This window comes from Gorilla gorilla, chromosome 1 (assembly GCF_029281585.2).
Source record: "Gorilla gorilla gorilla isolate KB3781 chromosome 1, NHGRI_mGorGor1-v2.1_pri, whole genome shotgun sequence".
NCBI lineage: Eukaryota > Metazoa > Chordata > Mammalia > Primates > Hominidae > Gorilla > Gorilla gorilla.
The window spans coordinates 8,098,207-8,169,559 of NC_073224.2; the positions used below are offsets into that span (position 1 = coordinate 8,098,207).

General features: G+C 46.9%; 1 protein-coding gene across 11 annotated transcripts; it reads left to right on the forward strand.

The window, feature by feature from the left end:
• The first annotated feature begins 2,250 nt into the window (after positions 1 to 2,250).
• ZNF496 (zinc finger protein 496) lies at positions 2,251 to 36,824 on the forward strand. Of its 11 annotated transcripts, none has more exons than XM_004028713.5 (10): positions 2,251 to 2,366; positions 2,509 to 2,724; positions 4,080 to 4,195; positions 4,545 to 4,971; positions 5,294 to 5,477; positions 10,804 to 10,880; positions 23,406 to 23,538; positions 24,054 to 24,161; positions 25,272 to 25,385; positions 33,700 to 36,824. In XM_004028713.5, exons 4-10 carry the CDS (start codon positions 4,582 to 4,584, stop codon positions 34,455 to 34,457), a joined length of 1,764 nt encoding a protein of 587 aa, XP_004028762.3. In that variant the 5' UTR covers positions 2,251 to 2,366; positions 2,509 to 2,724; positions 4,080 to 4,195; positions 4,545 to 4,581; the 3' UTR covers positions 34,458 to 36,824. The 11 variants fall into 11 exon arrangements, with proteins under 11 accessions (XP_004028762.3, XP_063563067.1, XP_055236907.2 ...); XM_063706997.1 differs by having other exon boundaries at positions 2,286 to 2,366; positions 3,941 to 4,195; XM_055380932.2 differs by lacking the exon at positions 2,251 to 2,366 and adding an exon at positions 11,229 to 11,336 and having other exon boundaries at positions 2,584 to 2,724.
• The last annotated feature ends 34,529 nt before the right edge of the window (positions 36,825 to 71,353 follow it).

Sequence of the window (71,353 nt, forward strand, 5' to 3'; positions counted from 1 at the left end):
TACTTCATCTCAAATACCACCTTCACAGTAAGGCCTGCCTGCCCTCCTCTTTAATACCATGACTGTTACCAGCCCCTCCCCAGCACTCCTGACTTCCTGATGCCTCTCCACTTTCCTTTTTTTCTGTAGCACAGATCAAAGAGAGCAGGTCATGTTACTGATTTTGCTTCCTCCAATAGCCAGTTGTGTTCACAGATGTACCTGAGCACCTGGAAGGCTGGCTGCCTAGCACTCATGAATGTACAGTAGGTACTCAGTATAGGTTTGCTGAATGACTGAATCTTTGATCCTGCACAACCATCAAATGAGGTAGACAGCATCATCCCTGTTTTCTGGATGAGGAAACTGAGGTACAGAAAGGTTATGTAGGCCTGAGGTCACCTGGCTAGGAATTCATGGGGCAGGATTTAATCCGGGTGCCTGACTCCAGAACCTTGACTCTGAAGCCCTGTTTTGAGCTAAATGCAGCAGCAGCATAAACAGCCCGTTTTGTGCCTCAAAAGGTGAACAGTGGGAGGCACAGCTGGGCAGGGACGTGTCAGGTCAGGGGAAGAAACTGAATTGGGTAGTGGGGATTAACTGGATGCTGTCTGCCAGCAATTTCTGCCTCCTGCATTTTATCTGCTTTAGGGTTGCAAGGGGCAGAGCTTTGAACACGGATGCCCACTTAACAGCCAGTTCCTGGGCCAATCAAAGGTTTGGGAGCTGTAGCACCAGAGCTCTGGAACCCCACAGACTAGGATGTTTGCCAGAGCACCTAAGCCCTACCAGCCTTTGATGACCCCTCGGTTCCTCCCAATTCCTCTCCTCCATGTCACGGTTCCTGGCTGGTGTTCCTGAGAGTGGGCTGTACATGAGTTCTGTAAATGCCAGTCCAGTTAAGTCAAAGGGGGTGACTCTCACTTGTACCTGTAGGCTCCAGCTAAGATCTGCGTGGCCCTGCCCGGCATCTGGCTGTCATCCGGGAAACAATCACTGTTCACAAACAACGGCTTCACTCCTTCGCTCGCTCCATCTCCTGCTAAAGTCAGAATGTGAACACTGACAAACAGCGGCTCCCAGTAACTCTGCTAGTCAGAAGTGATTATTCCAGCAGTTCAGAGGAGGAAGTGGCGGTGCCCAGGGCCACGGGATTAGAAGAGCAACAGAGCTAAAGGATCCCGTGCCTCAGTCCAACCACCTTGTTCCCACTTACTCAGCCGGGCCACTTTCTTTGGAGAAACTGATTTCCTTCTGCTTGCCCTTGAAAGGGGATCCGAAGGAAATCGGAGCTATCGGCAGTAGCTACCCTCCGGAAGACGGACAATCTTCTCCACCTTCTCCTCTGCGTAGGAGAATCCAATTTCGGTGCAGAGCAGGTGGAGAAGGGGCCATGGGAATCAGACCTGCTCAGGGACCGGGTTCGCACTTTCTCTCAAGCTCTGGAGCCTGAAAAATGAGCATTCCCCGGGGACGACCCATGTAAGAATTTGGGCTATATTCAGCATAGTGCAGCGACCAGCAGCCCTGTCTCGGGGTGGGGTCCGGAGGCCCTCATTTCTGCTTGCCCCTCACTGCCACATAACCTTGGGTCAGAGTCCCTCATCCTCTCCCTCCGCCACTGTGCACAGCGGCAGCCGTGTTCACTTCAGCGAGCAACGAGCCCCGTGACCCCCACTCAGGGTCAGGACTCACCGGAGCCCCTCTGCGCAAGCCCCGAGGCTCTGAGTGGCCTCCGGATGCGCGGCCTTTCCTAACCCGGGGACTCCGCACGTGGGCGCCAGGCCCGGAAGGCGCGGATGTGAGCGCTACCTTCGGCGTCCCGCAGCGGCAGGAGGGGCTGGGCGGCCCGGGCTTCGGCTGGCGGCGGGGGAGGGTCGCAGGGGAGTCTGAAATGAGGCGGCCGACGGCGCGCGGGGCCTCCTCTCTCCGCTCCATCCCGCACCCCCATTTCCAGCTTCCATCCCCAGCCGCGACTCCCGGTCGGCCGTTCCGGGCGTCCACTGGCCCGCGTGTCCTGGGGGCGCCAGAGAAGGAGAACAGCGGAGAAAAGAGCCCCGGGCCGACCTTCCGGACCGGCGGGCCCGCGGGGAGGCCCGGGCGCGGCGACGTGGCTGACCCACAAAGCCCCCGGCCCGGCGGCCAGGCCCAGGCGCGCGCGGAGCGGGGCGGGCCGGGGGTGTCGGATGTCACCCCCAGCGCACACCTCGGCCGGGGGGCGGGGGAGCGAACCACTGAGATGCGGAGACCTCCCCAGTCCTAGAGCGGAGCAGGAAGTGTCCCAGGGGAGGGAGCCGGAGGGCTCCGGCCTTTCCTTTCCTCGGCGTCCGGCGGGCTCCCGCGGCGGCCAGGCCTGCGCCGCCCGCCAACAGGGACGCGCCGCGGCGGTGAGTGCACCCCGGCTCCCGCGGCCGGCCCCGCCCCGCCCTCCTCGGCCCGCGCCCGGCCTCCGCGGCGCCGCCTCCCGGCCCAGAGCCCAGCGCTCAGGAAGGTGCGGGCGGGGGAGAAAGCAACACCATTGTTTTTCAGGCGCCTCCATTTGCCCCCGAGCCGAGCCGTGGCTTTCCGGATGATCGGGAGACGCGGTCTGGACGGGCCGGGAAAGGAGCCGGGCGCCTGCGGAGACCCCGCCTCAGCGAGTACGCCCGGCCGGGCGGGCTGGGAGGATGAGAACGGCTGCCCTGGACTTCCGCCGCCACAGGAGGGCTTTCGGCCGGACGCCGGGAGGGAGCTCCAGGCTGTGAGGTGAGGAGCCCGGAGCCGGCGAGACGGGAGACGCGCGTGTGAGGGAGATCGAGGGCGCGGAGGGCGGGCTCCCCCTTCCCTGGCCCACAGCGACCTTCTCCTTCCCTTTCTGCCGATCCAGCTCGGTCCCTCCTCCGCGAAAGGCTGGGAGCTCGCTCCGCCCCTGCGGGGCCCTCCTCCGCCTCACTCACGTTAGTTCATTCATCAGGCATCTCCTCCGAGCCTCCGACGCGCCAGGTGCCGCCGTGACAAAGACGGACGCGGCCGTCTGGTTGGAGACGATCCGAGTGGCAGCCCGGGTGGGCGCCGGTGCTCCGGGGGGCGGACCTGAGTAGTCCTGGGCGCTGCAGGTGTGTGATGGGCGCCGCAGGGGGCCGCCGAGCAGGGCGGGCGGGGCCCACCCCGGGCTCCAGATGCCGCAGCCGCCCTGGAAGCGATCCGGTGGTGGGGAGCGCTGTAATGCGTCCAGCCCGACGCCTCCACGGCCCCCATATGGGTTTCTGTGTATGTTGTTACTTTGGAAAGCAAAGAGATTCAGGGCAGTGGGTGTTTCTGGAACCACTCAGTTGTTTCGTAGCTTTTCTGGCATCACTTGTCTTTCTGTGAAATGGGAGTGAGGCCCGAGTCCCCCTTCCCACCTTGTGAGCTGTTGGAGGTTAAGACGCGGCCACGCTGGACAACCTCGTGCAGATGGGGGAGTGGCAGGCACTGCCGGTCCTAAGGATCACAGAGGCCTGATGGCAGAGAAGGGGACTGTGAGTGTCCCCATGTGCCCTTTCACGGGCCCAGTGTTCTAAAATGGGAATCATGAAAACCAGCCAGGTATACTGGTTGCTGGTCTCTTTTGCCACCCTAGTTGTGGCAAAAGTGTCGGCTAGTTGTCTGCACACCAGCGGGGAGGTGTAGGGACCCCTGAGTCCCACCTTGGGGGTGTGGCAGCTGCAGTGTCCAGGGGTTCTTTGAGGGCTGAGCTGTGCAGTGACGGACCCACTTTTCTGTCCTGCCGAGGAAGGGCTTTGGCGGGTGTGCAGTTGCCTTCAATGTGGTTTGAAGAGGGCAAGGATAGAGAATAGGGTGGACGCGAGGTTGAAGGTCAGGGCAGAATTGGCAGAAGGCTCATAGGAAACCACTGATACTTCTAGATGCAGTGTTATTTGTCCCTGGTAGACTGCATGTAGCTGTCTCATGTGATGTTTTCCCTTGCCTCCCATTGCAGACTCTGCTGGGCAAAGCTGATTCTGGCCGGGTTGTCCATCCAGCACGCAGCACCATCAGCCCTCTGCCACCAGAAGGGTGGATTTTCCATTCCTGGATGTGCTTGAAGGCTCATCCGATGCATGTCTTTGTCGTTCCAGCCCCATTTGTAAAGGTCTTAATAACAAGAACAGTGACTTCGGCCCCGGAGCTTCAAGATAGTGGCCTGCTTGGCCTGCCCATCTCGGATCTCTCCAGGAGGACCCAGCCACTCAAGGTACCAGAGCGTCTTGATTACATCTGCATGTGGCGCTGTTGGTTTCCTGGGATGCTCAAAACAGCAGTGTCACGTTGAAATGCCACCACTTTCTCCCAGATTTCCTGTCTTGTTCATCCAGTCACACACTTACAGGAATCCACATGTAATGGTACTGATGGGGGGAGGGCATCTTTCTGTCTGTTTCATCCTGTGTTTAAAGACCAGCCACACCAACACTCCCTACCTTTCCCAGGGCTTCTCCAAAGGGCTGGTCTCTGAGGGCGTTGACAGTTTCCTTGTCACTGTCCCCCAGAAATGACCACAGGAGACCAGAACACTGAAGCCAGTGATTTCTGTTTGGAAATAGGGTCGTCTTCTGCTGCTGACCCCCATCAAATCCCATCATGCCCACAGCCCTGTGCCCCCGAGTCTTGGCTCCGAAGGAAAGTGAGGAGCCCAGGAAAATGAGGAGCCCACCTGGAGAGAACCCTAGCCCCCAGGGGGAGCTTCCCAGCCCCGAGTCCTCTCGGCGCCTCTTCCGCCGTTTCCGCTACCAGGAGGCGGCGGGCCCCCGGGAGGCCCTGCAGCGCCTCTGGGACCTGTGCGGGGGCTGGCTGCGGCCTGAGAGGCACACCAAGGAGCAGATTCTGGAGCTGCTGGTGCTGGAGCAGTTCCTGGCCATCCTGCCCCGGGAGATCCAGAGCTGGGTGCGGGCGCAGGAGCCTGAGAGCGGAGAGCAGGCTGTGGCCGCGGTGGAGGCACTGGAACGGGAGCCCGGGAGACCCTGGCAGTGGGTGAGTAGAAGAGGTGGGGCTGGGACGGGTAGAGATCTGGTACTTAGACACTTTGGCTGGGCCATGCATGCGCTGGCTGGGGAATGAGGAGTTCCATTGAGAGCCACGTACTTTGGTTAGGCCCAGACTAGAGTTTCCTAAGAAAGCCAGTTTTACTCCCTGAAGGCTCTAATTTGGGCATGATAGTGTCGTGCCCCTTTACAGCCCAGTCCAAGGCCTAAGTTGAGCCTTTGATGGTCAGCTGTGGAGTGGATGGTCACCAGGCCCAGGGAGAGATGGGACCTCTTCCCCTAGCCCTGAAAAGCTGTCTCTGGGATTGCAGCTCAAGCACTGTGAAGACCCTGTGGTGATTGATGATGGGGACAGCCCTCTGGACCAGGAGCAGGAGCAGCTGCCGGTAGAGCCCCACAGCGACCTTGCAAAGAACCAGGATGCCCAGCCCATAACCCTGGCACAGTGCCTGGGGCTCCCAAGCAGACCACCAAGCCAGCTCAGCGGGGACCCAGGTATGCAGCCCAGGGGAGTGTAGCAGGGGTGATGTGGGGAAGCGCACACCCCATACTGTGCACTGGGTGTGGTTTTTGTTAAGCTGATGGCTTTTACATCAGCAGTGTTCTTGTGTCCCCGAGGAGCTGTGAGCTGTTGTCAGGGTCTGAGTCCCTTCGTAGAGCAATTAAATGAGAACCTCATCAGGATGTTTGTCCTCTTCATGGTTCTAGATCCTCTCAGAGCTAACTCTTCTGTAGGTGGGTGTCATTGAGGTGGTGCCCTCTCATCTCTTCAAGGGTGCATCTCTGCAGGATTTGTCAGTTTGATGACAGCTGGGGACTGCCAGTGTACAGCTGGGGCCTGCTGCATGACTGGAGCATGGCCATTTCTTGTCTCTTGGAAGCTCTGTTTCCTTGGCTAAACAACTCCTGTTTACAGGAGTATTGTGATGCTGCAAAGAGATATAGAAATACTTTGGAGGACACAGGGTGGTGTCTAGTGTGTGGGACCAGAACATCAGCTAGACATAGTTTGAGTATGTATTTGAAGTACATGGTAGCTACAGGAAAGTAGTTTTTTCGTCAGATAAACTTAGATTTGAATCTTCTGGGTATGACCTGAGGCATGCTTCTAAACTCTGAAAGCCTCAGTTTCTTCCTCTGTCCAGCAGAGATAGTAATTACCTTTTTTGGGGTTTTTGGACAATTAAATGAGACACAACCTATAAAAGGTTGAGCACAAGGCCTGAGGTGCCCAAAACTTTAAGTACATATCATGGGAAACCAGCGCCCTTGGGTTGGAGGAAGTCTGGCACGTGGGTTCCTCTGGGTGGACTTGCCACGGTGCTTTATATGTACAGTGGAAAGAGAGTGTCTGGGGGGCCAGGGGGGCTTTCTTATGACTCTGGGTGGACTTGCCATAGTGCTCTATAGGTACAATGGAAAGAGAGTGTCTGGGGGGCCAGGGGAGACCTTCTTATGACTTGCAGAAGTTGTGTTTGGCATTATGATAAGCTTTTCAGTAATAAAACCAAAATGCCTATTAAATTTCTGTGTGTGGAAAAACTGTATTGACTTCTGTACAAATCACATAAACTCTTCAGCCTTTTCTTGCTTATAAATCAAGTTTGGTGTGTTGTTGGCTGCCATAACAAAGTACCACAGACTGGATGGCTTATGTAACAGAAATGTATTCTCTCACAGTTCAGGAGGCTGGAAGTCTGAAGTCAAAGTATCAGCATCCTTGGGTTCTTCTGAAGCCTCTCTCCTTGGCTTGTAGACATGCCTAATGTTAACACTAAGAGAAGTTTGCAGATAGACATTTAGAAGGAGCTAGGGGTTGGGCGTGGTGGCTCACGCCTGTAATCCCAGCACTTTGGGAGGGCAAGGCGGGCGGATCACCTGAGGTCAGGAGTTCAAGACCAGCCTGGCCAAGATGGTCAAACCCCATCTCTACTAAAAATACAAAATTAGTTGTGTGTGGTGGTGGGTGCCTATAAAATTCCAGCTTTTCGGGAGGCTGAGGCAGGAGAATCACTTGAACCTGGGAGGCAGAGATTGCAGTGAGCTGAGATCACGCCATTGCATTCCAGCCTGGGTAAAAACAGTAAAACTCCATCTCAAAACAAAACAAAAAAAAAACAAAAAAGGAGCTAGGAGGGGAAGTCTCTTATGCCACTGGCTCTCTTTGGGACCCGTAAAAACCTATGAATATCCGGCCCTGAAAGCTGACAACAAGCTTTGTGCCAGGACTCTTGATGACGGGCGGTTTTCTTTCAGGGAAAGGAAGAGGAAGATGTTTACACTAAGAGAAGTTTGCGGAGCAGGTGTAACAGACATCTTCTCTCTCTGGGTCTCTTTATGTGGTCTTTCCTTTGTGTGTGTCTGTGTCTTAATCTCCTCTTCTTATAAGTACACCAGTCCTATTGGATTAGGGCCCACCCATATGACCTGATTTTATCTTAATGACCTCTTTAAAGACCCTATCTCCAAATACTCAGTCGCATTCTGAGGTACCTAAGGGTTAGGGCTTCAACATGGGAATTTGAGAGGGCCATAACTTAGCCTGTAACAACAGGTATAAGGGAAGCAGCCAGTCGCCCACGTAATGCACGTGCAAGTAGCTTGGGTTACGCAGGAAGTGGGGAGCTGTGAGAGGCCTTCTAGTGGGGTCTGGGAAGGCATGCAGGTGGAGAGGAAGAAGTTTCAGGAACTACAGTAGCCTGTGCAGTTGCTTCTTGATAAAGTTCTGAGATAAGCCAGCAACCACAGATGGGCTTTAGGAAAACAGGGCCAGCTCTCCCATTTCCATGAGCAATTATCAATAGGCAAAGTAGGTATGATGAGAGTTAGCAATCAGGAAAACCTTAACTATTGGGACAATTCATCATTGGAATGCACTACCTATCAGAGCTGTATAGTTCCTCATCTTGAAGATCTTCCCCAAAAGCTAGATTTTGTGTAGGGTCTGCAACTCTCCGAAGTGATTCTTGAAAGGGTCCATGTATTCATTTATCGGGGCCAAAGGTAGGGTGGGACTACATATTCATATATATACATATGTCTCAGCCTCCCAAAGTGCTGGGATTACAGGCGTGAGCCACTGTGCCCGGCCAACATGACTTTAAACTTGGAGAAGGGAGGGCTAGGGATGGGAAGGAGTTAGCCAGGTTACCCAGTTAGGGGGCATCTCCATTCATATATATATGAATATCTGGGATAGCTACATATCCCAGAAGGTGGCAGGTGTGAGGAAGCAGAACTAAAATACCACCTCCTAGCCAGGCATGGTGGCTCATGCCTATAGTTCCAGCTACTCGGGGGGCCGAAGCAGGAGGATTGCTTGAGGCCAGGAGTTTGAGACCAGCCTGGGCAACATAGCGAGAACCCACCTCTAAAAAATAAAACCCCCCTCTGGGAGACGTCGGTCAAAGAGTACAAAGTTTCCGTTAGGTAAGATGAATAAATTCTGGAGATCTGTGATACAGCATGGTGAGGTTGATTAAAAATAATGCATCTTATACTTGAAAATTGCTAAGAAAGTAAATAAGAAATGTTCTCGTCACAAAAATAACATGAGGTGTAGATTTGTTAATTAGCTTAATTTAATCATTTCACAATGTATAGTTATCACATTGTACAGTTTTCGTACACAAAATACATACAATTTTTGTCAATTATAGCTTAATAAAACTGGGAGGTAAAAGTAAGTTAAATAAATATGAAGATAGAAACTTAAAATGGAACATACACACAGAAAAATACCACCTCCTCAAATCTACGCCCATCCAGCCTGAGCTTCCCCTTCAGACACAGTGAAGAGGCTGCCTTCCACTGAGACCCCTAGAATGGCACTGCCATCTGTGTGGGCTCCTGGCCCCGTCCTTTGTTCCACATAGCCACTCCTGCAGCTGCTGTTTCCTGCAGGCTTTGTATTCCAGGTCTGAAAGGCCAGGGACACTGGCCTCTGGGGTTTGCTTAGATAATGACTTAACATGTGACCTGGGGTTAACCAGTAGACTATAGCACAGCTCTCCAAGTCTTAATCTGAGAAAGGAGTACCTTTTGAAACAGAGCTCATTTTTACATGGCTGCACTGTTGGCAGGGGATGTGGCTCATGGCAGAAGCCTGAACAAGGGGTAGTTTCCAATTCCAGGAGAGAAGAGTGGCAGAGTCCCTGGTAGCCCAAAATAAGGCTGGTGAGATGGTCCCAAAGCCACACTTTACATTTTGTATGAGGGTCTTTAGGACACTGTGTCAAATGCTCTTTCAGGAGTACCTACAGTGGTAACAGTTTTTCTTTTTTGTTTAATTTCTGTCTTCAAATTGACAAAAAAAATTGTATGTATTTACAGTGTACAGTGTGATGTTTTGATATCTATACACATTGTGAAATGATTAAACCAAGCTACTTAGCTGGGCGTGGTGGCACACCTGTAGTCCCAGCTACTCAGGAGGCTGAGGTGGGAGGATCCCTTGAGCTCAGGAGTTCTGTTCCAGCCTAGGCAACCTAGTGAGACCAGTCTCTTAAAAAAAAAAAAAAATCAAGCTAATTAATATAATGCATTACCTCATATACCTATCCTTTTTCTGTGTGTGGTGAAAATACTTCAGATCTACCCTCTTAGCAATTTTCAAGTACACAGTACGTTGTTACTGCCTATAGTCACCATGTTGTGCAATAGGACTCCTGAGTTTACTCCTCTCATGTCACTGAAATTTTGTACACTTTGACCAATGTCTCCCCAGTCCCCTCATTCCCTAGCCTCTGGTAACCAGCATTCTGATCTCTGCTTCTATGAGTTCAACTTTTTTAGAGTCCACATTTAAGTGAGAACATGCAGTATTTCTTTTTGTGTCTGGCTTATTGCTCGTAGCATGTCTTTCAGGTTCATCCATGTCATCACAAATGACAGGATTTTCCTTCTTTTTTTATGGAGTTCCACAGTAATTCTGATTGCCAACAGCCCTTACTTTTTTTTTTTTTTTTCATTTGAGACAGAGCCATGTTCTGTCACCCAGGCTGGAGTGCAGTGGTGCAGCTGTGGCTCACTGCAGCCTCCATCTCTCAGGCTCAAGCAATCCTTCTGTTTCAGCTTCCCAGTTTTTTTATTTTTAATAGAGATGCGGTCTCCCTATGTTGCCCAGACTGGTCTTGAACTCCTGAGCTTAAGCAATCCTCCCACTTTGGCTCTTCAAAGAGCTAGGATTACAGGCATGAGCCACCACATCCAGATCCTAAGAGTCCTTATAGATTCCTCAACTCTACGGCTTTTTCTTTTTCTTCTTCTTCTTTTTTTTTTTTTCTTTTTCTTTTTAAGAAACAAATACTCTGTGTTGTCCATGCTGGTCTGGAACTCCTAGGCTCAAGTGATTCTCCCACCTCAGTCCCCAAAATAAGAATAGCTGAGATTACAGGCATGTACCACCACACACGGCTGAACTCCATAGAGTTTCAACCTTTATTTTCCCATAGTTTGGATAACAATGCTGAGGTCCGGGGACCTACCCGAGGTGAAAGAGTTCATTTAATTGACCGTGCCATCATGAACCCAGGCACACTCTGTTACAGCCCCCCTTGTTATATCTGGAAACAAAGTCACAGCAATCTTTGTGGTTTACAGAGTGCTTTTCATGTGCGTCATTTTGTAATCCTCATTTTACAGTTAAGAACAGAGACTGGGGTTTTATGAAAAGCACCATGAAACAGTTCCCTGTTGGTGCCTCTCTTGTAATTTTCTTTGCTACCAAAATGGAAATGAAGAGCTGCGGGAAGCTCGGAAGGTATCAGCACCAGGCCTGGCCCTGGCCCACTTTAGGACACCATTTTCTGATCTCTTTCAGTTCTGCAAGATGCTTTGCTTCTTCAGGAAGAGAATGTGCGGGACACACAGCAGGTGACCACCCTCCAGCTACCCCCGGTGAGTGGTTTCTACAGGAATCCTTGAAAATCCCGTGTTTGCCTCTGTAGGCTACAGGGCAGCTTTCTTAGGACCCCAGCCAGCTTTCTGACTGCCACACAGGATGTTCAGTCCCAGCCCAGAAAACCTAAAATAGGCAGAGTGTGAGCTTAAGAGACGCCCCATTTCTCCTCCTTTCCTGTGGTCCCAGCCGCCCACTGGGTTGACTGTCATCAGGCCACCTTCAGGAAGCTTTGTGCAGACGATAGCAGGAAACAAAGACCCGTGAGTCCCCATTGATGGGCCTCTCAGCATGTCTAAGTTCCCCTCTTGTGAAAAAGGAGATCTCTCTGCTCTTTTATTTTACAGAGAATTTTTCAATTTAATAATCATCGCAGCAATGGTTATATTTTAGAAATGTTAGGAAGTGGAGGGAAGAAAGCACAGATAATTTCAGTCCTGTCACAGATCTACGTGGTGAGTCATTCCAGAATTTCCTCGAATGTTCTCGTTCGTGTTTTTGTGTAAGACTTGCTTACTCGGGCGCTCTGAGGAGTCAGAGTCAGGGCTGGGGGCTGGTCCAGCAGGTGATCTTACTCGCCTCTCTCTAGCCCAGTTGCTGTCTTTGGTCATGTTTTCTGGCCATATCTCCTTCACTTTCCCTCCTAACACTTTCCACTGGCTGGCACGAGATTTAGTTATGACAGCATCATCCCCTCCCATGGGAACAGGATGTGTGGCTCCTGCTTTTGTTTAGTTTCTCCTTACCCAACAGAAAACTGTGAAAAACAGTAGACACTCTTATTATCATGTCTCAGCAGAATGTCGGAAGCTGAGCAGTTTGCTTTGTGCACAGTTCATTTGACATGACTTTATTTTATTTTTATTTTTAGAGACAGGGTCTTGCCTTGTCACCCAGGCTTCAATGCAGTGGCACAGTCATAGCTCACTGCAGCTCAAACTCCTGAGCTCAAGCCATCCTCCCACCTCGGTCTCCTGAGCAGCTGGGACTACAGGTGCATGCCACTACACCCAGCTAAGTTTTGTATTTCCTTGTAGAGACAGGGTCTCGCCATGTTGCCCAGGCTGGTCTTGAACTCCTGACCTCAAGTGATCCTCCCGTCTCAGCCTCCCAAAGTGCTGGGATTACAGGCGTGAGCCACTGTGCCCGGCCAGCATGACTTTAAACTTGGAGAAGGGAGGGCTAGGGATGGGAAGGAGTTAGCCAGGTTACCCAGTTAGGGGGCATCTCCATAACTTGCTTTTGCCCCACCAAAAATGTGGCACACGCCCGTTTACCCTGATGCTCAACACATACATGTCAGCATCTGCCGTGTACTGTGACCATTTCCAAACACAAAGGAGGTAAAACCAGTATTTCTTATTAAAATTTGGACCTTTAACCAGTATAACACATAAGGGGATGCTGTTAATCCAGTACCTAATGAGGTTTGGTCTTCATCTTTCAATTCCTGCAGTCCCTAGTAAATGCCTTAGCGAGCACAGTACAGAGATTTTGATAAGTCAGTACTGTTTTATTACTCTGATAGTTTCTTCCCAGTGCACTAAAAGTCACCATCATGAAGATGTTGTTTATAAGTGTTTTTTAATTTCTGTTTTTAATTGTGGTAATATACACATAGCGTAAAATTTTCCATCTTAACTGTTTTTAAGTGTGCGGTTCAGTGATGTTAAGTATATTTACGTTGTTGTACACCCAATGTGTAGAACTTTTTCATCTTCCCAAACTGAAATTCTTTATACGTTAAATAATAACTCCCCATTTACCCTTTCCCTTAGCCCCTGGCAACCTCCATTCTACTTTTAGTCCCTATTAATTTGACTATAAATACCTCATATAATTGGAATTATGCACTATTTGCCTTTTTGTGACTGTTTTATTTCATTCAGCATAATGTCCTCAAGGTTCATCTATGTTGCAGTATGTGTCGGAATTCCCTTCCGTGTTTTTTTTTCCCCCGAGATGGAGCCTTGCTCTGTCGCCCAGGCTGGAGTGCAGTGGCTCGATCTCAGCTCATCGCAACCTCCACATCCCGGGTTCAAGCAATTCTCCTGCCTCAGCCTCCCGAGTAGCTGGGATTACAGGCACCCGCAACCACGCTTGGCTAATTTTTGTATTCTTAGTAGAGACGGGGTTTCACCATGTTAGTCAGGCTCTTGAACTCGAACTCTTGACCTCGTGATCCACCTGCCTCGGCCTCCCAAAGTGCTGGGATTACAGGCGTGAGCCACCGTGCCCGCCATGAATTCCCTTCCTTTTTAAGGTTGAATAATACTCCCATGTGTGTATATATCGCCTTGTTTATCCATTCATCTGTCGATGGACATTTGCATTGCTTCCACATTTTGGCTTTTGTGAATAATGCTGCTACGAACATGGTACACGTGAAGTTTTGTTTTTCTTTTTAAATTAACCTTCTCATTTTTACGTAATTGTAGATTCACATGCCATTGTAAGAAATAACACAGAGAGATCCTGTGAACTTTTTAAACCCTCAATGGTAAAATATAGAGTAAAAGTCTATATTCTATAAATATAGTACAATGTCACACCCAGGGTATTGACATTGATACATGCAAGATAGAGAACAGGTGCTTCACCAGAAGGATACCTCCTGTTACCTAATGTCCACACTCATTTCTTTCCTACCCTAACCCTCTCTTCAGCCTCTGGCAACCACTGATCTGTTTTTCAGCTCTATGATGTCATTTCATTTCAAGAATGTTATATAAATGGATTCATATAATATGTAACCTTTGGGGATTGGCTGTTTTCATTCAGCGTAATTCTGTGGAGCTTCATTCAGGTTGTTGCGTGTGTTACTATTCCATTGCTTTTCATTGCTGAGTAGTATTCCATCACATGGAAGTCCAACAGTTCGTTTAACCATTCACTGGTTGAGGACTATCCGGGTTGTTTTGGGGTCATTATTGTATAAAGCTGCTGTAAATATTTGTGTGCAGGTTTTTATATACACATCAGTCTTCATTTCTCTGGGATAAATGCCCAGGTATGCAATCGTTGGTAAGTACAAAAGTTGGTAAGTTTTGTAAGAAAGTACTCTTACCTGATGTTAATATGGCTTTTCTTCTTTCTTTTGATTAATAATTGCATAATATATTTATTCCATCCTTTTACAGTCAACCTGTTTATATTATTATATCTGAAGTAAGTTACTTTTAGATAGTATATATTTGTTGTTTTATTTTGTTTGAGGCGGAGTCTCACTCTGTCACCCAGGCTGAAGTGCAGTGGCGCGATCTCAGCTCACTGCAACCCCCATCTCCTGGGTTCAAGCAATTCTCTTGCCTCAGCCTCCCGAGTAGCTGAGACTACAGGCGCGCACCACCAGGCCCGGCTCATTTTTGTATTTTTAGTAGAGACAGGGTTTCACCATGTTGGCCAGGCTGGTCTTGAACTTCTGACCTCACGTGATCCACCTGCTTTGTCCTCCAAAAGTGCTGGGATTACCGGTGTGAGCCACTGCACCCGGCCTAGATAGTATATATTTGGATAATGTTTTCTAATCTACTCTGCCAGTTACTGTGTTTTGATTGATGTGTGTAGACCATTTGTATTTAATGTCATTACCAACATGTTAGGGCTTAAGTCTGTCTTTCTATTTTTCTGGCTCTGTTTTTGTTTCTCTGTTTCCTTTTTCCTATTTTTCTGTGCATTACTTGAATATGTAGAATTCCATTTCGATTTACCTAGTGTGGTGTTGAGTGTATGTATATTTCTGTATAGCTTTTTTAGTGGTTATTCTAAGTATTACATTATATATACATAACTTATCTACTGAGTATCATTTTATCAGTTTGAGGGAAGTGTAGAAGCTTATTTCCTTTGTTCGGGCACTGTGGCTTGTGCCTATAATCCCAGCACTTTGAGAGGCCAAGGTGGGAGGATTGCTTGAGCCCAGGAGTTTGAGACCAGCCTGGGCAACATAGCGAAATCTTGTCTCTACAAATAATAATTCTAAAAAAATTAGCTGGGAATGGTGATGTGCTCCTATAGTGCCAGCTACTTGGGAAGCTGAGGCAGAAGGATTGCTTGAGCCCAGGGGGTTGAGGCTGCATAGTGAGCTGTGATTGCATCACTGCACTCCAGCCTGGGTGACAGAGTGAGACCCCATCAGAAAAGAAAAAGAAAGAAATATAATATACCTCCTTTTACATACCCTCATCCTTCTTCCCCTATTATAATGCAGTTGTTTAAATATTTCCTCTACGTACATTTAGAACCGCATCATAGAGTTTTGTAATTTGTGCTTCAACTGTCAAACATTATTCAGAAAACACAAAAGGAAAAAGAAAACCTATTTATTACCCATATTGTGGCTTACTGTTTTCTTTCTTCTTATGTTCCAAGGTTCCTTCTTTTTGTTTAGAGTGTTTCTTTAGCCATTCTTTTAAGATAGATCTGCTGGTGATAGACTTAATATTTTTTCCTCATCTTAGTAGGTCTTCATTTCCCCATCATTCCTGAAGGATGTTTTCACCAGATGAAAGATTCACAGTTGACAGTTTTCTTTCAGCACTTGAAAAATATTATGTTACTTCCTTCTGGCCTCCATGGCTTTTGATGAGAAATCTGCTGTCATTCAAAAACTTTTTCCCTGTAAGGAAGGTATTATTTTACTCTGGCTACCTTTAAGATTTTTTTCTTCTTTTGCCTTCAGTTTTCAGAAGTTAAATTATGCTGTGTCTTGTTATGGATTTCTTTAGATTAACCTGTTTAGAGTTTGCTCAGCTTCTTACATTTCTAGGTTTATGTCTCTTTCCAAGCTTGGGAATTCTTGAGCTAGATTTTTCTAGTACTTTTTTAGTCCCTCTCTCTTTCTCCTCTCCAGACAGCTAAGGATACAGGTTTTAGATCTCTTGTTAGAAACTGTGTAATTTAGAAAGGTACCTGAGACTCTGTTCATTTTTTTTCAGCCTGTATTCTCTCTGTTGTTCAGATTGAATAACTTTATTTTTCTGTCTTCAAGTTGACTGAGTCTTTCTTCTGTCCCCTCCTCAGCTGAGCCTATTCACTGAGCTTCTTATTTCATATTGTGGTTTGTACTGTTCACATTTCCAGTTAGTTATTTTCTGTATCTTCAGTTTCTTTGCTGAGACTTTCTGTGTCTTTACAGACACTTTCTATTTTTTCATTTGTTTGGAGTGTGCTTATAATTGTTCATTGAAGCATTTTATGACAGCTTCTTTGTCAGATAGTTCTAACGTATCTGTCACCTGAGGGTTGGCATCTATTGGTGGTTATCTTTTTTCATTCAGTTTCAGATCTTGGTATAGTGAGTGATTTTCTGCTTGCATATTTTTATATGATGAGACTCTGGACCTTAACTTCGGTGTGGCTGGTTTTGTTTGGTTGTGCAGTGTTGTTTTTGACATAGCTCCAGCAAGAGAAGGGCAGGTGGGCCACCACTTGTTATTACCTGGTGAGAGAACGTAAGGTTTCCTCCTGGATCTCCACGGGCATCAAAGTGGGGATGCTCCTCACACGCCTGAGTGGGAGTGGAGTTCCAGCTCCCTACATGGTCTCCACTGGTGGCGGGGGGGGGGGGGGGGCTTGTTCTTAGCTAGCAGGGATGGAGGTCCCAGCTCCGCATTTGGCCTTCTCTGAGACCACCCCAGCAGGGGTGTTAGGGCACCTCATTACACCTGGTGAGGGTGGAAGTCTAGGCTCCCCAGTCATTCTCTGCTGGTGTTGGTAAGAAGGGGCCACAGTTTTCTTATGTGGTATTAAGTGGAGTAGAGCAGTTATTACTTGTTTGGCTGGGCTGCCCCTGTCCAGGTCCTGTGGCTTTTGTTGGAGCTTTTTTTGGTCTGTGCCCATGGGTATTTCTTGGTAGCTGGCTCCTTCGGCTTCAAGTCAGGGGAATATGTGGTAGAAAGAAAAACCAGTGAACTTAGCACATGTTGTTCCAAGGTCCCTGGCCATTCTGCCACCCTCTCTCCACCTTTCAGAGTCTCCTGTGCTCATTTTATATGCAATGTCCAGGGTTTTCATTGTACTTAGTGGGAGGCATTAGAAAAATCTCCTCTGAAGATTTAATCTTAAATAGACATGTTTATCTATTTTGCCCATCCCTTCTCGTGAAAAATTAACAAAATGTAGGAAGTGAAAAGATACCACTCATTCCCAGTCATGTGAGAAGATTCTGCATGGTCTAGTGAACTTCCTTCTGGACTTTTCTCTGCCGATTTATTTGTGTGCCTCACAAATAAATCGATCACACATAAAAGGATCCTGCTGTAGATCAATGTCCTGTTTTTATGCTCCTCCCCAGCATGTAAGCATTGGTCCATATGGTTCTAAAAGCTCCCTGGGGATCCTGCTAAGTGGCCGTGTCAGATTCTGGAGGTGACTGGAGCACTGTCTGTCCACCCACCTGGCCCTTGGACTTGGATTTGCTTCTGTGATGCCATGACTGTCTAGTCAGTTTTCTGTCGCTTGTAACAGAATACCTGAAACTGTAATTTATAAAAAAATTAATTGACTTCTCATATTTATGGAGGCTGAGAAGATTCGGGTTGAGGGGCTCCATCTGGTGAGAGCGTTCGTGCTGGTGGGGGCTCTGTGGTGTCCCGAGGTGGGTGCAGGGCGTCACATGGCGAGGGGCTGAGTGTCCTGACACACTTGCTCCGGTCTCTCTTCCTCTGCTTACAAAGCCACCAGTTCCACTCCCATGACAACCTATTCATCACCTCGTAAAGGCCACACCTTTCAGTACTGCCACATGGGGGATCAAGTTTCCAGCACCTGAAATTTGAGGGCCACATTCAAAGTATAGCAAGTAGATCCTCAAACACCTAACCAAGGCTCAAAGGAAAAAGCAGCCAGAGCTGTTGTTAATATATACTCTCAATTTTTCCCTCAGGACCCCCACTGTGCACACACACACACACACACACACACACACACACACACACACACACACACCCCTCCCTCCCAGGAAGTCTTGTCAGAGTGATGAATTCTTTTGTATTTTTTGTCACTGGGGCAATTACCATTTTTTTCCCCATTTAAGAAACCAACATCAAGTTGTCTCCCACAGGTCCTTGTAATGAAATCCAGTGGCTTCCCGAGGCCTGTTTTGGATTCTGTGGAACAGCCTGGGAAGACAGGCTTTTCCACACTGGCCTCTTCCGAGTGGCAGATCCACTTAGGGGCTCATTCAGATACAGCCTCTGAGGCTCCACCCCGACCTACTGAGTCAGAGTTTTTACTAAGATGCCTGTGATTCATATGTACAGGCGAGAGTCCTTGTTCCAAAACCCTGACTCAAATTTAGAATTTTTGAGGTATTCTCTTTATTTTTATTTTAAACTTTTTCTTTGGAATTAATTTTAAAGTTAGGGAAGATGGCAAGAACAGTAGAGACTTCCAAATACCCTTTCCTTCACTTTCCCCGTTCTCTCTCTCTCTTCCTTACCCACTCCCACCCCCTCATTCTATTTTTCCCCAAATCTTCAGTTAGATGCAGACATTTGTGCCCCCTTATTCATGCCAAAGGAGCATATTTCCTAAACACAAGGACAATCTCTTAACCACAATACAGTTATCACGTTGAGGAAATTTCACATTAAAACAATAATGATCCAGCATCGTTGCTTCTTATTTAGTTGTCCCATCTCTTAACACTTCCTCCTTGGGTTCTCAATGTTTGTCATGCTGTGGCTAGTTTTGAAGAGTAGAATATCGTGATAGGTGATACAGCTTCCTTCCCTCAGGTGGGGTTAGACTCACAGTGGCACTCAGGCCACGCGTTTTGCAGGAGAACCACGCTGGACTGTGCACTCCCCATGCAGCACATCTGGAGGCATTGAAGGTGGGGTGTCCTGCATGGGTCACGTCAGCTGTGATCACTGGGATACATATGTACAATTGACGCATAATTATTCCATAGGTGTTTTTTTTTTTTATATTAACATCTTTTACTTTTCACCACAATGATTCCTTTAAGTGCCCTCTGCCCTCTATATTTTTGCTTTTTAAAAAAAAAAAAAAAAAAGACTAGTCAAGGCTGGGCTTGGTGGCTCACACCCATAATCCTACCACTTTGGGAGGCCAAGGTGGTTGAATCACTTGAGCTCAGGAGCTCGAGACCGGCCTGGCAACATGGTGAAACTCCATCTCTACTAAAAATACCAAAAAAAAAGTAGCTGGTCATGGTAGTGAATGCCTAGAGTCCCAGCTACTTAGGGGGCTGAGGCCCAAAAATCATTTGAACCTGGGAAGCAGCGGTTGCCGTGAGCCAAGATTGCACCACTGAACTTCAGCCTGGGCGACAGAGCAAAAACCGATCTCAAAAAAAAGAAAAAGAAAGAAAATCACTCCTTCCCAGCCGTGTCCTGGGTGCCTGGCCCCAACACCCGGGGAAACCATCTGACAGTAACTGATAGTTTTCCAGAGAGGTAGGCAGATGCAAAGCATGTTTTAAAAATTATTCTGTTCCTTTTTTGCTTGTCACATAGATACTAGTAATATAAAAGTCCTTTGAGTTACTTTTCTTTTTTCCACAAAAATTTTATTTTGTGGTCCTTTCCAATTATATAAAGGACTGCTTTATTTTCCTGGTTTCCTAGTATTATATGGATATACCATCATTTTAAAAGTGAAAATTAGGCCAGGCACCATGGCTTATACTGGTAATCCCAGCCCTATGGGAGGCTGAGGTGGGAGAACTGCTTGAGCCCAAGAATTTGAGACCAGCTTGGGTAACATAGCAAGACCTCATCTTTACAAAAATAAAAAATTAGCCAGGCGTGGTGGCTCACTCCTATAGTCCCAGCTACTTGGGAGGCTGAGCAGGAGGATTGCTTGAGCCCCAGAGGTTGAGGCTGCAGTGAGCTGTGGTTGTGCCACTGCACTCCAGCCTGGGTGACAGAGTGAGACCCTGTCTAAAACAATATAAAGATAAAAATAGAAATTAAAATCAGTTTTTTGACACATTCCCATGGTCCATGATTCAAAGTTTATGAAAAAAATCTCCCTGTTACACCTAACCCCAGAGTCCCAGGTCCCTCTTGAGAAGCAGCTAACCTTCGGAACTCCTAGACGCCCTGCACTTGGTGGCCATCCGGATTCCATCATGCACAGGTGTTTTCCTGCAACAACACGCTTTGAAGAGAATTCTTCTCAGTACAGAGAGGCCGTCATTCTTTCTGTGCGTGTAGGATCATCCCTTGTGAGGTTTCTGTAGCTTACTTAATCCGCTGTCTTGTTGATGTGTGTCAAAGTTTTCAGTATTTATTAGATCAATGCTTCAGTGAAGCAGCTTTTGTAGACTTTACGTTGCACATGTGCAACATAAACTTGAGAAATCTCTGCACAGAAGGGTGGGCATGTTGGTAACGTGCAACGTAAACTTTAGGAATCTCTGCATTGAGGGGCGAGCACGCTGGTGACCTCTGGACATTGCCCAGCAGCCCACCATAGGAGTGGTGGCTGTGCAGCCTCCCCAGCACTGAGGAGGAAGACCTGTTTCTCCACATCCTTGGCCACCCAGCCAGGTAGCTGCCATGTGGATTTTGCCAAACAAGATAGGGATGAGGTGGATCCAAGAGCAGAAATTACAAAGCAGTGTGTCCACTGGAGCCTGGACCTGGGGTAGTCGGTCTCCTTTCTGTCTCTTCTATCTGCATATGTTGCTTTGGGCTCTTCCCTCAGCCCCAGCTTCCACACCACCCCCCTCCCCTAGTGCTATGGTCTGAATGTTCTTGTGTTCCCCTCCCCACAGCTTTGACATGTTGAAATGCTAGCCCCCAAGCTGCTGGCATTAAGAGGTGGGGCACTGGGGAGATGATCAGGTTATAAGGGCAAATCCATCATACATGGATTAGTGCCCTTCTAAAAGAGGCCTCAGAGAGCAGCCTTGCCCCTTCCACCATGTGAGAACACAATGAAATGATGACCATCTATGGAGCAAGGGACTGGGCCCTCACCAGAACCCAACTATGCTGGTATCAGCTGGGGACTTCCTAGCCTCCAGAACCGTAAGACATACATTTATGTTGTTTTTGAGTCCCCAATCTGCGGTATTTTGTTAGAGCAGCCCAAATGGATTAAGACAGAAAATTGGCACCGAACATTTTGGGTGCTACTCTAACAAATACAACGTGGAAGAAGCTTGGGAACCGGGTAATGGGTAGAGGCTAGAAGAGTTTTGAAGTGCAGGTTAGAAAAAGCCTGTGTTGCCATGAACAGACAATTTTTTCTTTTTCTTTTTTTTTTTTTTTGAGATGGAGTCTTGCTCTGCCACCCAGGCAGGAGTGCAGTGGCGTGATCTCTGCTCACTGCAACCTCAGCCTCCTGAGTAGCGGAGGTTATAGACGTGCACCACCACACCTGGCTAATTTTTGTATTTTTAGTAGAGATAGGGTTTTGCCATTTTGGCTAGCTAGGCTGGTCTGGAACTCCTGACCTCAGGTGATCTGCCAGCCTCAGCCTCCCAGAGTGCTGGGATTACAAGTGTGAGCCACCGTGCCCAGCCCATGAACAGACTATTATGGGTGATTTCTAGTGAGGCTCCAAAAGAAAAGAGGAGATTTGAAATCCTCAACCAGAATGTTGGTAAAAATGTGAACAGTAAAGCTATTCTTATGAGGTCCCAGATGGAAGTGAGAAACGTGTGGTTGGCAATGGAGGAAAGGCCATCCTTCTTATAGTGGCAAATCACTTGGCTGAACTGTGCTTATGTATTAGTGTTTTGTGGAAGGTAGAACTTACAGGCCACTGCAATTGGATATTTGGCTGCAGAAATATCTAAGCAAGGTTTTGAAGGTGCAGCTTGTGAAATGTGAAAAGAGAGAAGTGATTTAAAGATGGGATTGTTACTTAAAAGGGAAGCAGAACTTAAAGATCGGGAATATTTGTCAGCCTATGTTGGTAAGAGTGAACCAGCCTGTTTAGGAGAGAAGATAAAGGTTTTGCCATTGAAACTGAGGCTAGGACTAGTCCAAGAAAATGGAAAAATGACCCCAAAGGCAATTCAGAAATCATCAGGGCTCTTCTGCCCATCACAGGCCCAGAGCGCAAGACCCGCAGCAAGCAGGGGACCACAGCAGAGAGCCCCACTTCAGCCACCCCTGAAGCCCTAGATGGTGGGGCCATCAGCGAAGTTCCAGCCCAAGAGAGCCTTGGGCTTCTGAAAGAGACAGAGCTGCCACAGAGGTGGGGCCACTGCAGAGAACCACCTCAAGGGCAGGCCCTCACCAGGGGCTGCCATGGGGCGGGACCACCAAAAGCCAGGGGCAGGGCCACCCAGGGCCTTGGGGGCTCAACTCCTGCCCAGTGAAGCTGCCACCTGTGGGTTTGGAAGGCGGGGTCACCTCCCAACACAGTGGGCCTGGGGAGCACAGCATCAAGACAAAAAGGATTATTCTCCAGATGATTCTCAAGCCGTAAATCATAATATGCTGTGACCCATAGGTTTAGGACTTGCTTGGGACCTGTTACTCCTTTTCTTTTTTTCTATTTCCCTTTTTTGGAATTGGAATGTTTATCCTGTGCCCGTCTCACCACTATGTATATGTGTGTGTGTGTCTCTGTGTGTGTGTTTTGTTTTTTTTTTAAGACGGAGTCTCACCCTGTTGCCCAGGGTGGAGTGCAGTGGCGTGATCTCAGCTCACTGCAGACTCCGCCTGCCGGGTTCAAATGATTCTCCTGCCTCAGCCTCCCAAGTAGCTGGGATTATAGGCGCTCACCACCACGCCCGGCTACTTTTTGTATTTTTGGTAGAGATGAGGTTTAACCGTGTTGGCCAGGCTGGTCTCAAACTCCTGACCTCAGGTAATCTGCCTGCCTCGGCCTCCCAAGGTGCTGGGATTACAGGTGTGAGCCACTGCGCCGGCCTCACCACTATTTGGAAGGCACGTAACTTGTTTCATTTCACAGGTTCACAGCTGGAGAGAATTTTGTGTCAGGTAGAATTGTGCCTTGAGTTTCAACCGTAACTGATTTAGATGATATTTGAATGAGATGTTGGACTCCGGACTTTTGAGTTGATGCTGGAATGAATTAAGACTTTGAGGGTTATTGGGATAGAATGAATTTGTTTGGCATGTGAAAAGGATATGAATTTGGGGGAACCAGGGGCAGAATGCTATGGTTTCAGTGTTTATATCTCCCCAAAATTTGTGTTGAAATTGTAATCCCCAAGATGATGGTATTAGGAAGTGGAGCCTTTTGGGGAGATGATCTGGTAACAAGGGCAAAGTCCTCATGAGTGGGATTAGTCACTCCTGAAAGAGGCCCCAGAGAACTCCCTTGCTCTCTCCATCATGTAAGGACACAGAAGACGCCTGTCTTTTGACCAAGAGGTGGACCCTCACTAGGCACCCAGCCTGCTGGCACCTTGATCTTGGACGTCCAGCCTCCAGAACTGTGAGGAACAGATTTCTGTTGTGTAGAAACTGCCCGTCCTACAGCGTTGTGTTGTCACAGCCTCAGTGGACTAAGACTGAGACACCTAGCTCGTCCCGGACTGAGGCATCCCTGTTCTCCTGTGCTTTCAGAGTCGGGTTTCTCCATTCAAGGACATGATTTTATGCTTCTCTGAAGAGGATTGGTCCCTTCTAGATCCTGCCCAGACTGGCTTCTATGGAGAGTTCATCATTGGGGAGGATTACGGGGTCTCAATGCCTCCAAGTAAGACTTAACTTCCCCCCACACCTCAAGACCAGGGAACTGGGCAGGGGAGTTCTCACTTGGAGTAAGAGTCAACTTCGTCCCATAGGATCAGGGAAGCGGGGCCTGCATCAGATCTCTCTGTTCACCCCCAACCTGGACAGGAGGTCATTTGCACACAGCGGCCCTACAGGCAGTGTGTCCGATTGACCATCACCTGCTGTCTCACCACATCAGGCTTATCAGAACCAAATAGAACATGTGCTGTATGTCCATTTCTCTTCCATCATTCTTACCCTTTTGTCCCTTTATGTCTGCTTTACACCCGAAAGCCTCAGAGAGACCCCCAAGCCCATAGCTCTCCCTGCGTGTGCTGCCCCCACTGCCCCTGCACTGCCAGCTCTGGCCTTTTCACTTCTCGCCCCTGATGGTGCCATGCCCGCTGGGCATCCCTCCACCTTCTCTTCTGGACCAGCCCTGGTTGCTGCAGGATCAGATTACTAATAAACATGTACCCTGTCTTTTTCTTTGAACAGACGACCTAGCTGCCCAGCCAGATCTCTCCCAGGGAGAGGAGAATGAGCCACGCGTTCCAGAGTTGCAGGATCTCCAGGGCAAAGAAGTGCCCCAGGTCTCCTACTTGGGTGAGTAATGATTCCGGAACTGAGTGGACAGAGTAGGGGGAAGGGTTGCTGGCAGCCAGAGGTGAGCCCACTCTCTGGCTTCTCTCTGCAGCCCCTAATTGCCTTCTTCATTTCCCCAGACTCTGTGTGGGTCTTGCATGTCTTGCCTTGTCCCTGACTTTTCATAGAAAGAATGGAGGATCTTAATTTTGCCAGGCATTGGGATTGTACTCCCTTGGCCAAGGACTGGGAAATAATAGGAATGTCTTTCTCCTCTGCCTGTAAGTAACATCTGGTTTGTGCTGACAATGCAGCAGCCCCTCCAGGAGTGAGGTCAGATACTCATGACAAGCCTAGTTGCGGAGGGAGTGTCTCCTAACTGGGCACCGAGCGCAGCCCTTTGAGGTGCCTCACCTGTCTAGTCTTCCCATCTGCCTGGTACAGGGGTGCAGTGAGGACACTGGGGTGTGGGGAGGTGCTGGGGCTCAGCAGCAGCAGTTTCCAGCCCTCCTTCAGGCTGTGTCGCCAGCACTTGCACCCATGATCTCCATGCCATGGTGCTTCGAAGCATCTGCTCCTTCAGGAGGAAATAGCTTTGTACAGAATCATCAGCAGCTCCACACCTCCTTCCCCTTTGGGACCTAGAGCTGGCATGAAGCAGACAAGGTTTTGACGCACCATCCCCACCTGGAACAAGCGTTCAGAGACTTGGCGTGGCACAGTAGCTCTTGTCCCATCTCTACCCTGTATGCTCTGCACAAGCTGTTTGTGCAGGATGTGCGGAGTGTGCAGGAACCTGTGGTGATGACTATAGAAAACCCACCACAGAAAGTGGGAATAAATGTGGGGCTGGGGGAGGTGCTTGTCTCTGGCCATAGAGTAGGTGGAGTAGAACCGGGATCTACGTCGATTCTGTCTAGCGTCAGAGCTCATGTTTGTGGAGTTGGCCCATTTTGCCTTCAGGTTCATTCACTCAGCAGACACTCATTGAGTGGCCACCCCCTGCCAGTCCCCAGGAGGGAGCCCAGGGCCGCCCCCAGATCGTAGCCTGGCATCTATTCGGATAGCACCTTCCCAGGTAGTGCTGTAGGTGCAAAACAAATCAATTTTTCCATTTCCTCCTCTGGAAAGACTCTCCAAGTCTCCAGCCATTCCAGGTAGAAGAAAGAAGGAAACGTGAGGAGCTGCAGGTGCCAGAGTTCCAGGCCTGCCCACAGACGGTGGTGCCTCAAAACACCTACCCAGGTAAAGAAGGGTCAGGGAGGTGTGGGTTTGTGCCTGTGTGTCTGTGTGTGCACATGTGTGTCTGTGGTGTGTCACATGAATGTATGTGTGCATGTGTGGCATGGGGGATGGTTGTGTTGAATGCATGTGTGCGTGCATACACATGTGGTATATGTGATGTGCTGCATGTGTGAGCGTGTGCATTCACGGGTGCACCTGTGTTTTGGCATGTGGGTGTGTGATGTAAATGTGCGGTGGTGACGGCATGGGACAGTTAGGAACTGAACCCCTCAGGATCCCCGCTGACCTCTGCTGTGGTGTTCTTAGCTGCTTGCCCTGATTCCGTTGTGCTGGGGTCATTCTCCAGCTCACTCCCAATCCCAGGCTCACCCTCCTTGCCTTTCCTGGGGGCCGGGGAGGGTGTGTCAAAGCAGGGTGCTGCTGTAGTGCTGTTGGTGATGCGGTGAGTGTTTTTCTTCTCTCAGCATGGAAGGCCAGCATCCTGGCACAGAATCTTGGAACTGGGATTAAAGAGCAGGTTTCTGGCGTACTGAAGCTGCACAAGACTCTTGGAAAGTATATGTTCCATTCCTGCTTTCAGAGAAATAGCCACAGTGTAGACTCTGAGTCGTCTTGGTAAAAGTCACCACTTCCAGAAGCAGAGGCTACAATACTGCCATCTTTCTCTTCTAAATACAAAACCCAAGCCTCTGATTCTTACCTGAACCCACGTGTCATTGTAGTTTTCTGCAGCTATGGAGACCAACTCACACATATTATCTCTTCTACCTGTGATGCTTTTGAAGGCAAGATTTATGCCATTTTGACCCAGCTCCATGCATCTTGTACTTGGCCCCCTTTCATGCATGGACAAAGGGGCTTTTCTAGTGTGGGAGATCTGAAAGGATGAGATCCTGCTCCACAAGCATGGATGCCCACCCCTGGTTTTCTAAGAAGCCCACCTCTGCGTGCCAAGAGTGATGCATTCATTTGGGGTCCACTTGGAGTTCAAGCGCAGGCCTGATGTTTGTGGTGCACTTTGAATCTTCTCTAGCTTCTTTCTGCCCATAGCATGTCTCTCAGCCCCATTAATATACTTTTAGAAGATGGATGGATGTTCATTTATACACAGGAGTTTTCAACTCCATTCTTCCCTTGCTGGACTCTGACACAGACTGCTCTGAAACAGCCAGAAGCCAAGGGTTGCTACTGAGAAAGGGGAGAGATGATATATTTCAAAGAGTGGGCACTGTATTTATTTTGGTAGCTCCTGCCAGCTTGCCTTCCCAAAAGGCTTTTCCCGCCAGCTGATGCCGGATAGCTGGTGATAAGGTCTGCTTCTCTATATCCATGCCCACGCAGGACACTCCCAGATGTTCAGTTTGTGCCAATCAGATAATGCTACTACATCCGCCACTGAGGTGGAATATCTTTTCTTGTTTATTGTGTTCTATGAATTGCCTAGTTAGTATTCATTTATCCTTATTTATTTATTTTTGCACTCATACTTGTTTTCTTTATGTCCTAAACATTGCACCAGGATTCAGTGATTTACATGATGACATGATTCTGTGCATTGTATCTTCATGGCACCTTCTGAGATAGGTGGCATGATGTCTCTGTATTGCAGCTGGAGCACCTGAGAGCTGAAGTCACTTGCCCAGAGTCCAGTGCTCACAAGCTGTAGGTGGTGGAGTGAAGATTTGAACTCAGGCTGGGCGCAGTAGTTCATGCCTGTAATCTCAGCACTTTGGGAGGCCGAGGCGGGCAGATCACCTGAGAGGTTAGGAGTTCAAGACCAGCCTGGCCAACATGGCGAAACCTGTCTCTACTAAGAATACAAAAATTAGCCAGGCACAGTGGCAGACACCTGTAGTCTCAGCTACTGGGGAGGCTCAGGCAGGAGAATCGCTTGAACCTGGGAGGTCAAGGCTGCAGAACTCATGACACTGCACTCCAGTCTGGACAACAGAGCGAGACTCTGTCTCAAAAAAAAAAAAAAGAAAAAAAAAACAGGCCAGGTGCAGTGGCTCACGCCTGTAATCTCAGCACATTGAGAGGCTGAGGCAGGCAGATCACCTGAGGTCAGGAGTTCAAGACCAGCCTGGCCAATATGGCGAAACCCCATCTCCACTGAAAAAATATAAAAATTAACCAGGCGTGGTGGTGGGCACCTATAATCCCAGCTGCTCGGGAGGCTGAGGCAGAGAGAATTGCTTGAACTCAGGAGGTAGAGGTTGCAGTGAGCCAAGATCACGCCACTGCGCTCCAGCCTGGGACACAGAGCAAGACTCCATCTTAAAAAAAAAAAAAAGATTTGAACTCAGGCTGTCAGGCTTCAGACCCATGGCTTTTACTCTACATTACCAAACCACGGTTTGCTTTTTCTGTGGATTCATAGAAACTGCCGTCTTTCATAGGTTCTTCTAAATACCAAATCCAAGTCTCTGATTCTTACCTGAACCCACGTGTCGTTGTAGTTTTGGGTCTGAATCCCTTGCCTCTGCTGTATTTATACATAGTTTCTTCCATTTCCCTCAACTTTGTTTGTGTGTCTTGAAGCATATAAATGTTTTGTTTTGTTTTGTTTTGTTTTTTAAAGATGGGGTCTCTTTATGTTGCCTAGACTGGTCTTGAAGTCTTGGGCTCAAGCAGTCTTTCTGCTTTGGCTTCCCAAATAGCTGGGGAGACTACAGGCGTGTGCCATCATGCCTGGCTTAAATGTTTTCTTACAGTTTTTAAATGTAGGTACACTTATTCGTCATCTTTTTGGTTTTATGCGTTGCTTAAGAAAGCTTCCCCATTCTAACTTTACAAGAATATTTTACAGTTTTTAATAATGCCTTTATCGTTTTAGTTTTTCACATCCAGCTTCCTAGTCTCCCCTGCTTTTCCCCTTAATCCCCTCAGCTCGCAGGAAGTCATTCATTCCTGGCCAGAGCATCCTTCCTGAGGTGATAGTCATGGACTTACCTGCATGCTGCATGCCTTTGCCACTCCGCCTGCAACAAGCACTTGCAGCAGCCTGGCTGCCTGCTAGCTATGTGGCCACGAGCCCTGGTCCCATCTCCACTGGCTCAATTCCCCTGAAACCCTGGGCAATTTCACTTTTCTGCCTTACATTTTTTATTTGGAAAACAGAAATAATAGTTAAAGCTGCCTTGTACAGTTATTGCTAAGGATTAAATGGTTTCATGCATATACTGGCAGTTAGACCAACAGCTCTTTTCTTTTTTTTCAGACGGAGTCTAGCTCTGTCACCCAGGTTAGAGAACAGTGGCGCGATCTTGGCTTACTGCAACCTCTGCCTCCCGTGTTCCAGCAATTTTCCTGCCTCGGCCTCCCACCATATGTGGGAGTCCACCCACCCATATGTCCTCATGTTAACTTAATTACATCTTGAAAGAGCCTATCTTCAAATACAGTCACATTCTGAGGTCCTTAGGGTTAGGACTTCAACATGAAATTTTGGGACAACACAATTCATCCTCTGTAAGACCTCACCCTCAGGACCTTCAAAATTCATGTCTCTCCCACATGCACAATCCATTCACCTCATCCCAACAGCCCCCAAATTCTCAACCTGTTTCAGCATCAACTGTAAGTCCAAAATCTCATCTAAATATCAACATCTCAATCAAGTAGCTGGGATTACAGGCACCCACCAACACACCCAGCTAATTTTTGTGTTTTTGTAGAGACAGGGTTTCACCATGTCAGCCAGGCTGGTCTCAAAGTCCTGACCTCAAGTGATCCACCCACCTCGGCCTCCCAAAGTGCTGGGATTATAGGTGTGAGCAACTGCGCCTGGCCTAATAGCTTTTTTCTGTCTTTGCTAACATTATCCTGACAGCTGATTCAGGGACAACCCCCCCCCCCACCCCCACTCACCACTATCATGCGCACGCGAGCATGTGTACACACACACACACACACACACACACATATACGTGCACATCCTTTTGCTCTTAGTGCTGAGCTGGAAACTCCTTGATGTTGCTTACCTTCTGGTATTTTGGGCAGACTTCTAGCAGTCTCATCTGCTTTCTCTCTTCAAGGAATTTTCTTCCTATTGTTGTGTTGATAGCACATAATAGGACTATCCTTGATTTATTTCCCCTTTTATAGAAATTGTGTATTGAATTTTGGTCATTTTAGCTGATTTGAGGTGATGTTGTCCTCTATGTGCTATATTACTCTGTTAGGGCTTTCATAACAAGTACCACAGACTAGGTGGCCTAAACAACAGAATTTTATTTTCTCACTATTGTGGAGGCAACTAATAGAAGATCAAGGTGTCAGCAGAGCTGGTTTCTTCTGAGGCCTCTCTCCTTGGCTTGGAGATGGCCACCGCCTTGCTGTGTACTCACATGGTCTTACCTCTGTGTTTGTCAGTGTCCTGATCTTCTCTCATAAGGACACCAGTCATATTCGACTGTGGAGTCCACCCACCCATATGTCCTCATGTTAACTTAATTACATCTTGAAAGAGCCTGTCTTCAAATACAGTCACATTCTGAGGTCCTTAGGGTTAGGACTTCAACATGAAATTTTGGGACAACACAATTCATCCTCTGTAAGACCTCACCCTCAGGACCTTCAAAATTCATGTCTCTCCCACATGCACAATCCATTCACCTCATCCCAACAGCCCCCAAATTCTCAACCTGTTTCAGCATCAACTGTAAGTCCAAAATCTCATCTAAATATCAACATCTCAATCGGGTATGGGTTAGACTTGAAGTATGATTCATCCTGAGGCAAAATCCTCTCCAGCTATGAACTGTGAAACCAGATGTTTTTTGCTTCCAAAATACAACTGTGAGAAAAGCATAGCATAGACCATTCTCATTCCAAAATAGAGAAATCCAAGAGAAGAAAGGGTAATGGGTCCCAAGCAAGTCTTAAATCTAGCAGGTCAGGGCTAGGTGTGGTGTGGCTCGTGCCTATAATCCCAGCACTTTGGGAGGCCGAGGCAGGCGGATCACCTGAGGTCAGGAGTTCGAGACTACACTGGCAAAAATGGGGAAACCCTCTCTCTACTAAAAATACAAAAATTAGCCAGACGTGGTGGCACACACCTGTAATCCCAGCTACTCGGGAGGCTGAGGCAGGAGAATTGCTTGAACCCAGGAGGCAGAGGTTGCAGTGAGCCAAGATCATGCCATTGCACTCCAGCCTGGGCAGCAAGAGTGAAACTCCATCTCAAAAAAAAAAAAAAAAAAAAAAAAAATCTAGCAGGTCATTTCCATGGGATTTTAAGGCTCAGCAATAACCTCTGGCTCAGTTCTCTGTTCTCCAGGCCCAGCAGGCTACTGGCCCTGCTCTTTGGAACTCAGAAGGAAATGACTTCACCTCCTGAGCCTGTACTCTCTGGTCCCATGATGACAGTGGCAGTCCTGTAACCTCTGAGCCACCTTTGGAGTCATTCTTCCCTTTTCTTGAAGGATAGTACATATTCATAGCCAGATAGATCTATCGGCCAGTTTGTAGAATCCCAGAAGTCCTAGCCTTCTTTTATTTCATCCCATCTCTTTTCCTTTCAGTTCCAGCTGGCAGTGTTTCTGCTGGTATATAATACTCAGAAACCCTGCCCTCCATGCAGTTCACAGGGTTGCAGGCCGTCAGACGAGGGTGTCCTCCATAGACCTTCCTGGATAACCTCATCTCTGTTCCTGGCTTCTCTTGAGATGGTTGATTGGATCCGTGAATCATACCCAGAATCTCTTTAACAAATGATGAGCCAGCCACACTCTTGGTGTCTCTCCAGTGCACGCTTTCTTATTTTTTGCTGTATGGATAGACAGAATTTTCCAAATCTTGAAGTCATGGTTCCTTTTTGCTATAACAATTCCTTCTTCAGTTTATCTCTCTCATCTCACGTTTCACTATAAGCAGCAAAAAACTAGTCTTTGCCTTTGACACTTTGCTTAGATACCTCCTCAGCTCAGTATCCAAGTTCCTTACAATTTCTGTTTCCACAGAACAGTTGAATATGGTTTGGCCAAATTCTTTGCCACTTTATAATTGGAGGATCTCCTTTTCTCCAATTTCCTATAACGTCCATATTTCTACCAGCCACTTCCTCAAGGCTTTTTAAACATGCACTTCAGAACTCTCCTGGCCTCTCCCCATGACCTAGTTCTAAAATCACTTCGACAGTTTTTGGTCTTTGTTTTAGCTGCAGCCTACTTCCTGGTGCCAAAGTCTATGTTAGTCTACTGTGGCTACCATAACAAGGTACCACAGGCTGGGTGACTTAAACAACAGAAATTTACTTTCTCCCAATTCCAGAAGCAACAAGTCCAGAATCAAGGCTTCAGCAGAGCTGGTGTCTTCCAAGGCCTTTCTCGTTGTCTTGGAGACGGCTCCCATCTTGCTGTGTCCTCACAGGGTCCTTCCCTCTGTTGAAGTCTGCCTCCAGTCTCCTCCTCTTAGAAGGACACCAGTGATTTTGGATTGGCCCCACCATCTGACTTCATTTTGACTTAATTACTTCTTGAAATACCCTATCTCCAAGTAATCACATTCTGAGGCCCTATGGGTTAGGGCTTCATCATGTAAATTTTCAGGGGGACACAATTTCACCCATAACATGCACTGTCTGCTCTCATAATTCTATCTCCTCGCCCAGTTAACAAGCAAGAGATCTTAGCGGTCCACCTTGTCACTTTGTTTTCTTCTTCCACCCAAGTCCATTAACAGAAGTCAACTGCTGATCAAGTACCTTGTCATCGGCAGCCTGGTAAAAGTTACACCTTGCTCTTGTCTCCATCCCATGAGGTCCACAAAGTACATCATACACATGACCTCACCTGCTCCATCAGCAGCTTAGAGCAACAGGCTGCCACTGTCATTCTCACCTTGTAGACGAGGTGACCCAAGCTCAGAGAAGCTGTCTGGCTGGAACGAGGTTCCTGCAGCTCGAAAACCAAGAGCCTAGATGAGCGTCAAACATAGCCTCTCGGCGGGCGCAGTGGCTCACACCTGTAATCCCAGCGCTTTGGGAGGCTGAGGCAGGTGGATCACCTGAGATGGGTGGCTCGCTTGAGCCCAGGAGTTTGAGACCAGCCTGGGCAACATAGTGTGACCCCATCTGTACAAAAAATTAAAAACACACGCACACACACACACACACACACAATCTCTGTCTTCATCTGATGGTTTCCCTCCTATACTACGTGGGTTCTTGGCAGACTCAGTACCCACTCCCAGACTCATGTTCCCCCGACCCCCTTGTGACTGAGGGACAAATGCCCCCTCTGCTTCCACCATTCCCCTTCATCTCTCTGCTCTCCATAGCCTCTGTGTCTTCCTGCCCTGCTTCTGTTTGTCCAGCTTCTCCTGTCCTGAGCTGCTCTGACTAGCCAGGGCTCTCCTCCCCACAGTCATGAAGCCCAGACTAACCATGTTCCTACTCTTATCTGGGAGGGCGTGGTTCACTCCCCCCAAGTTCTAGATTTGAGTTCTGCATTTCACAGCAGTGAGGAAACAGGCCACCTGTATGGTGGGCTCTGCTCCATAAGCCGGGACCTCAGGCCAGGCTCCGCACTGTCCACCCAGCCCCTCCCCGTGGTTCCACCTTCCCAACATCACAGACTCAGGATGCAGGAAGTCCAGAGCAGCTTTATCCATCACCACCTGTGGCCTCAGAAATGCGGTGCTACTGGGGGCCAGGGAGCTGTGGGGGACCCAGGACTCTGGGCAGTCTGGGACTGTTGAGCAGCCCAGCAAGGCTGAGTAGCATTTCAGCCCTCCTTCCTGGCACAGATCACCTTAGTTTATGTGTAAACATGGCAACCAATAGGTCATCGGGTTGCGTCCAGGAGCAAATAGGAATGTGCATGTCAAGTCTAGCACAGTCCCTGGAGCATGCAAGTGCCCAGCACATGATATGTGTAGGTTGTAGAGTCTTCCTCTCTCAAGTCCTTTCACTATCCTGATAGAGCTTTCCCCCATGCCTTGTTAAGTGCATGATCTGTAAATGGTCAAGGCTTTACCCAGATAAATACAGACTCCTAGAGCTTGGGGGGATGGGGTGGTCTCCGTGGGTAGAGAACAAAAGGGTTGGGGGTGGAGATAAGGGAAAATGGCTGGGAAGAGGGAGAGCAAGGTGCCCAGCATGCTCTGGACACAGCGGGGCCCATGCTGAAGATTTCTTCCTCACAGGCTACACCAGTGGCCCCTGCAGGGCTGGCCAGGCCGCCCCGGTCACCGAGGACCATTGTAAAAACACGGGTTTGTAAACTCCAAGCTGAGTGTTCCTCCACCACGGTCATAGGGGCTGGGATGTGGCCTGTGCAGCGCCGCTGACCTGCATGTTGCCTTCCTGTAGCTGGCGGCAACCCGCGATCTCTAGAGAACAGCCTGGATGAAGAAGTGACCATCGAGATCGTTCTGTCCAGCTCTGGGGACGAGGACTCCCAGCATGGCCCGTATTGCACAGAAGAGCTGGGGAGCCCCACAGAGAAGCAGCGCAGCCTCCCCGCCTCCCACCGGAGCAGCACCGAGGCCGGAGGCGAGGTGCAGACCTCCAAGAAGTCTTACGTGTGTCCGAACTGTGGGAAAATCTTCCGCTGGAGAGTCAACTTCATCCGGCATCTGCGGAGCCGCAGGGAGCAGGAGAAGCCGCACGAGTGCTCGGTGTGCGGGGAGCTGTTCAGCGACAGCGAGGACCTGGATGGGCACCTAGAGAGCCACGAGGCCCAGAAGCCTTACCGGTGTGGTGCCTGCGGGAAGAGCTTCCGCCTGAACTCCCACCTCCTCTCCCACCGGCGGATACACCTGCAGCCGGACAGACTCCAGCCGGTGGAGAAGAGAGAGCAGGAGGCATCCGAGGACGCGGACAAGGGTCCCAAAGAGCCGCTGGAAAACGGCAAGGCCAAACTGAGCTTCCAGTGCTGTGACTGTGGGAAGGCCTTCCAGCGGCACGACCACCTGGCTCGGCACCGCAGCCACTTTCACCTGAAGGACAAAGCCCGGCCCTTCCAGTGCCGGTATTGCGTCAAGAGCTTCACGCAGAACTATGACCTCCTCCGCCACGAGCGCCTGCACATGAAGCGCCGTTCCAAGCAGGCTCTGAACTCCTACTGAGCCTCCCCGCCTGGGGCGGCCTCACCCTGGCTGGTGCTGCCCCCTCACCTTGGTACTGATCAGCGCCCCCACCCAGGACGCACCTTCCCCAGGATAGAGAGCACACCTCCCTCCTGTCCTTGCTCTCAGGTAGTGAGCGTTCGGGTGGTGCCATGGGAGCACTCTCCCTCCCCCAGGTAATGAAAGAGTGGCCAAGTGAGTGTTCTGTTTCTGCTGTGCCAAAAAACGGGGGGGATGTGCCATCACCAGGTTGGACATGCCAGGTGTTCTGCGTCTTAGAGACCCTTGGCCCATGCTCCCCAAGCTCGGGGAGTAAAACTGGGTTATCCCCCGTCAGGGCGGCACCCTGGTCACCAGCCAAACCTCAGTATACTCCCTCCCCTCTTTCCCTGTCTGAACGCTAGGATCTGCTCCTGAAGCTCCAGGATGCCTGCACTTCCACTGAGGAGCTGCTGGCGGGTGTTGGACTAGAGGAAAGAAGAAGGCAGGGTGGGACCGATGGGCTCAGTGGGGAGCAGGGCCAGGCACACCGAGCCAGACATGTCATGTCTGAGCCCCAGATTCGTGGCCATCAGGTAGGCAGGAGCACCCCGCAGATCCAAGATGATCAGGCAGCCCTTTTGGGCTGGCGTCTGTGGCAGGGGTCTGCAGAGCTCCTTCTTGAGGTTTGGAAACAGTCATCATACCTGTTGATTTTCCTGGGGCCAATTACTAGGGATCTGGAGCTCACCAAAAACAAAGCTTACATTTTCATTTGTGTGGCACACCCACCCCATAATGTCTTTATACCCCAAAGATCCTTGGTAAATGCTTGTGGGTTGGAAGCGGAGTTGTCATCGTTTAAAAGGCACTTAAGTCCCTTCTTCCAATCTGCCTGTCTAGGAATGTGGAGCTCTGCCCCCAGTGAGGGGTTCTCCTGTCTGGGTGAGCCAAGTTCCAGAACAGAACCTTGCCCGACATCACACTTGATATATACGTTAGCTTGGAGTGCTGGTGTGTCCGTTTTCTAGGTCTGTTGTAACAAAGTACCAAACACTGGCTGGCTTAGAACAACAGGAGTGTATTCCCTGACAGTTCTGGGAGGTGCACGTCCAAGATCAGGGTGTCCTCAGAGTTGGTGCCTTCCGAGAGCTGTGAGGGAGAAGCAGCTTCATGCCTTTGCTGGCAGTTGCCATTCCTTGGTGTGTGGAAGCGTCACCCAGTCTCTGCCTTCATCTCCACATGGCACTCTTGCTGTGTGTGTGTCTGTCTCCAAACCTCCTTTTGTTTAAGGACACCAGTCATATCGGATTAGAGCCCATCCCACCGACTCCAGTATAATCTCATCTGTATCCGCAGCAACCGTTTACCAATAAGGTCACATTCTGAGGTACTAGAGGTTGGGACTTCAACATCGGAATTTGAAAGGGACAGCATTCAGCCCATGACTCCAGATAAACGTGAGGTATGCTATCATTCCTAATTTACAGATGAGTCAATACAAACTTGAGTGAGCTTGCTCACAGTTCCATCAAAGGCAGGGTTCAGACCCAAGTTTCAGCATTCAGGGCAGGTGTCCTCTGCATGGAAGAATCTTACTCAATAGCCCTAAACGCTGACAAATTCCCCTTCCTCCCTGCCTTCTGATGGGGGCTGGGCAGGCCAGCTGGAGCTGTGTCTCCCGCTGGGATTCCGGACTGAGAGTGACAGCAGGTAGTGAAACCTCAAGCAATTTAAAACATGGTATTGTTCCTGGAAGACTGGTTATGTTGGCTAGGGTCAGCAAGAGAGGGCGTCAAGGCTGTAGTCTAGCAGTGACTTAATCTGCAAGTCAAACCAGATGGGTATTTTGTATCATTCGTATGTCACATCCTACCAACAGACAGTAAGCCAGGCAAGGCTCCTGGTGCTCCTTGTCACTCACGTAATTTTCACATCAGGAAAACTCTGGGCTGGGTGCAGTGGCTCACACCTGTAATCCTAGCACTTTGGGAAACCAAGGTGGGTGGATCGCCTAGCTCAGTGACACCAGCCTGGGCCACATGGCAAAACCCCGTCTGTACCAAAAATGCAAAAAATTAGCTGGGTATGGTGTTGACGTTTGCGGTCCCAGCTACTCTGGAGGCTGAGGTGGGAGGATTGCTTGAGTCTGGGAGGCAGAAGTTGCAGTAAGCCGAGATCACGCCACTGCACAAGCTAGGTGACAGAATGAGACTCTGTCTCAAAAATAATTAAAAAGCCTCTGCCCCAAACTCGTTAAAAGATTTTATAACCACAACTGCTGTTTCTGTGTAGATGCATCTGCATGCCCAGGAGCAGTAAATGCAATAAAATCATTTGGTTATACTTTGAACACAAAATAAACAGTTGAGGCTTTTACTTTCTAAATAGTTTGTCTCTTGTATCAACATATCTGGAAAAGGGAGAAATCCAATTTTTAAGGCCAAGGGAGGGGAAAATTCCAAGTAGAAGCCAGGCTCTCTGTACACGTTTACCCCACCTACCTGTGTGCTCCTACCTGTCCTGAGGATTCTCTCCGTAGCTCTGAGGTCTTGGGAAGGTTATTCACCTTCCTGCTTCAGACGTCTGACTCAAGAGAAGAACACTGTTCTACTTACCGGAGTGTTTTCTGTGGAAAACCACATCATGAAGGAGAAAGCGACAAAGGGAATGTGAGGGGCTGGAAGCCACAGGGAGGCTGTCTCTTGAGTCCCCACCACTGATCCAGAGCCAACCAAGGCACCTCAGGAAATGGAAGGCCACATTGCCTCTGGATTTGGAAATCCTCCTGGGTAATGTAACTCCTGGTATGTAATGTAACTGAAAGCCAGGTTGATGCCATGCAGCAGGAGCAGCAGGGGGAACATGCTCTCAGGAGAGATCTGCCAACCCTCCAGCCCAACACCCTTCACCACAGTGGTGGAGGAGGCTGCACCCAGGAGATCTTTGTCTCCCTTTTGGCCACGGATACCTTTGGCCTTATCTGACAACAGCTACCCCTCGATCCTTCCCTCCCACCCCAGGGGCTGGGCAGCTGGCTGGAGCTTTGTGTCCACCTTGCTCTGGAGGTTGAGACCCCCATCTGAGCAACATCCTCTCTCTTCGTTCCTCCGATCCCTTGGCATCGTCACAAACCCACAGGTGCATAATAAAAACTCGCTGAGTCAATATTCCTGTTAGGCTTTTCATTTTCATTTAAAAAGTAAAATGTGGCTGGGCGTGGCGGCTCATTCCTGTAATCCCAGCACTTTGGGAGGTTGAGGCAGAAGGATTGCTTGAGGTCAGGAGTTTGAGACCAGCCTGAGCAACATAGTGAGACCCCATCTCTAAGAAAAAAATAGAACAATTAGCCTGCCATGGTGGCACATGCCTGTAGCTATTTTGGGGGCTGAGGTGGGGGAAGATCCCTTGAACCCAGGAGACAGAGGTTGCTGTGAACGGTGGAGGTTGCTATGAATGGTGGAGCACCACTGCACTCCAGCCTGGGTGACAGAGCAAGACTTCATCTCAAAAAACAAAAAGTAAAATGTGAAGCACAGCCAAAAGATGTTTTCTAAGACCTGTAGGCTTTAGATAGTTCTGGTCACCTGATCTGGCCCCTCCCCAAAAGAAAGAAGAAGAAATAACTGTTTCATACACTGGGAGTAGATTGTACTCCTGGTCACACCACAGCTTTAAGCCAACCTTAGTCATTTTTCTCTTTTCTCTATCTCCCCAACTCTTGCCTCAGCTAGAAGAAGAAACAAATAAAAAAGATGAGGCCATTGGTGGGAGGGTCCCTATCAGTCCTAAATCATACTGTGGCACAAAGGAAAGAGAAGGCCAGCTTTGAAGCCTGTGGAGATCTTGTCCAAGTCACTCTTCTCCTGTGAGATGGTTTCCCTTCCTCTGCCAAAAGCAGAGTTTGGATCAGACACAAGTAATTCTGCTTGCAGAGTTATGTAGACGATTCAGCGATGATTATAGCACTTCAGCAATTCCATCAAATAAGCCTACTTTTTTTTTTCCCCCCTAAAGACGGGCTCTCACTATTTTGCCCATGCTGGTCTCAGACTCCTGAGCTTCTCCCACCATGGCCTCCCAAAGTGCTGGGATTATAAGTGTGAGCCACCACACCCAGCCTCCAGACACACTTAGTATTAGCAACAAACACTGATACTGTTTGGTCTTGAAAGTGATGGTCAGTGCCCACTACTAGGCCATGCAACAAGGCTAGAGGTTAGAAAACTTGCTTAGGGCAGACTGGCCACAGGAAAGGGACTGTTGAGGGGACCACTGGAAGACCAGGTACCTCTAGCAGCCCAGACCCATGTATAGGGCAGCTGATAGAGTGCCAGTGGCCCAGCATCTGGGGGGTGGTTAGTCGCCATCATGAGCTCATCAGGGGCAAAGCTCAGGGGGGTCCATCTGTACCTGTTTTGCCCATCAGATACCAATTGGGAACTTTATCTTCTCTTCAAACCATAGCCAATAACCAGGTCACCATGATTAATGTGCATATAATTACCAAAGTACAGAGAAGCCATAGAAATTCCCTGTGAGAAGATGCAAAACTCAGTGTGGGAAAGCAGAATCCTCAGGAATACACAGAAGTGGGAGGAACCCGGGGCTTACCTCACACATCTTGGCCATAGCCAAGAATATCACAGGCAGGCCGACAACTGTGTGACAAAGGGCTATCTTCTAATCACACAACCAAATGACAGGAGAACCACCCTTTTTCCATCACCTGCTTTAAAAAAAAAAAAAAAAACTATGGTTGTGTCTATCCTGCCCCATTATATTGGTCTTGCTACACCTTGTCAAAATACGAACAGGTTGGATACCTGCTATTTTGTACCTTTTTACGTGATGATCAGTCAGGCATAGCCACAAGAGAAGACGGAGGAGAGTCTCGGGAAAAGACAAAGGTTATTCTACTCACAGGTCCTAGAGACAGGAGGCACAGCAGGCCAGGCAGGGCCACATGGGAAAGACACCAGGTGGCAGGAAGCAGAAGACAGGAGCAAGGAGAAGGTTTGGGCCACCGTCTTTATTGGGGTTTCCTTTGAGAGAGTCAAAGCAGGGCAAGGTGAACAGTTTAGGATTGGTTAGTTTGAATAATTTCTGTGGGCTTTGGGTTACAGGGATGGTTACTAATTGCCTGGCACCAGGCTCTGGGATGCATAAGACAGAGGAATGTTGCCTCCTGGGGTGTCATGTCAGATACTGGAGGTATGGGTCCGAATGGGTTAGTTTGCGTATCAAAGGCATGCTCCTTGCTGGGCAAGGATTCACTGGCGCATAAACCTCAGATAAGGGGGCCTAAGGACTAAACTCTAACTGGTCTTGTCTTAAATTTCCTCCTGGGACCGGAGGAAGTCGTTCCCAAGAGCCAGACCTAACATTCTTTTCTGCTGACCCCAAATTTTAAACAAAGCTTCTCTTCTATAACCTACTGCAAATCAGAAAATCTGTGAATTCTACCTATGACCTGTAAGCCTCCGCTTCAAGGTATCCTGTCCTTTTGAGGCTAAACCGATGAGTAATTTCAATGTATTGATTTATAATTTTGCTTGTAATTTCTGCTTTCCTAAAATTTACCCCTGCCTTTATTTTTCTCTTCTCCTTTCTTTTCTTTTTCTCTTTTCTTTTTTTTTTTTTTTTCTTTTTTTAATGACTAGTCAGATGCAGTAGTGAGAATCAGGGGAAGAGCAGAACAAGGTGTTTGATGTGTAACTGACTGTGAACAATCGTGATAACTCATTACCTTTGCACCAGCCGCCCTGCCTTTAAAAACCCTTTCTTGCAAGCCGCTGTGGAGGTCAGATACTAAGTGTGAGCTGCCTTATTCTCCTTGCTTGGCATCCTGCAAATAAACACCTTCCTTTCTCCTGCCACAAACCTCAGGATGGGTGTTTGTCCTTATTGCCCTGGACGAGTGGATCCCAGTTAGATTAAATAATGGCCAGGTGTGCAGTGTTGGGGCTCGAAGATGGTCAGTACAGACTTGCATTATAGTTGAGAAGAAGAGGACAGATGATATCCAATACATTCCTTTCTCACCACTTTCTCCATGGTTACTCACCAAGGGCAGAGACCTCTGTCTGTGTCTGCTTACATCATCCAGCTTGCGGTCTAAGACAACATGCTCCTGCAAAATGAGAGCTTGGTATGTGTTGGATAGAGCTGCACCCCATCACTTCTGCCCTCCCAAAAGAAACATAACTCCCATCCAAGCAGGTGCTTAGAAACCAGTATGTTCAGGTGCTGGGGAGAGCTGCCACTGCTCAGACACCAGCCTGTGGTATCAGCTAGGTATCCCGCAGACACTCTTTCTGTGGCATCAACTAGATATCCTGCAAACACTCTTTCCAAATACGGTCACATTCACAGGTCCCAGGAAAAGATCTTCATGGAGGCCCCATTCAAACCACTACAGTTCTTTTAAGGGAAGATTTAAATCTCAAAACCAGTTAGGTAATCAATAGTGTTCTACCACTCCAGGAAACTAAAGCTGCCCTCCAGGTTCTGGTTTCTACAGTAAAGTGATTCTCCCTCAGGAAATAGTTATCTTCATGTAACCAACTCAAGTTCAGCTGCTCACAAGAAGCAAGGTGTGGTCAAAGGAAAGCAGCTTTACTAATGAAATGCTAGCAGATGGGAAATGCCAAGGCCTTAAAGAAGCCATTTCCAAAGTTTGGGCTGAGGGCAGGGGCTGAAAAAAGGGAAGCCTGATGTGAAAGGCGTGCTGGAGTTGTGCAGGTGCAGGGGCTGTGTCTTGCCCTGATGCCTGTGTTGAGTTATGGTCCACCTGCAGCGCAGGCTGGCACCATCTTCACAGTGGCAATGGCCATGTAACTGAGCAGCTTGGCAGCTAAGCCTCAAACCATGTTTTAAAACTTTTTTTTTTTCCTTTCTCCTTTCCTCCTTGAACCGTCTAGTCTCAAGCTGTAATAACTTCATTATTTATTTATTTATTTATTATTTTTGAGACAGAGTCTTGCCCTGTGCCCCAGGCTGGAGTGCAGTGGCATGATCTGGGCTCACTACAGCCTCCGCCTCCTGGGTTCAAGCAAATCTCATACCTCAGCCTCCCTGGTAGCTGGGATTACAGGCATGTTTCACCATGCCCAGCTAATTTTTGTATTTTTTAGTAGAAATGGGGTTTCGCCACGTTGGCCAGGCTAGTCTCGAACTCCTAACCTCAGGGGACCCGCCTGCCTTAGCCTTCCAAAGTGCTGAGATTACAGGCGTGAGCCACGACACTTGGCCAACATGTTGTTATTCTGACTTCTTTCCACAAGCAGCGACCAGCCAGAGCCTTTTTCTGCTGGTTACAGTCGGGCTGTAGATGATCCATCTTGAGGCAATCTGTAAGTGGGGGAGCATTTCACAGCTGGACCTGCATGCCTGCTGTGTTTTTAATCAACCCCTGGAATTTCCTAACAAGCATATGGTTAGATAAAGGTGCTTGGGGTAAGGGAGTGTGCAGTGGAAAAGGGAAGGGACTGCAGTTTCAAAGTACATTTCAAGGCTATATTTTACGACTAAGGAAAAAAAGGTTTTTACAGTCTGTTTCAAGGTTGTATCTTGAGACTGGAAAGAAAGGAGGAAAGAAGTTTTAAAATGCATTTTGAAACTCAGCTACTCACATTCAGTCAAGAATCTAGAGTGTTACTGGGTGTGGTGGCTCATGCCTGTAATCCCAGCACTTTGGGAGGAGGCTCAGGCAGGCTAATTGCTTGAGCACAGGAATTTGAGACCAGCCTGGGCAACATGGCAAAAACCTGTCTCCACAACAAAATACAAAAATTAACCAGGTGTGGTGGTGTGCACCTGTGGTCCCAGCTCCTCAGGAGGCTTAGGCAGGAGGTTCACCTGAGCCTGGGAGGTCGAGGCTGCAGTGAACCCTGATCGTACCACTGCACTCCAGCCTGTGTGACAGTAAGACCCTGTCTAAAAACAAAAAAAAACAACAAAGAATCTAGAGTGTTAAAGCTGAAAGAGACACAGTAAGTTGTCCAGAGCCCTCCTTTGGCCAGGGGGGACAACTTAGTTAAATGTTTTATCTAAGGTTACAGAGTTTGGGCTGGACCAAGTTTCCTGCAACCTCATTCAGTTCTGGGGCTGATCCCGTGGTCGCCAAGGCAGGTGAGGACGCAGAGGCAGGGACTGTAAGTGCCTTGCCCTCAGACTGCCTCAGCAGGGCGGCGGTGAAGCCACACTGCTCACCACAGTCCTCACAGTGGCTTCAAGCTGGAGGAGGAGTAAGCCTCATAGATGCAGTCGCGTTTCTGAGCGGGTGGGACAGTCTGAGGATACTGAATGAGTGAGTGGTTTTGTCATTGTTTTTGGCAGGATGGAGGTGGGTGAAATTTTTCTGAGCTGGGTTTTAAGAAGCAGGAAGAAGCAAATTACTTTTCTTTATCTTATGGCTGGATGGGAAGAAGTTTATGACAAAGGCATGGCTGAAGCCGGGCAGTTTCCCTCCCCCGCCTGGGCGCCTCTCCCTCAGCTCCAGGTGGAGCCTGGAGCGCTGCTCTAGAGGGTGGTCTTTCCCCAGGCTGTGCTCAGTCTCAGGGCGTGGCTGAAGATAGGACGTCTGCTGAGCCTCAGGCCTGACAGTAACAGTGAAGTGAAGACACACCCAGAGAAGAAAACAAAGGTTTTTAAAGGAAGACCCTGGTCTGTTTTGAAATGGGGTCGGGGAGAAGGGCCTTTGGGAGAGGAGGGCTTCCCTTGCCTGGAAATGCCTAGGAGCCACTCTCGCCACCCATGCCCTCTCCTTTGCCCAGTCAGAGCCACTGCAGCCACCAGCCCCATCGGAAAGGGGCTTAGGAAAATCCAGGACACCGTGGCTCTGCTGTCCTGTGACCCTCACAGCCCCCTCCTGTCTCCTCAGAGGGGCAGCTATTTTTGCAATCCCAAAGCATCACTTTTGGGATGGGTTTAATCCAACCGTGCTGCAGCAGAGGCTCAGGCAGAGTCCAGGTCTGAGTATGGTGGTGCATCCTACTCCATAGTTGTCTTGGTAACTGTATTGACTTTCCAGCATAAGTCATGGAAACATCATGTGTGCGCCACTAACTTGGGGGTATTCAGTTCTCCCAACTCCAATCTCCAATCTGTCTGTCTGTTTTCCAGAGAGGTCTGCAAGTGCTCTCTAGGGAGACGAAGCGGTGGGCCCTGCCCGGATTCCAGTCTCAACACTGCTGCGTGGCTCTGAGCAATTTCCTAGGAGTCTGTAGAAGTGGCTCCAGGGCACCGCCCTGGGGCTGCCTGGGCAGAGGTGCAGCTGTGCCTGCAAGCCCTTAACCTGAGCTGGGGTGATGGAGGGGTGAGGGCTGGGAGTGGCGAGGGACGATTTTTCTTCAAGATTTTATCTGTACCTCAACCTGCCCTCCCTGTGGTACATGATGATCAGGCCAGCAGAACAAGACTCAGGAGCCTTCCTATGACTGGGAAGAAGAGACTTGCGTTATTCACCATTTACCTCCAGTGGCACCTGCTGAAACGCCAGGCCCTCTTGGAAGAGCTTGGCACATAGCAGCTCACTGAATCTTCATGATCACCCTGCAAAGGAGGCACAATCATCATGCCCATTTTACAGATGGGCCATACAGTGATAGAAGTTGCTGAGGGACACGCAGCAGATCCAAGATTTCAATTCCGGCAGCCTGTCCAGACTCTGGGCATTTCATAGTGCCTGGAGCTGCTATATACTAACGGTAATTAAAGGCACCGAAAGGTTTTTGTATTGGTTCAAACCCCAAGAGCGCGCCAATGGACAACACAAGGCGGTGTGGAGCAACATGCTGTTTTAATGAGCACCTGGGTGCCGGCGGGCTGAGGCCTAAAATGGTGTCAGCACCAAATGAGGACAGGGCAGGGATTTTACAGTCCTCTGCAAACAGGAAGTGTCCCAGTCTGACGTGACTGCTACATAGTAGCCAGACGGCCTCTTTCTCGATCTTCAGGGGTACGTGTCTTCTGGCCGGGGTAGGTGTCTTCCGGCCAGCCCTCTTCCTGCTTCTGTTATCTCGCTGACGCACGCTGCTGGTGCAAGTGGCCTCGCGCCTCGGGACTGGGTCTGAGGAGGGAGGAGTTATTCATCCCCCCAAGCTTTCGGCCCCGGGGAGAATCTTTCATTCCTGTCTATTTGGTTATAGAAAAAGGGAAAAGGGGCAACTTTCTCAATAACTACTTCAAGCGTGACGTGGGGGGTGGCGTGGATACCTTGGAAACAAAAACTTAATTTTTGGGGTATTCTTGAGAGACGAGTTGGTGTCCATCGTGTCATTGTAGCAGGAGCATCGTCTGGATTGTCTGGCGGTTAACTGTAGTTTCTTTTTTCTTTTCTTTTCTTTTTTTTTTTTTTTTGAGACAGAGTCTCGCTCTGTCGCCCAGGCTGGAGTGCAGTGGTACGATCTCCGCTCACTGCAAGCTCCGCCTCCCGGGTTCACGCCATTCTCCTGCCTCAGCCTCCCAATTAGCTGGGAGGTGCCTGCCACCACGCCCGGCTAATTTTTTGTAATTTTAGTAGAGACGAGGTTTCACCATGTTAGCCAGGGTGGCCTTGATCTCCTCATCTCTTGATCTGCCCACCTTGGCCTCCCAAAGTGCTGGGATTACAGGCGTGAGCCACCGCGCCCGGCCAACTGTAGTTTCAACAAGAGTTTTAGTGGCTTTTATTATCAGTGGGATACCACAGGGGAGAAACAAGAGGACCCCAGTGATGAAGATTACTGTCCCTACCAGCGTTTTAAATCCTCCTAAATTAGAGAACCACCCTCCTAGAAGGTTTGTTGGATCCCATCCCTTCCAGGTTTGGACTGGGACACGGGCTACTTTTCTGATGTTTGAAGCGATTTCTAGAACCGCTTTTCCGTTATCGTCTATGTTAAGACAGCAATTGGAGATGTTAAACTTACCACAGACCCACCCTCTTCCGCTAATAAGTAGTCTAGAGCCAGCCTGTTTTGATAAATTGCTGGGTGCATTTGGTTTTGTTGTCACGCGAGCATTTCCAGCGCTGGGGCGGTTTGGTTAGTGATTATCTCTAGAGCAGCCTGTAGTCTAATTATTCTATTTAGCATATATGTGGGAGTGCGATAACCCCGTGAACCATCCTCAGCCCAGGTGGCAGGACTGTAATATTCAATGATCCGTTGTGGAGGCCACTCGTCCTCTTGCCGTCTTTGGCTTCCTCCTACATTTAAGGACTGTTTTTCTCTGGTTATCATACGCAGGGACTCCGAGGGTGTCGGGGTTTTCCCACGTAAAGGCAAAGAGGTTTTGGGAATCAGGGTGTAAAGGAATTGTGAAAAAAGCATCCTTTAGGTTTAGAACAGAAAAATGGGTGGTGTTGGAGGGAATTGTGGAAAGTAAAGTGTATGGGTGAGGAGCTACTGGACATACTGGGAGTACAGCTTGGTTAATGAGCCTGAGGGCCTGGACTAAGCGATAAGTTCCATCTGGTTTTTTAACAGGTAGAATCGGTATGTTAAAAGGGGAGTCCGTTGGGCGGAGTAGGTGACTGACGAGAAGGTGAGAAACGATAGGCTTTAGGCCTATAAGAGCTGCTTGGGGGATGGGATACTGCTTCTGTGATAGGAACTGGGTGGGCTCTTTAAGGGTAATGCGGACGGGGCTGTCGTGTTTTGCGACTGAGGGTGTGGAAGTATCCCAAACAGTCGGGTTAACTACGGATGGGGGAAAAGGAAAGGTTGCATGTTTTAGGGTGGGAAGTTGGAGGAGTAGAAGAAAGCTAGAAGTACCGGAGGGGTCTGGGCAGATGCGTTGGCTACCATGGGGAATGTGGAAGTGGAGAGTAGTGTAGAGTTTTGAAAGGATGTCTCTGCCTAGAAGCGGAGTTGGGCATGAGGGCAGGACTAAGAGTGAGTGAGGGAAAAGGCGTGAAGGGAGCAGAAGAGCGGAGGGTGGCTCAGGGTTTGGAGACTTGTCCATCAATCCCCACAACAGAGACTTGGGAGGACTGGGTGGGTCCTGAAAAATTAGGTAAAGCAGAGTAGGTTGCCTGGTATTAATTTTAAAAACATACTGGCCTACCTGCCACCATCAGGGTTACCTTTGGCTCGGATGAAGCGATGGTAGTTGCTGGGGCATCCATTCCAGGGCACCGTCAGTCTTCAGCAGCAAGGCCAATGAGAGTAGGAGGTTTTTGGCTGGCTCAGGAAGGGATGGGGATGGGCCTTACAGGGGCCGCTCACAGTCCAACTTCCAGTGGGGTTTTCTGCAGAGGGGGCATGGCCTGGTGGGCTTACCCGGGTTTAGGCATTGTCTGGACCAGTGGCCTACATTGCCACACTTGAAACAGGTGCCAGGTGGAGGTGGATTACCAGGAGGCTTCCGTGTGGAGCCACAGCCCTGTGGGCCTTTGCCTGATGGCAAAGGCAAGCATTTGAAACTGTCCCTGTTTTTGCCTTTTACTTTCCTTATCATGATTGTTAAAGACTTTGAAGGCTAAATTAAGAAAGTCTAGTTGTGGGGTTTGAGGGCCGTTGTCAACCTTATGAAGCTTGTGCCAGGTATCAGGGTGGATTGGGAGATGAATCGAAGGTTTAAAATAGTGGTTCCTTCTGGGCTGGCTGGGTCTAGGTTGGTATACTTTCTCATGGCTTCAGTTAAACGACAGAGAAAAAGGGCTGGGTTTTCGTCGGGACCTTGGGTGATTTCTGAAAGTTTTTCATAGTTGACTGCTTTATGGGCACCCTTTTTGAGTCCTGCAAGGAGACACACAATCATGTGGTCTCGATGGCGGCGTCCAGAAGCCCCGTCTTGATAATTCTAGAGGGGGTCCTGTTTGGGGACTGCCTCTGCACCAGTAGGCTGCGCAGGAGCCTGGTGATGAATTGTATCAGCATGTGCCTGAGTTAGGGTCCAGATAGGGTCTCAGTCTTCTGGGGTGAGGGTGGAAGACAGGATAATGTAGAGGTCATGCCAGGTTAGTTCATAAGACTGGGTGAGGTATGAAACTCATATATAAGAGGTAGGGTCTTCTGGAAGTGAATCAAGTCTTTTGTTAATTTGAGAGAGATCAGTGAGGGAGAATGGAACATGAACTCTAACAATACCTTCAGTTCCTGCTACTTCCCGAAGGGGGCGCTGAAGTAAAGGTGGGGCATGGGCTGAAGATGGCGCCCGAGCGAGTATGGGCGGGAGAAAAGGAAAAGCCGGAAGTGGTTCCTGCTGAGGGTTTGAAGGGGGAAGCGGGGTTGAGTTAATAGGCAGCGGAGGATAGATAGGGGTGTAAGGTGGCGGGATGGGTTTACAGGCCTCAGGAGAGAGGGCGGTGATGAAGGAGAATGGGGACAGGCAATACTAGAATTGTCCTGAGGAGGGGACGGTGTCGGAAGAGAAGTGGATACTGCTGACTGGGGAGGTGGCGGCTGAGAAGATAAAGAGGAGGCTTGGGGTGTTAAAAGGACAGTTGAGAGGGAGAGGAAGGGCTGGGAGGGGTGGGCAGCAGTCTGCTGGATCAAACGAGGAAGAAGAGGTAGGGTTGGGAGGAGAAACGCGATCAAGGTGGAAGAATGGAGGAGAAGAAACAGGTAAGCAAGAACAGCAGAGGTCGGGCTGTGATCTGAGTGCAAAAAGGCCTGGACAGAAGGACATAAGGAATCTCTCCCCGTTTCTCCAGTCGTCGGAAATAATTGCTTAAGTCAGGTAAAACTGTAAAGTCGAATGTTCCATTTGCGGGCCATTTGGACCCGTTATCTAATTGGTACTGTGGCCAGACTGAATTGAAAAAAAGACAAGGCGCTTAGGGCGGATATCTTGCCTGAGGCCTGAGGTTTGCAGGTTTTTATGAGGTAGCCTAGCGGGCTGTCCTTTGGAAAGGAAGACTGAGAATTTCCCATAACAGAGGGTAGGCTCAGGAGAACAGGGAAAAGGAGACCGTCCTGCACGGCTGGAGGGAGGAGACGATAAAAGAAGCAGTCATCACCGCTGCCTTTTTCGTTCCTGGAACGGGATCAAATGGCTTAGAGGCGACCCCCTAAGACCAGATGATCAGCGAGTGCCTGGCACACGCCGGAGCCTTCTTGGACCAACGTTGGATTTTCGGGCCAGAGAAACCAAGAGAAGCCGTGTGGATTTTTCCCTGTTAACGGGGCTCCAGGGAAACTTACAGGTAGGCAAGATCAGTGACTGACGTGCATGCACAGAGAGGCAATTGGAGACTGAGGAGCTTCCTTTGTCCGGCTGCTGTGGCCTACTCTCCGGGGTGCAGGGGTAGGCCCACAGGGGACACAGACCTGAGCCCCTCCTGGGTTTCGGCACCAGATTAAAGGTTCTTGTATCTGTTTGAACCCCGGGAGCGCGCCAACAAACAACACAAGGTGGTGTGGAGCAACATGCTGTTTTATTGGGCGCCTGGGTGCAGACGGTATGAGACCTAAAATGGCGTCAGCACCAAATGAGTACTGGGCAGGGGTTTTATAGTGTCCTGTAAGCAGGAAGTGTTCCGGTCTGACGGGACTGCTACGTAGCAACCGGATGGCCTCTCGCGATCCTCAGGGGTACATGTGTTCCGGCCAGGGTAAGTGTCTTCCTGCCGGCTCTCTTCCTGCTTCTGCTATCTTGCTGAGGCACGCTGCTGGCGCAAGTGGCCTTGTGCCTCCGGACTGGGCCTGAGGAGGGAGGAGTTATTCATCCCCTTAAGCTTTCAGGCCCCGGGGAGAATCTTTCAGGCATAAAGTAATGAACACTAATAAGTGATTTTTAAATTACCCCTGTGATAAGGGCTACGGTTTAGGAATACATAGAAAATGTATCAAGGAATTTTCCCTTAGTCTGTAGCGTCAGAGAAGCCTTCCAGGAGAAGTAACTTTGAAAGGCAGATGTGGAAGATGAAGAAAAGGCAGCACAGGAAAGGGAGGAGGCAGGGCTGTCCATGGGTGGCAGGACTTAAGGAGGACCCATGTAGCTTTGGGAACAAGGGACAGAGTGGCAACAGGTCTTGTTGGAATGTACCTTGAGAGCCTGTCACAGCAGGGAGGTGGCAGAACCGGGTTTGCATTTTTACTTTATTTATTTATTTTTTATTTTATTTTTATTTTTATTTTTTTTGAGCTGGAGTCTCGCTTCGCCCAGGCTGGAGCGCAGTGGTGTGATCTCGGCTCACTGCAAGCTCCGCCTCCCGGGTTCACGCCATTCTCCTGCCTCAGCCTCCCAAGTAGCTGGGACTACAGGCGCCTGCCACCACGCCCGGCTAATTTTTTGTATTTTTAGTAGAGACGGGGTTTCACCGTGTTAGCCAGGATGGTCTGGATCTCCTGACCTCGTGATCCGCCCGCCTCGGCCTCCCAAAGTGCTGGGATTACAGGCGTGAGCCACCGCGCCCGGCCACTTTATTTATTTTTTGAGACAGGATCTCACTCTCTCATCCAGGCTGGAGTGCAGTGGCACCATCATAGCTCATTGCAGCCTTGAACTCCTGGGCTTAAGCTATCCTCCTACCTCCCAAGTAGCCGGGACTACAGGCATGCTTCACCATGCCTGGCTAATTTTTTAATTTATTTTTTTGGAGAGGCAAGGTTCACCATGTTGCCCAGGCTGGTCTTGAACTCCTGGCCTCAGTCTCCCAAAGTGCTGAGATTACAAGTGTGAGCCACCTTGCTGGCCGAGGTTTGTATTTTTAAAGGTGGCCCTGCTGCAGTGGGGTGCAGAGAAGAGAAAAATGGGGTATAGGAGGATAGTGGGGTACAGGGGGGAGGGACAGTGGGGAACGAGGGAGAAGATGGTGGGATGCTGGGGAGAGGGCAGCGCTGGGGGATTTCAGGTGAGTTTCAAGGCCACTGAGCTAGGACAGGTGAGATTCCAGCATGGAGCAGTTTGGAGGCAACAATATGGGTGAAGAGAAGTACAGAGATTTGAGAAGTATTTGGGTGGCAAGCTGGGAGGCAAACTTCCAGGTTTCTATGTGAGCACAGGGGCGATGTCTTGGGGAGGAAGGAATATTGCAGCAGGAGTTCAGTGTGGAACATGCAGAGTGGAAGGGTAGCCATGGCAGGAGACAGCTGAACATGCAAGTCCAAAGAACAGAGAGAGCTTTAGGCTGCTGGGGAAATGTTCGGGGTCTTGCCCTGTTGCTGTAATTGAAGTTGTGAGAGTAGATGAGGTGGTCGGGGAAGAAAGCACCCACAGACAAGTGGCCAGGCGCAGTGGCTCAGGTTTGTAATCCCAGCACTTTGGGAGGCCAAGGCAGTGGATCACTTGAGCCCTGGAATTCGAGACCAGCCTGGGCAACATGGAAAAACCTCATCTCTATAAGAAATACAAAAATTAGCTGGGTATGGTGGCATGTGCCTGTAGTCCCAGATACTCTGGAGGGTGAGGTGGAAGGATTGTTTGAGCCCAGGAGGCGGAGGATGCACTGAGCCCTTGATCATGCCACTGTACTCCAGCCTGGGTGACAGAGCAAAAACCTATATTGATATGGTTTGGCTCTGTGTCCCTACCCAAATCTCATCTCAATTTGTAATCCTCGTGTGTTGAGGGAGGAACGTGTAATCCCCATATGTCGAGGGGGGCAGGTGATTGTGTCATGGGGGTGTCCCCCATGCTGTTCTGATGATAGTGAATGAGCTCTTGCGAGATCTGATGGTTTTATAAGTGTTTGGAAGTTCCTCCTTTGTCTCCCTCTCTCTCTCTCTCTCTCTCTCTCTCTCTCTCGCTGCCTTGTGAAGAAGGTGCCTGCTTCTCCTACCACCATGATTGTAAGTTTCTTGAGGCCTCCACAGACATGCGGATCTGTGAGTTAATTAAGCCTCTTTTATTTAAAAATTACCCAGTCTCAGGTAGTATCTTTATAGCAGTGTGCAAATGGACTAATACATATAGCAAAAAAAGCAAAAACAAACAAAAAACAAAAGCAGACAAGGGAGGCTGGATGCAGAGGGCTGGCTGGGTATTTAAAAGTCAAGAGGGAGTTTGTACTGTTACAAACAAAGGGTTGGATAAATAAATGGGGAGTAGATATCATCTGTGCAGAGCTCCAAATGATTTACATAGATGATCTGCCCTCGAGGAGTGGTAGCATAACACTGCAGCCCTTAGGTATGGATTGTTTATAGTGACTGCCTCTCCATCTATACAGTGTGGAAAGGAGGAAAGAGTCACTGTATAATGGACAAACCTGACAATCATTACCTGAGGCAGGTGACCAAGGCCAACATCAACAATGATAAGTCAAGTTGACAGTTTGAACCCTTGAGAATGAAGTACTGAGAAGGGCACTTTACCTCTGTGGTCTTCCAACCCCAAACCTTCCTCCCCCAAAACTCTCATCTAACCATGAGAAAATCATCAGACAGACTGGGCAAAGTGGCTCATGCCTGTAATCCCAGCACTTTGGGAGGCTGAGGCAAAAGGATCACTTGAGCCCATGAGTTCCAGACTAGCCTGGGCAACATAGTGAGATCTCGTCTCTATTTAAAAAAAGAAAAAAGAAAATCATCAGACAAACCTTGATTGAGGGATAGTTTACAAAATACCACAGTACCTCAAAACCATCAAGGTCATCAAAAACAAGAAAGTCTGAGAAACTGTCAGTCAAGGAGAGACTAAGGAGGCGGACAGCTGGGTGCAACGAGGCATCCTAGATCGATGTCCCGAAACAGTAAAGAGACATAAGGTGAAAACTAAGGAAATGTGAACAAAGCATGGACTTTAGTTAATAACGTATCTACATTGATTCATTAATTATAACGTGTGCCCAACAAATACATTAATAAAATACTAATAATAGAAGAAACTGAGTGCAGAGTTTATGGGAACTCTCTGCATTATCTTACCAATTTTTCTGAATGTCTAAAGCTCTCTTCTAAAAACTAAAGTTTACTTTTTAAAAAACTGACATGAAAATTTTCTGTGGCATCCTAATGTATTGTTTGGGATTCCCGAAGTGGGGAATTAATGAGATAATTTTAGTTTGGCAAATGGATATAGTATTAAAAACATAAAGTTACATACTGAAAAGTTATTCTTTTCTTCAACTCTTCTGGTGAGATCACACAGTGAGTCTTCTTCAGTGCTAGGATGTCTTCATGGCTTCTTTGACACTTACTAATCTCCATTATTTAATGACCTCAAACTCATAGACCCAGCTGGACTCCAGTGTCTACAGTTCAATAGCATTGCTTTGTTTTGAGTTCATCTTCAGGCACCTTTTTTTTTTGAGACGGAGTCTCGCTCTGTTGCCCAGGCTGGAGTGCAGTGGCTTGATCTCGGCTCACTGCAAGCTCTGCCTCCTGGGTTCATGCCATTCTCCTGCCTTAGCCTCCCGAGTAGCTGGGACTACAGGCACCCACCACCATGCCTGGCTAATGGTTTTATTTTTTTATTTTTAGTAGAGACGGGGTTTCACCGTGTTAGCCAGGATGGTCTTGATCTCCTGACCTCGTGATCCGCCTGCCTCAGCCTCCCAAAGTGTTGAGATTACAGGCGTGAGCCACCGCGCCTGGCCCTTAGACACCTTTTCTTTATGGCAAATGCTACCGGTTGTCCTTTTGTGTGAGCAATCTGAAGTTTCTTTAAAGAACTTGATTGCAGTTATTAAAAGGAAGAACATCAAGTATACTGGTTGACAATGGTAACTTTTACCTGAGCCCTGTGAGTGTGAATCAAAACAATCTTCCTACCCTTTGTGTCCTGGAAATGGCTTCCAGCTGATAACCTACAGGTCCAAATTAACTACCTGGAGAAGGTTTTATGATTCGTGGCTTACATCCTGTCCCTGAGTAAAAAATCTTTGCGTTGAGTTCCTCAAATCTCATCGTGCCTCCCCTTCTATTCCAAAAAAATAGCTACTAAGATTAAAAAAAAAAAAAAAAAGTAAAAAAAATGACATACCTTCCTCACAATTTGTGGACAGAGGACAGACAGAACTCAAAGTCATCCCTCTGCTCACTGGGATAAATGCATATCTGATGACTTCCTTTGGAAAGGCTAATCAGAAACTCAAAAGAATGCAACCCTTTGTCTCTTATCTACCTGTTACCTGGAAGCCCCATCCTCGCTTCAAGTTGTCCTGCCTTTCCAGACTGAACCAATGGACATTCTGTATGTGCTGATTGATGTCCTATGCCTCCCTAAAATGTATAAAACTGAGCTGTGCCCCGACCACCTTGGCACATGCCATCAGGACCTCCTGAGGCTGTGTCACGGGTGTGTCCTCAACCCTGGCAAAATAAACTTCCTAAATTGACTGAGACTTGTCTCAGATACTCTTTGATTTACAAAACATTTATCAAATTATGTCTGCCTCCACAGCCTTAATTTAGTTGACACAGCAAAGAACTTCCCTTCCTCACATGACTTAGATCTCTCTAAGCGATGTCCCCTTGTTGACCTGGCACAAGGCCACACACAGACCTTCCGAATTCCCACTCATTGCCCCACAGATGATTAGGCTGACTCCCTGTACTCACCGATCCACCAGAACAGAGTGCTGGTTAGCCAAACTATCCTTCTCCCAGGCCCCTGATCCTGGACCCACCCTCAGCCTGGAGCAGCAGACAGCCCCTCCAGAGAACAGGCTGGACGCTGGATAAAACATTCTCTATCTACTCTCCATTCACCCCACCTCCCACCTATCCCTTCATGAGGCTCCTCCCGTTTCCCCACACTTCATTCTTCTTAGCTTTAGCCACTCTTCCCTCTAGAAGAAAAACCCCTTTCTACCCAACCTTTGAGGTGCTGGCAGATTTCATGGTAGGAGTGTTCTCCCTATTGAAATAGTCCCCCTCTTCCTATTACAACAGCCCTTTCCCCTTCCTCTTGTAATAATCCTTTTCTGTAAAGTGACTTCTTACAAGTCTGGAGTTTTTTTTGTACTTGACACAGTACAGGTGGTATTCACAGTGGTGATGTAATGAAAGTGGTCTGTGAATAAATTAAGAATCAGAAATGCTGTAGTCATAAGACAAAATAAGACAGTGATTTGGGGAGATATCTTCCCATATTCATTTTGAATCCTTGCTGTTCAGCTGGATGCTGTAATAATCGTGAGCTCATGTCTTTGTCACACAGGCTAAAAAAAGCACCTGGATTTGGGGGGTGTTTAATAATATTCTGGGTGTGGTGGTGCAAGCCTGTAGTCCCAACTACTCAGGAGGCTGAAGCTGGAGGATGGTTTAAGCCCAGAGTTCAAGTCCAGCCTGGGTCACATTGCCAGACCTCATCTCAAAACTAAATAAACAGGCCAGGTGCCATGGCAAATACCTGTAACCAGCAATCTGGGAGGCCAAGGCGGGCAGATCACTTGAGCCCAGGAGTTCGAGACCAACCTGGATAATGTGGTGAAACCCAGTCTCTACTAAAAATACAAAAAATTAGCTGGCTGTGGTGGTGAGCACCTGTAGTCAGCTACTCAGGAGGCTAAGGTGGGAGGATCGCTTGAGCCCAGGGAGTTGAGGCTGCAGTGAGCCATGATCATGCCCCTGCGTTCCAGCCTGGGCAACGAGAATGAGATTCTGTCTCAAACAAAAATGAATAAATAAAAATAAACAAACGTGTCTAATCAACTCATCTGTTTAACTAATATTGCATATATTGCATATGTGCTTTTCTTTCTTTATGTCTTCTTTTTCTTTTCTTTCTTTCCTTTTTTTTTTTTTTTTTTTTTTTTGATACTAGTTCTCCCTCTGTCACCCAGGCTGGAGTGCAGTGGCATGATCATGGCTTACTGCAACCTTGAACTCCTGGACTCAAGCAGTCCTCCCATCTCAGCCTCTGGACTACAGGTGTGTGCCACCACACCTGGCTACTTAAAAACATTTTTTTTGTAGAGATGGGGGTCTCGCTATGTTGCACAGGCTGGCCTTGATCTCCTGGGCTTAAGTGATCCTCCTGCCTAGGCCTCTGAAAGCACTGACATTATAGGCATGAGCCATCAGGCTCGGCCGACATCTTGATTTTTAGCCCACTGTGGCCCATGTGAGATGTCTGACTCCAGAATTGCAAGATTATAAATATATTTTATTTATTTATTTATTTATTTTGAGACGGAGTTTCATTCTTGTTGCCCAGGCTGGAGTGCAATGGCACGATCTCAGCTCACTGCAACCTCCGCCTCCCAGGTTCAAGGGATTCTCCTGCTTCAGCCTCCCGAGTAACTGGGACTACAGGCATGCGCCACCACGCCCGGATAATTTTGTATTTTTAGTAGAGACGGGGTTTCTCCATGTTGGTCAGGCTGGTCTCAGACTCCTGACCTCAGGTGATCTGCCCACCTCAGCCTCCCAAAGTGCTGGGAATACAGGCCTGAGCCACCATGCCCAGCCTAAATATATTTTATTTTAAACAATTAAATTTGTGGTAATTTTTATAGCACCAATAGGAAATTAATACAACACACATCTATAGTTATATATGCTATATATACATGCTATTGTATGTATAAAATATTTTTGAGAGATTTACATAGCAATGTTAACATCATTTCCTCTGGAAAATGGAACTGAAGGTCTAGGTGATAAAAGGTCACAGGGAGATTTTTCATGTTATTTTGGTTTGTCCTTTTGAATTTTGAAGGTTTTTTTTGTTTTGTTTTGTTTTGTTTTTTTTGGAGACAGAGTCTTGCTCTGTTGCCTATACTGAGTGCAATGACATGATTTTGGCTCACTGCAACCTCCACCTCTTGAGTTCAAACGATTCTCCTGCCTCAGCCTCCCTAGTAGCTGGTATTACAGGCACACAACATCACGTCTGGCTAATTTTTATGTTTTTAGCAGAGATGGGATTTCGCCATGTTGACCAGACTAGTCTTGAACTCCTGACCTCAAGTGATCTGCCTGCCTTGGCCTCCCAAAGTATTGGGATTACAAGCGTAAGCCACCACGCCCAGCCTGAGTACTGTTTTTTTTTTGTTGTTGTTGTTGTTGTTTGTTTGTTTGTTTGTTTTTTGGAGGTGGAGTCTCGCTCTGTCATCCAGATTGGAGTGCAGTGGCGCCATCTCAGCTCACTGCAGCCTCAACCTCCCGGGTTCAAGTGATTCCCCTGCCTCAGCCTCCCGAGTAGCTGGGATTACAGGCACATGCAACCACACCCAGCTAATTTTTGTATTTTTAGTAGAGATGGGGTTTCACCATGTTAGTCAGGCTGGACTTGAACTCCTGACCTCAGATAATCTACCTTCCTCGGCCTTCCAAAATGCTGGAATTATAGGCATGAGCCACAGCGCCCAGCCCCTGAGTACTTTTTTTTTTTTTTTTTTTTGAGACGGAGTCTCGCTGTGTGGCCCAGGCTGGAGTGCAGTGGCGCGATCTCGGCTCACTGCAAGCTCCGCCTCCCGGGTTCACGCCATTCTCCTGCCTCAACCTCCAGAGTAGCTGAAACTACAGGAGCCCGCCACTACGCTCGGCTAATTTTTTGTATTTTTTAGTAGAGCCGGGGTTTCACTGTGTTAGCCAGGATGGTCTTGATCTCCTGGCCTCGTGATCCACCCGCCTCGGCCTCCCAAAGTGCTGGGATTACAGACGTGAGCCACCGCGCCTGGCCCTGAGTACATTTTTAAACATTGAATTAAATTTAAATACTTTTCTTCTCTTTCTTTTTGTTGTTGTTGTTGTTGTTGTTGTTGTTGTTGTTGTTGTTTTGTTGTTGAGACGGAGTCTTGCTCTGTCGCCCAGGCCGGAGTGCAGTGGCGTGATCTCGGCTCACTGTAACCTCCGCCTCTGGGGTTCAAGAAATTCTCCTGCCTCAGCCTCTTGAGTAGCTGGGACTACAGGCGCCTGCCACCACGCCTGGCTTTTTTTTTTTTTTTTCTTTTTTTCTGTATTTTTAGTAGAGACGCGGTTTCTTCATGCTGGCCAGGCTGGTCTCAAACTCCTGACCTCGTGATCTGCCCACCTCAGCCTCCCAAAGTGCTGGGATTACGGGCGTGAGCCACCACGCCCAGCCTTAAAAACTTTTTTATATAAAAATTAGCCAGGCGTGGTGGCATGCACCTGTAATCTCAGTTACTGACTGAATGGAAATCAGCCTGACTCCCAGGCTGACACGCGAGGATCTCTTGAGCCTGGGAGTCCGAGGCTGCAGTGAGCTGAGATCGTGCCACTACTCTCCAGCCTGGGTGACAGAGCAAGACCTGTTTCAAAACAAACAAAAAAACCATTTTCTTCTTGGTGGATTTCTCTGCTGTATGTCCTAGGCAATCTCTATCCCTTCAACATTAAAGGGAGAATGTACTCTCCCAGTGCTGTGGTTTGAATGTGGCTTGTCCCCACAAAAACTCATGTTGAAACCTAATTCCCAATGTGGCAGTGTTGAGAAATGGGACCTTTAGGAGGTGATTGTACCATGAGGCCTCTGCTCTCATGAATGAATTACTCATTCATGGATTACCTGATTAATGGGTTATCATAGGAATGGAGCTGGCAGCTTAATAAGTAAAGGAAGAGAGACCTGAGCTATCGCACTCAACCCCCTTGCTATGTGATGCCCTGGCCTACCTTGGAACTCTGCAGAGTCTCCACTAGAAAGAAGGTCCTTACAAGATGCAGCCCTCCACTCCTCTCAGTTCAGTCTACTCCAGCTCACTCAACTCCTCTGCATTCCATTTCACTTATTCCATTCTACTTCATTTGTTTCCATCCCACTGCACTCCGTTCTGTTCTATTCTGGTCTATTCTAGTCTGTTCTATTCCATTACACACCACTCTACTTCATTTTGTCTTATTCTATCCTACCCCATTCTACTCCACTCTATTTCATTTTGCTTATTCTATTCCATTTCATTCTATACTATTTCATTTCATTTTACTCCACTCCACTCCATTCTATTCTATTCCCCTCCCTTCCATTATACTTCACTCCCTTCATTTCACTCCATCCCATTTTATTCTATTCTTTCTATTCTCTTCCATTCTTTTTCATTTTACTTCACTCTATTCCATTCTATTATATTCTATTCAATTATATTCTGTTTCACTACAATCCATCCCATTTTTTCCAATTTATTCTATTTTATTCAATTTCATTCCTTTTATTTGTTTGTTTTTTGTTTTTTTGAGATGGAGTCTCACTGTTTGCCAGGCTGGAGTGCAGTGGCGCGATCTCGGCTTACTGAAACCTCTGCCTCCCGGGTTCAAGCGATTCTCCTGCCTCAGCCTCCCGAGTAGCTGGGATTACAGGCACCTGCCACCACGCCTGGCTAATTTTTGTATTTTTAGTAGAGACGGGGTTTCACCATGTTGGTCAGGCTGGTCTCGAACTGCTGACCTCGTGATCCGCCCACCTCGGCCTCCCAAAGTGCTGGGATTACAGGCGTGAACCACTGTGCCTGGCCAATTTCATTCTTTTCAATTCCCTTCCACTGCATTCTGTTATATTCTATGCCATTCTACTCCACTCTATTCTACTCCACTCCTTTGCATTCTAGTTTATTATGTTCAATTATATTCTGTTTTATACCACTCCATTTTATTTCAATTTATTCTAGTCTAGTCTATTTCATTTTACTCCATTCCATTCTGTTCTATTCTACTCTATTATATTCCATTCCACTCCACTCCATTCTTATTCCATTCCATTCTATTTCATTATGCTCCATTGTATTCCACTCTACTCAACATCGTTCTGGTCAATTCAATTGTCTTTCACTATACTTCACTTGCCTTCATTCCATTCCGTTCTGTCTATTCCGTTCCACTCCATTCCATCCTATTCAATTCTATTTCATTCTATCTTACTCTATTCCATTACACTCTAATTGATTCTAATATATTCCATTCCACTTCATTCTAATCTATTCTATTTCTTTCCACTGTATTCCATTCCATTCATTTCCACTCTACTCCCTCGACTTCATTGCACTCCATTCCTTCCCACTCTATTCTACTCCACTCCACCACATTCCACTTCACTCCATTCCATTATATTTCAGTCTAGTCAACTCTATTCTGCTTTATTTCACTCCTGTCCTACTCCATTCCTTCCCACTCCATTCTGTTCCATTTCACTCCACTCCTATTTCATTCAACTCTGTTCTATTCCACTTCACACCATTCTGTTCAATTCAATTTAACCCAATTATGTTCTTTCTATTCTATTCCATTACATTCTCTCTACTTGTCTCCTATTCTATTCCACTCGCTTTTTTTTTTTTTTTTTTTTTTTTTTGAGATGGAGTCTCACTCTGTCACCTAGGCTGGAATCCAGTGGCATGATCTCAGCTCACTGCAACTTCTGCCCCCCAGGCTCAAGGGATTCTCTTGCCTCAGCTTCCTGAATAGCTGGGATTACAGGCACATGCCACCGCGCCCGGCTAATTTTTGTATTTTTAGTAGAGATGGGGTTTCACCATGTTGGCCAGGGTGGTCTCGAAGTCCTGGCCTCAAGTGATCCACCCGCCTCAGTCTCCCATATAGAATGGAAATAGCTCCATAATGGACATCCTACATCACAGGCCACCACGTCCCTGCAGAACAGTAGGATTTAGCTAGCTATGGTCCTATGGGGGAGAGCCATTAGCTATTCTACATAACCAACAATATGCAGCCTATGGCATTCACAAGAAACATGGCAACTCCTATTGCAGTGACCTCTCCTATTTAGAGACTTTCTCACATGAAGTCTGCGTAGTCACAAGGCATATTTACGCTAGACCCAACACTTTTTCAGTCATGATTCATCCTTGCCCTGATTCTATGTAAATCAAAGATGTTTAAACCTCCCTATATCCTGAGTTGGCAATAATTAACCAGGTTACCACACTAGTTCAACATACTGACAAGAAAACATAAAGGAGGCATATAATTACTTGGCCTACACACCTTACGATGTGGGGACCATCTTCTGTTCTCCTCTGAGGACTTCCACTAGCTGAAGAAACCATGAGACATCTGAGAGCAACCCCCTCCTTTCCATTGCAACAGTGCTAAAAGCACTCCAGGCCTTCATGCCTGCTGAGCCCTTCTCAGTGTGATCCTCATAAGCTTGCCTGCCAACTGCACAGTTCCCTTGGAGGAGTCCTCTTCCATGTCACTATTATTTGATGACTGTTATGAGCTGCTTTTCTCCATGTGAATCATCCACATTTTTGCCTATGGGAGAAAATTTAGCCCATACCTCTAAGGACTGATGGATATATTCAGCTAAATAAGACTTCCTAGACTTTAAACATTTTCAAAGGCATGATTATTAATCTCAAGTGAATAAGTATAAACTAAACAAAAATAAAATTATGTTTATGTAGCACAAAATACTTCTAAAATAGAGTAAATATTAGTCATAAAGAAATCCTTAATTGTTTAAAAAAAATCAATATTATAAAATTGGTTTTTTTGAGAAAAGAAAAAAAGGAAAACTTCCAAACCTAAAAAAAATTTTACCTTTTATTGATATGTAATAGATGTGTGTATTTTTGGGGTAGATGTGATAATTGGATACATTTATATAATCAAATTCCAAATATGTTTTATGAAGTAAATAGAACGTTGGTACCAAATACTAACAAAGATGGTATCAAAAGAAAAAAAACAGCAGATCATTCATATTTATTAACATCAATGAAAAAACCTTCTATAAAATATTATAAATGTAAACCATTAGCTTATTAAAAATAATAGACTTTCCAGTGAAAGAGATTAACCAATCTAGAAAAAGGAAAATAGATCCACTTGAAAAATGAATAAATGTATGGTGATATCTAAAGCAATGGGGGAAGACATATTAAGACAAGTCATGTGGGAATAACTAGATAGTAATATGGATAAGAATAAAGCTTAAATCATAAACCATAAAAGTAAATGCATGCAAATAGCAAAGATTCCATATATTCCATTCTAATTTAAAAAAATGCCAGAATAAAATGCATAGATGAATCATTGTATAAATGGGAGCATGGAAAACTTTCTCACTATGTCTCAAATCCTGAAACAATGAAGGAAAATATTAATATATTTGACTACATAGAGTTTTTAAACTAATCTGCTTAGTAATATTAAGCATAAGTCACATTTAAGTGTAGTAAAACTATAAGTAAACATAAGTAAAAATTAAGCATGAAGCAAAATTAAGGGAAGGGCAGAGCAAGATGGCAGAACAGGCTTCACTAATCATTCTCCCTGCAAGGACACCAATTTAACATCTACAAAAAAAAAGCACCTTTATAAGAACTAAAAATCAACTGTGAACTCACAGTACCTGGTTTTAACTTCATATTGCTGAAAGAGGCATTGAAGAGGTAGGAAAAACAGTCTTGAATCACAAACACCATCCCTCCCCCATTCCCAAGCAGCTGTGGCATGGTGCGGAGAGTGATTCTGTGCACTGGAGAGAGGCAAAGTGCAACAACTGTGAGGCATTGAACTCAGTGCTGCCCTGTTAGAGCAGAAAACAAAATGGAACAAAACTCAGCTGATGCCCATCAATGGAAGGAGCATATAAACAAGCTCTAGCCAGAGGGAAATCGCCAATCCCAGCAGTCAGAACCTGCAAGCCTCACTGCCACAGGCTAAAGTGCTCCAGGGCCCTAAATAAACTTGAAAGGCAGTCTAGGCTACAAGGGCTGCAACTCCTAGGCAAGTTCCTGTGCTGAACTGGGCTCATAGCCAGTGGGCTGTGGGGGCACATGACCCACTGAGACACCAGCTGGAGCAATTAAGGGAGTGCTGGCATTACTGCTCCCGACACCCAGGCTGCAGAGTTTGTAGTTCTAAAAGTGATTAAGGGAGTGCTGGCATTACCCCTTCCCCACACCCAGGCTGCAGAGTTTGTAGTTCTAAAAGAGAACACTTACTTCCACTTGAGGAGAGGAAAGGGAAGAGTGGGAGGACTTTGTCTTCACCTTGGATACCAACTCAACCACAGCAGAATAGGGTACCAGTCAGAGTTGTGAGGCCCCTTTTCCAAGCCCTGGCTCCTGGACATTTCTAGACACATGTGGGTTCAGAAGGGAACCCAGTACCTTGAAAGGAAGAACACAGGCCTGCCAGGAATCATCACCCGCTAACTGAAGAGCCCTTGGGCCCTGAATAAGGAGCATGATACCCAGGCAGTATGTCATGGTGAGACTCTGAGATGTTCTGGTTTTAGGTGAGACTCAGCACATTACCATCTGTGCGGCTATGGGGCAAGACTCCTTCTGCTTGAGAAAAGCAGAGGGAAAAGTAAAGGGGACTTTATTTTGCACCTTAGGTACCAGGTTGGCAACAGGGGAGTAGAGCACCAAGCAGGCTCTTGGGGTCCTCAATTCAAGGACTTGGGTTTTTTATGGTGATATGGCTTGGATCTGTGTCTTCACCCAAATCTCATGTTCAGTTGTAATTCCTAAAGTTGGAGGTGGGGCCTGGTGAGAGGTGACTAGATCATGGGGGTGGTTTCTCATGAATAATTTAACACTATCCCCCCTTGGTACTGTCATCACAATAGTGAGTGAGTTCTCATGAGATCTGGTTATTTAAAAGCATGTAGCCCCTCCCCCATCTTTCTCTTGCTGCTGTGGCCATGTGACATGCCTGCTCCCCCTTCATCTTCCACCATGACTGTAAGTTTCCAGAGGCCTCCCCAGAAGCTGAGCAGTTGCCAGCATCATGCTTCCTGTACAGCCTGTGGAATCCTGAGCCAATTGAGCCTCTTTTTACTATACATTAACCAGTTTCAGTTTGTTTATGGCAATGCAAGAACAGCCTAATACAGAAAATTGGTACTGAGGAGTGGGGCATTGCTATAAAGATACCTGAAAATGTGAAGTGACTTTGAAACTGGGTAACAGGCAGAAGTTGGAAGAGTTTGTAGGGTTCAGAAGAAGACAGGAAGATGATGGAAAGTTTGGAATATCCTACAGATTGGTTAAATGGTTGTGTCCAAAATGCTGATAGTGATAGGGACATGAAAGTCCAGGCTGTCAGATGGAAATGAGGAGCTTATTAAGAAATGGAGCAAAGGTCACTTTTGTTATGCCTTAGCAAAGAACTTGGCTGCTTTGTGTATCTGCCCTAGAAATTTGTGGAGCTTTGAACTTGAGAATGATGATTTAGTGTATCTGGTGGTAGACATTTCTGAACAACAAAACATTCAAGAAGTAGAGTGGTTGCTTCCAAAAGCTTATGCTCATATACATGAGCAAAGAAATGATCTAAAGTTGGAACTTATATTTAAAGGGGATGCAGAGCATAACAGTTTGGAAAATTTGCAGCATGGCCATGTGGTAGAAAAGAAAAGCCCAAAAACTGGCTATCCATATGCAGAAAACTGAAACTGGACCCCTTCCTTACACCTTATATAAAAATTAACTCAAGATGGATTAAAGACTTAAATGTAAAACCCAAAACCAGAAAAACCCTAGAAGAAAACCTAGGCAATACCATTCAGGACATAGGCATGGGCAAAGACTTCATGACTAAAACACCAAAAACAATTGCAACAAAAGCCAAAATTTACAAATGGGATCTAATTAAACTAAACAGCTTCTGCACAGCAAAAGAAACTATCATCAGAGTGAACAGGCAACCTATAGAATGGGAGACAATTTTTGCAATCTACCCACCTGACAAAGGTTTAATATCCAGAATTTACAAGCAACTTAAATCTACAAGAAAAAAACAAACAACCCCATCAAAAAGTGGGCAAAGCATATGAACAGACACTTTTCAAAAGAAGACATTTATGTGGCCAAAAAACAAGAAAAGATCAACATCACTGATCATCAGAGAAATGCAAATCAAAACCATAATGAGATACCATCTCATGTTAGAAAGGCGATTTTTAAAAAGTCAGGAAACAACAGATGTTGTAGAGGATGTGGAGAAATAGGAACACTTTTACATTGTTGGGACTGTAAATTAGTTCAACCGTTGTGAAAAACAGTATGGTGATTCCTCAAGGTTGTAGAACCAGAAATACCATTTGAACCAGCAATCCCATTACTGGGTATATACCCAAAGGAATATAAATCACTGTACTATAAAGACACATGCACATGTATGTTTATTACAGCACTATTTACAATAGCAAAGACATGGATCAAACCCAAATGCCCATCAAGGATAGACTGGATAAAGAAAATGTGGTACATATGCACCATAGAATACTATGCTGCCATAAAAAGGAATGAGATAATATCCTTTGCAGAGACATGGATGAAGCTGGAAGCCATCATCCCCAGCAAACTGACACACAGGAAGAGAAAACCAAACACTGCATGTTCTCACTCATAAGTGGGAGTTGAACAATGAGAACACATGGACACAAAGAGGGGAACAACACACACCAGGGCCTGCTGGGGTCTGTGGGGTGAGGGGAGGGAACTTAGAAGATGGGTCAATAGGTGTAGCAAACCACCATGGCACACGTATACCTATGTAACAAACCTGCACATTCTGCACATGTATTCCTTTTTTTTTTTTTTTTTAAAGAAGAAATAAGAAAAGTCCATTTTCAGGGGAGGAATTCAAGCATGCTGTAGAAATTTGCATAAGTAGAAATGAGTCAAGTGCTGTTAGCTAAGACAATAGGGAAAAGGCCTCAAAGGCATTTCAGAGACCTTGGCAAGAGCCCCTCCAATCACAGGCCCAAAGACCTAGGAGGGAAAAATGGTTTTATGTAACATGACCAGGGCTCACCCTGCACAGCCTTGGGACACAACTCCCTGCATCCCACCCATTCCAGTTCCAGCCTTGGCTCAAAAAGGCCCGGGCACAGTTCAGGCCACTGCTTCAGAGGGTGCAAGCTGTAAGCCTGGTGGCTTCCACGTGGTGTCAAGCCTGTGGGTGCACAGAGTACAAGAGTTGAGGCCTGGGAGCCTCCACCTGGATTTCAGAGGATATATGGGAAAGCCTGGGTATTCAGGTGGAAGCCTGCTGCAGAGGCAGATCCCACATGGGGAACCTCTACTAGGGCAGTGTGGAGGGGAAATGTGTAGCCTCCACACAGAGTCCTCTCCGGGGCACTGCCTAGTGGAGCTGTAAGAAGGGAGCCACCATCCTCTAGACCCTGGAATGGTAGATCCACTGGCAGCTTACTCCCTGTGTCTGGAAATGCTGCAGGCAATCAACACCAGTTCATGAGATCAGCCACTGGGGGCAAACCCTGCAAAGTCACAGGGGTGGAGCTGCCCAGGGTCTTGGGAGCCCATCCCTTACACCAGTGTGCTACGGATTTGAGACATAAAGTCAAAAGAAATTATTTTGGAGCTTTAAGATTTATGACTGCCCTGCTGGGTTTCAAACTTGCATGGGGCTAGGAGCCCCTTTCTTTTGGCCAATGTCTCCCTTTTGGAACAGGAGTATTTACCCAATGCCTATGCCACCATTATATCTTGGGAGTAACTAACTTGTTTTTTATTTTACAAGTTCATAGGTGGAAGAGACTTGCTTCGTCATAGATGAGAATTTGGACTTTGGACTTTTGAGTTAATTCTGGGATGAGTTTAGACTTTGGGGCACTGTTGGGAAGGCATGATTATGTTTTGCAATGTAAGAATAAATTAACACAGATGGCATTTCTGGATGTGCCCTGGACCACAGGGGAGCCTGCTGCCCTGAAGGGTGAGTCTAGGTCAGGCAAAATTTGCCACAAGCTGGATGGAGAGCCCTTGGACCTTCAGGGGACATCAGCAGCAGTCTTGTAATACTGCCCTTGGGCCTGTGTTGGTGGCCATGGGGTGAGGGTCCTCTGCCTTTGGAAAAGGGAGGAAGAATGGGAACTACATCTTGTGGCTGGAGCGCTAGCTCAGCTGCAGAACGGTATTACACTAGGTAGTCTTCTAAGGTTTTTGACATTAGTCCTTGCCTCCCAGATAGCACCTCTGGACATGTCCCTGGACTGGGGGAGCTCACCACGCTGAAGGAACAAACACAGGCTTGGCTGACTTTGCCACATGCTGATTGTGGAGCCCCAGAGCTTTGAGCAAACAAAGGCTGTAGCAAGAAAGGGGTTACAGGAGGCCCTGGGTGAGACCCAGTTCTGTGCTTGTTTTGGGACTGACCCAGCACAGCTCTAGAAGCGGTGGCCATAGGAGTACTTGTGTCACTCCACTGCCAGCTCCAGGTGGCTCAAAACAGAGAGACAGAGAGACTGTTTAGAAGAAAGTAAGAAGAGAAAACAAGACTCTTTGCCTTGTAAATCAGAGAATTCTTCCAGATCTTGTGGAAGACCATCAAGGCAGTACTTCCATGAGTCTGCAAGAACCACAGCATTAGTGGGCTTAGGGTGCCCCCTAAAGCAGATACAACTTAGATCATAACACCCAAGTCCTTTTGAATATCTGAAAAGCCTTCCCAAGAAGAATGGGAACAAACAAGCCCAGACTATAAAGACTACAATAAATACCTAATTATTTAATGCCTGGGCACAGACAGACATTTACAAGTATCAAGATCATCCAGGAAAACATGACCTCACCAAATGAACTAAATAAGGCAACAGAGATCAATCCTGGAGAAACAGAGATATGTGGCCTTTCAGACAGAGAATTCAAAATTCAGACAGAGAATTTGAAGAATATTTTTGCCAGATATACTACTCTAGGATAAAAGGTTTTTTTTTTTCCTTCTTCAGCATGTTAAATATATCATGCCATTCTCTTCTGGCTTATAAGGTTTCCACTAAAAAGTCTGCTGCCAGACATATTGAAGCTCTATTGTGTGTTGTTTCTTTTCTCTTGCTTCTTTTAGGATCCTTTCTTTATTGTTGACTTTTGGGAATTTGATTATTAAATGCCTTGAGGTAGTCTTCTTTGGGTTAAATCCGCTTGATGTTCTAATGTGTAACCTTCTTTAGTTGGATATTGGTATGTTTCTCTAGGTTTGGAGAGTTCTGTGTTGTTTTTCTGTATGATCTTTCTACCTCTATCTTTCTCTACCTCCTCTTTATAGCCAACAATTCTCAGATTTGCCCTTTTGAGGCTATTTTCTAGATCTTACAGATGTGCCTCATTCTTTTTTATTCTTTTCCTTTTGCTTGTTTCTTTGTGCAAACAGTGCTGTTATCGGCTGAAAATAATGAGTTATAAGATAGTATTTGCAAGCCTTATGGTAACCTCACACCAAAAACATACAACGAATACACCAAAAGTAAAAAGCAAGAAACTAAATTTTATCACCAGAGAAAACCACCATAACTAAAAGGAAGACAGAAAGAAAAAGAAAGAAGGAAGAGAAGAAGAGAAGCCCACAAATCAACCAGAAAACAAATAACAAAATAGCAGAAGTCTTTACTTAACAATAATAACATCAAATTTAAATGGACTAGACCTTCTAATTCAAAGACATAGACTGACTCTGAATGGACACAAAAACAAGACCCAACGATCTGTTGCCTACAACCTGTAAAGACACATGTAAACTAAAAATAAAGGGATGAAAAAGATATTCCTTGCCAATGAAGACCAAAAACAGAAGGAGTAGCCACATTTATATCAGCCAAAAGAGATTTCTAAGAAAAACTATACAAAGAGAAAGAAAGCCACTATATAATGATAAAGGGGTCAATTCAGCAAGAGAATATAACAATGTTAAATATATATACACCTAATACTTGAGGACCCAGATACATAAAGCAAATATTATTAGAATTAAAGAGAGAGATAGACCCCAATACAATAATGACTAGAGACTTTAACATCCCACTTTCAGCATTGAATAGATCTTCCAGATAGAAAATCAACAAAGAAACATAAAACTTAGGCTTGGCATGGTGGCTTACACCTGTAATCCCAGCATGTAGGAAGGCCAAGGCAGGAGGATCATTTGAGCCCAGGAACTTGAGACCAGCCTGGGCAACACAGTGAGACCCTATCTCTATAAATTTAAAATACATATATATATATATATATATATGTGTGTGTGTATATATGTGTGTATATATGTATATATGTGTGTATATATGTATATATATGTGTGTGTATATATATGTATATATATATGTGTGTATATATATGTGTATATATATATAAAAAAGAAACATTGAACTTAATCTACAATATAGACCAAATGGACCTAATAGGTATTTACAGAACATTTCATCCAACAGCTGCAGAATACACACTCTTTTCCTCAGAATATTAATTATTCTCAAGGATAGACTGTATGTTAGATCACAAAACAAGTCTTAAAATATTCAAAAAATTGAAGTAATGTCAATCATTTTCTGTGACCATAGTGGAATAAAACTAGAAATCAATAGCAAGAAGGACTGGGCATGGTGGCTCACGCCTGTATTCCCAGCACTTTGGGAGGCCGAAGCAGGCAGATCACTTGAGGTCAGGAGTTTGTGACCAGCCTGGCCTGTTTGGGAAACCACCCCACACCACCCAGTGGGTACCCCAATTCTGGCAGACACAAAGGAGTTAGAAAGAGACAGAATAAGCGTTTAAAAGGCGGGTCCAGGGAGCTGGAGCGTCGGAGGTTTGCTCACGGCCCAGAGCTCTCAGGCTCTGCCCAATTTATTGGTTTACAAGCTCTTTACTCTTAGGGCAGATGGGAGGGAGAGAAAGGGATGAGGAAAAGGATTAATCAGTGAAGGAGAATTCATGAGTCATTCGATAAGATGTATAGCAGTGGCGGTTTCTGTGAATTTTCCTTGAGCAAAGGCATGTGTCTAAACTACTTAAGATCTTTAACTTACTGGGACTGAAATGGGTGGGAGTGGGTTTCAGGAGAAGCCCAGATGTTTGATTATACTCCACTGCTTCAAGGGAGTGTTATCTCCCTGAGCAACCTGTGGAATGCCGCTGAGCTGTTATGCTCTCGGGGTATAAAGACATGAAGGCAATAAGGAGACTTTTCTCCTCAGAGGCCACCCATGGCTTCCCATGGGTGTCTCACACAGGGGAGACCAACTCAAGTGGCACCCTAGAAACTCTTTCCCACACTGGCCAACAGGGTGAAACCCCATCTCTACTAAAAATACAAAAATTAGCCAGGCATGGTGGCACAAGCCTGTAATCCCAGCCACTGGGAGGCTGAGGCAGGAGAATCGCTTGAACCCAGGAGGCAGATGTTGCAGTGAGCCAAGCTCATACTACTGGACTCCAGCCTGGGCAACAGAGTAAGACTCTGTCTCTAAATAAATAAATAAAATAAGAGGAATTTTGGAAACTATTTGAAAACATGGAAATTAAATATATGCTCCTTAATGACCAGTGGGTCAATGAAGAAATAAAGAAGGAAACTGAAAAATTTGCTGAAACAAATTATAATGGAAATAGAAGACACGAAAACCTATGGGACACATTAAAGACAGCACTAATAGTAATAAGTGCTTACATCAGAAAAAAAGAAAAACTTCAAATAATCTAGTTAAAGAACTAGAAAACCAAGTACAAACCAAACACAAAATTAGTAGAAGAAAAGAAATAATAATGATCAGAGCAGAAATAAATGAAATTGAAATGAAAAAACCAATACAGAAGATCAATAAACAGTTGGTTTTTCGAAAAGTTAGACAAAATTAACATACCTGCAACCAGACTAAGGAATAAAGAAGGAAGACTCAAATAAATAAAATTAGACATAAAAAAGGAAGACATTACAGCTTATACTGCAGAAATTCGAAAATTCAAAGGATTATTAGTAACCATTATGAGCAACTATACACCAATAAATTGGAAAATCTAGAAGAAATGGATTCCTTGACACAACCTACCAAATTGAACCATGAAGAAATCCAAAACCTGTGCAAACCAAAAACAAATAATGACTTCCAGTGAAGAAAAGCCTGATACCCAATAATGAAGAAAAGCCTGGTACCCAAATAATGACTTCCAGTGAAGAAAAACCTAGTACCCAATGGCATCACTGCTGAATTCTACCAAACATTTAAAAAGAACGAATACCGATCATACTCAAACTATTCTGAAAAGTAGAGGAGAATGGAATGCTTTAAAATTCATTCTAAAGGCCAGTATTACCCTGAAACCAAAATCAAAGACATATTTAAAAAACTGCAGGCCAATGTCTCTGATTAATATTGATGCAAAAATTCTCAATGAAATACTAACACACTGAATTCAACAGTACATTAAAAAGGTCATTCATCATGGCCAAGTGGGATTTATCCCTGAGATGTAAGGGTGGTTCAACGTATGCAACTCACTCAATGTAATACATCATATCAACAGAATGAAGGACAAAAATGATATCATTGCAATTAATGCTGAAAAAGCATATGATAAAATTCAACAGCCCTTGATGAAAAAAAACCTAAAAAAACTGGGTAAGGAAGGAACATACCCCAACGTAATAAAAGGCATACGTGACAGACTTACAGCTAGTATCATACTGAATGGGAAAAAATTGAAAGCTTTTCCTCTAAGATCTTGAAGATGAGAAGAATGCCCACTTTCATCACTGTTATTCAACGTAATACTGGGAGTCCTAGCTAGAGCAATCAGACAAGAGAAAGAAATAAAGGGCATTCAAATTGGAAGGAAAAAAATCGAATTATTGTTGTTTGCAGACAATATGATCTCATATTTAGAAAAACCTAAAGACTCCATCAAAAGCTGTTAGAACTGATAAATTAAGTAAAGTTGCAGAATACAAAACCACACACAAAAATCAGTAGCATATCTATATGACAACAGTGAACACTCTGAAAGAGAAATTAAGAAAGTCATCCCATTTATAGTAGCCACACATAAAATTAAATACCTTGGAATTAACCAAAAAGGTAAAATTCTTTACAATAAAAACTATAAAACACTGATGAAAGAAATTGAGGTGGACACCAAAAAAATGGAAAAATAGTCCATGTTCATGGATTAGAAGAATTAATATTGTTAAAATGTCCATGCGACCCAAAGCAATCTACAGATTCAATACAATCTCTATCAAAAAACCAATGACATTCTTCAGAGAAATAGATAAATCAATCATAAAACTTACATAGAACAATTAAAGACCCAGGATAGCCAAAGTTATCCTAAACAAAAAGAACAAAACTGGAGGGATCACATTAACTGACTTCAA

Bases quoted from the DNA above. Each gene is read 5' to 3' on its own strand.
- ZNF496 (XM_055380932.2), top strand. From the start codon at position 4,582: ATGCCCACAGCCCTGTGCCCCCGAGTCTTGGCTCCGAAGGAAAGTGAG. The intron at 5,478-10,803 runs GTATGCAGCCCA...GATCTCTTTCAG, and splicing joins CCAGCTCAGCGGGGACCCAG to TTCTGCAAGATGCTTTGCTT. The intron at 24,162-25,271 runs GTGAGTAATGAT...TCCTCTGGAAAG, and splicing joins GCCCCAGGTCTCCTACTTGG to ACTCTCCAAGTCTCCAGCCA.